The sequence below is a fragment of the Columba livia genome, chromosome 9 (assembly GCF_036013475.1).
Source record: "Columba livia isolate bColLiv1 breed racing homer chromosome 9, bColLiv1.pat.W.v2, whole genome shotgun sequence".
NCBI classification, from domain to species: domain Eukaryota; kingdom Metazoa; phylum Chordata; class Aves; order Columbiformes; family Columbidae; genus Columba; species Columba livia.
The window spans coordinates 25439443-25491242 of NC_088610.1; the positions used below are offsets into that span (position 1 = coordinate 25439443).

The 51800-nt window shown below is 46.2% G+C and overlaps 2 protein-coding genes across 4 annotated transcripts; one reads left to right on the top strand and one right to left on the bottom strand.

Annotated features, from left to right (window-relative positions):
- Positions 1-8339: 8339 nt before the first annotated feature.
- On the top strand, positions 8340-12491 carry LOC102085391 (lysophosphatidic acid receptor 6). 2 transcript variants are annotated; one of them, XM_065074340.1, is made up of 3 exons: positions 8340-8564; positions 10040-10341; positions 11028-12491. In XM_065074340.1, exon 3 carries the CDS (start codon positions 11041-11043, stop codon positions 11956-11958), a length of 918 nt encoding a protein of 305 aa, XP_064930412.1. In that variant the 5' UTR covers positions 8340-8564; positions 10040-10341; positions 11028-11040; the 3' UTR covers positions 11959-12491. The 2 variants fall into 2 exon arrangements, with proteins under 2 accessions (XP_064930412.1, XP_064930413.1); XM_065074341.1 differs by having other exon boundaries at positions 10053-10341.
- Positions 12492-26536: 14045 nt separating this feature from the next.
- ITM2C (integral membrane protein 2C) lies at positions 26537-49969 on the bottom strand. 2 transcript variants are annotated; one of them, XM_065074346.1, is made up of 6 exons: positions 49791-49967; positions 35834-35971; positions 34139-34327; positions 33770-33880; positions 29961-30111; positions 26537-28978 (listed from the first exon to the last, which is right to left on the bottom strand). In XM_065074346.1, the coding sequence occupies exons 1-6, from the start codon at positions 49905-49907 to the stop codon at positions 28887-28889; spliced, it is 798 nt and encodes a 265-aa protein (XP_064930418.1). In that variant the 5' UTR covers positions 49908-49967; the 3' UTR covers positions 26537-28886. The 2 variants fall into 2 exon arrangements, with proteins under 2 accessions (XP_064930418.1, XP_064930417.1); XM_065074345.1 differs by lacking the exon at positions 35834-35971 and having other exon boundaries at positions 49791-49969.
- Between the last annotated feature and the right edge of the window lie 1831 nt (positions 49970-51800).

A 51800-nucleotide genomic window follows, 5' to 3' on the forward strand; every position in this document is an offset into this window, starting at 1 on the left:
GCCAGTATTTCTTAGTTTGATAAACCAGGTCAGGTTAAAAGAAGAAGAAAGAAATCACAGCAAATAGCTACTTTAGGAACGTTACCCTTTTTTCCTACTCGAGAAGAACAATTATTAAACCACTAGTTACAGTTCAAGAGAGAGATTTGGCTGAAATGTGGCACACTATGTATATGCTATTAAACTGTATTTTTAGAAGCTTGGACTCCTCTTGATCTCAAATTTGATCTAACTTTTCTCAAAAGAAAGGAATGGAAGGAACAATACTCTGGATCCTGGAACAATTAACTCAGAAGAACCAGGTGCCAACACTGCAAAACATGAATCAAGAGTCAACTCTGAAAAAAAAAAAATGGAACTATTATATGAATATTAAAAGCTAAAAATACTGTATTTAAAGAAAAATACATTCTATCGCTTTCTCTCCCTCCCCCCTTAATCAGATCACAAGCCTGACTGCTAAATTCTCAAAGCTATAGCCTTAGTTAGTTTTGCTTCAGTACTTGTGGTTATTTACAAAGAAACGCTCAAGACCAGAGAAATTTTACGCTAAAATGTCTAAATACTTGACTTTAGAACTGCTTGCCAGGAAAACAACAGGAAAAGGATGTGGCCTGGTAAATGCTTTTAACAATTTCATCAGTGTTGTATTTATTCATATGAATTTGGTTCACTAAGAATTAATAAGTGTGAGAAGTCTGAAGCGTTCACGGATCACAATACAAAATTAGCCATTCAATAAGCTCCATTTTCAGTCAGGAAGACAGACTTTTTTAAACTCACAGAAAATACTGTCTTTTAAAAGCCCTTTATAGCTTTCACTGAAGGCCTCAGCCCCCACAGACCAGCTTTCTGAAGACAGCAAGAGATGGCCAGTGGAAAGAGGGTGGGGGAATGGCATGAAGGAGAAGGCAGGAGCTGGGTTCTCCCTTCGTTTGGTTGAAACGCAGGTGGTGGTACCAGGTGGACCCCTTTCTATGGGGCCAACATATTTAAATATGCCTACATACTGTAGCATATAGTTACATACGGATACAAAGGCTGCCTTAGAGTACAGATGAACACACCTGCAGCAAGGACAGCTGGAAAGAAGTAAAGAAAGCACACAAGGACAATAAAACCCCTCACAATTTCAGATGAATCCCTGCAAGAACATGAAAAAGCCATCAAAGTCCTTTCCTCCAGCTTTTCTCTCCCTCCCCATCGTGTCCTGTCTCTCCCAACAAGTATGTGCAGACAGACAGACAGACAGACAGTGAGGAGAGGCTCCAACATTTGTGTCTCTGTCAGCTTCCTGCAGCTCTAAGGCTCTGCCTTAGAGAGAATAAATAATAAAAAAATGACCCTAAATTTGGCCTTATTGAACAATTAGGACTGCAAGGCAGCATAATGGAAATACCAGCATAAGCAATAACACAGAAACCCTTTACTTGCAAATGTGATCAAAACCCACCACTTCCACAGTGTAAAAAAAAAATAAAGATATCTAATAAATCACATTTCTTCTTGTCTCAAAGCCAAGAACTTAGTAGGATTCAATGGAACAATACAAAGATGTAAACCAACAGGTATTAGGAAGAACTGCTTCCCTTAAATCAGATTATTTTACAGGTTATTTCTTGAAACAATGTTTGAACATTTCTCTCCCCAGACTCTGGCGTATGAGGGGTTCAGAGGATTAAACATGCCACTTGCTGATGCTTTCCTGAACATACTTTCAAGTCTGTCAGTGATGTCCTGAATGTGGTTAACTAAATGCTTTTCTAAGGACAATGTGAGAGCAAAACTATTCTGTACATATTGCCCCACAATCATTAAACCTCTCACATTCCTCATTTTATGGATAAACCGACACTGAGGCGATTATTCACACTGTCAAATCACAGGGTCCTGGCTGACCAGGTTCTTCAGGGACACTGGTCAGCAGCTTTGGTTTCCCACAAGCGCCCGTGCCAGCCAGGGGTACGGGAACAAGCCAGCGACCGCTAAGGGAATGGACTTTCTTATGCACAAACTTCTCACTGGTAGCAACTAAAGCTATAAAAATCAGCATAAAAAAAACCCAACCAACCAACCAACAAAACGCCCACACTTAAAAATACCATGTCAAAGGTAAGCAAATTACAAACATGTGAAAAGGAAACACAAATGTGCAGACTATTTTCTACGATTCAGTGGCAGGTGAGATGCCGCATACATGGTTCACATAGGAGAAAGCAAATGCTTAACCCCGCTGCTTAACAGTAGTCTAAAAACCATCAGCAGCACTTCAACACGCCTTAGCATAACCAGACTGGTGTTTCAGCACCTGTGCCTGTCATGAGAAAAATGGTGCTGGCAAGGCAAGGCATGAAAAGAAAGCCTTCTGCTAAATGCACAAGAGAGGCTTGCCTGAAGAAACCAAATATTTAGAAGTACAGATTATTTCTCTAAGCTGCATTGTCTTAAAAGGAATAATAAAAAAAAAAAAGAATTTATGAATTATGAGTGCTCAGCAAATTTTCATAATTTAGGCAACTAAATGATAAGTGCTTCGGCACAAACTCTATACCATCAGACTTACAACAGTGCAAGATCTGCTTGAAGACTGCCACCTCCTGAGTTCAGGTACAGAAAAAAGGAGGGAGAGAAAATACTTTCAATCCCTGCTGAAATACAGGCTGTAACTGCAGAGGCACTACATTCTTACCACATATACACAGTCTCAGTCTAACTAAAATGTTATTGAAATGAAACAGAAAGACCTCAAGTTTCAAGTGAATTAAGTGGTCACATATGTATGGAAAATTACATGAAAAACATGTTGATTCTTGATTACTTCTTTTGCATGGTACTACATAGTTTCAACACAGTTTTAACACTTACCAACCAAAAATATTTAATTCTGAATACGAAAAAGCAGACATACAAATTATTTCTGAAGAATGTAGGACTTCTACTACAGAAAGGGTGGGAAGATGCAGACATGACTGATGCAATGCTGTCTCTCCCAGGCTGCAGACAGGGCGCTGGACCCCAAGAAGGCTTCTTGGCGCTGGGAAGGAGGTATCTGGATTTGGGAAGCCACGCTCCAAGTGTCTTGTGTCACCTTTGGAATGTCATTTTGCTCATCTCTGCTTCAGTTCCCCACATGTAAATGGAAAAGACAACAGACCCTACCTACACCACCAGGATGACAGCGGAGAAATTACATTTAGGAGAGGACAGAAAACCTCAAACTTGACAGGTTCAAGCAGTCGGGCCTGCCACAGTGCATTGCCATGTCCTCTGCAGACACCCAAGCTGTCCCAAAAGTGGTGTGGTTTGGCACAGCAGCCACCGCTCCTCATCCGCACCGTGCTCGGCAGAGCTAATGTTCGCTAAACAGACTATAAGGTTAGCGCAGCACCAAACTGATGTGTCCAACTCTGTACAACAAGGAGAGAGCGATTTTTCATTAACAGCCAAATCCTCTCTCTGACAATAGCAAAGCTAGGACATCATGAAATAATATACATATGTACTGCTGCTGGCCTGATAATGTTATAATAGACCATGAGTTGATGTTTGGCATAATAATGGAACACAGTTTACATAACGAAGCAATAGAGCAGAGCATAAAGAAAGCAAAATTAATTTTAATTCAAAAAATAATTCAAAAAGTTTCCTTCCCCTCCCCCAATAATTCATTTGGAAATGTATCATTTCATAAAAATATTTCCTTTGAGGAGCACGTTGTCAAAATAAATTCAGGGGAAAGTAGCGTTGCCAAATTCTTATTGCTGTTACTGTCTTTCATCTCTTAATGCTAATTATCTAAACTCAGAGGTTTTCTGTCTTTCAATTTCTGCTACCTTAGGAAGACCAGAAACCACAATTCAGCTGGCAACCTACCTGCTTTTCCTGTTAAGCAGTTCTAACAAACTACCTCTGCTAAACATTGGAAAATTTAAGTTGTAGTATCATACTATTTGTTTGAGGGATTTTAAGAAATATTCTTGAAGCAGAAGTTGCTAGGTAATATAGTTCATTGATATCCAACTGGTTCTCTAAATACTAAAGATTCATGGATAAAACATTTTGGTATTTTCAGCATGAAGATACTAGGATTGACTGCTAAATAGACGTGTGCATATCATGTTTACTCATGGCATGTACCTGTAAAGCTTCAGGAGAAAACCACTGTGTGATATGGGAAGAAGAAAGTCTGAAACATAACTAAGGGAGCCTTTATGCTCAAACTTTGCTGATTTTCTAAACTGCTTACTGCTGGGAGCACTGTCAGCAAGGGGAACGCATTTTCTTAGGTTTTTCCCCTAAGCATCCACCACTGGCTTAAGTCAAAGACAGGATGCCATATTAGATGCACTTTTTTCTTGCCTAAATGACTCCTATGTTCTTCTTCAGTTAATTTTTTTCTCATAATGACATCCAATGAACTTCTCTCTGTGCCCTGAGGGCTGCCACAAATACGCCTAACAATTTCTCACAACACACGCTGTGTCATTACACAGGGTCCAGAAACAAGGTAAGGAAAACTGACCTTTCCCACTTAGAAGAAACAGAGCCGTGAGCCATGTGGGGTCTGATGGAGACTTTCCCAGCCACCACGGGGTGCACCCCAGAAGGACGCGGTTCCTTGGCCATACGAGCAGCACAGGTGGCTCAAAATATGTACAAGTGCCTTTTAGAAAGGAGATCCAGTTATGCAGTTTCTGTACGCTTCAGCACTGTGAAAAATAAAATGACATCTCTGTGATCATCTTCAGTAGCTGATTTTTTCCCACCTTGCAAAATTACAGCTAAAGTGCTTGTCTCATCATGCCGAGGGATGGGAGGGTGACTTATGGTTTGGACGTTTGTATGATCTGTTGGGAAACAGTTGATTTACGAAAATAGAGCCTCAAGTCTTTCAAAGGTAATTATGAGTTGAAGACCGGTGCAGCTAATGGTTTGAGTTGGGAAAAAAATTATAAAAATACCTTAGAAGTGTCAAAATGACTCAGTCATTAGACTGGAAAGAGGCATATTCTGTGATGTGGTAGGTAGGGCACTCAGCTGGTGTGTGTGAGCCTCCCTTGAATGTCTGCTCTGTGGAGTCAAAGAATAACTAAAAGTGCAAAAGCTGCAACACAAGAGACAGATCCCCACCAAGTTGTTGCCATCAGTGCTGCAGCTTGAGAATTAGCAGAATAAGGGTATAAAGGAATGAATGCCTGAATTGCCTGGGACCTAGATCAGAATGTAGTAGAAGATTTGGGAAAAAGAATTTATTTTCCTTTGGGTTTATTCACATTTCATCAGTTTCAAATTTCACCAGTCTCAGAGCACTGACATAGAAAATCCCCACTCTGCTGACCTGGCTTCACAGAATCCCATGGGAGCACCCCCAGATGATTTCTGTGTGCAAATTGAGACACATCTCTCAATAAATACCAGGTCACTTCAAAACCAAACATGTCAGGGCTCAAAGAGAGAAATCAGCTCACCTGCTCTCTCAGGCAGCAGATTTAGTTCCTCCAACATAAAAAGGGCCCTTTTCTGCTGCAACACTCTTGGCTCTGGTGCACAGCCAAGGTTTGCTGGTGCTTCCCTCAAGCTGTAGGGTCCTTCCAGAGGACACTAAAGACCAGTGAGAAGGCCATGACCTGGGGTCAGACCTCTGTACCAGCACAGCAGCTTCGTGGCCCTGGCCTTTCAGCCCCAGCAGCAACCGACAGGCAGTGCTGACGGTCATGTCCTCTGCCGAAAAGCTCCGTTTCAACTGTTCCTGTGCTTTAGCCCTCTCCACCCATCACCATCAGAGCTTTTGGCTCTTCGTTTTCTCATCACTCCTGGGCTGTCCATGGTGTGGATGGTGGGGCAAACAGAGGCCAGTGAAGACAAGGAGTCTCCTCTAGTGCTTGGCTCATTAAGACAAGTTGTAGAATAAGCTGTTCCTCCTGGTGGTCAACCACAGATAGAGACATCACGGGGCTGAAGCCGTGTTTCTCATTTCCCCTCTAGCCACGAGGTGGAGCAACTCAATAACAAACGGCTCTGCAGAGGCACCGGATTTAGGTGATGGGACGTTTCATCCCAGTTCTGGCTCATGCAGAAGCTGCAGGCAGCCCTGATGGGATGCTGCAGTGGCCCAAGACGAGTATGTGGCTGGTAGCCCAGAGCAAGAAGGAGCAAGCTCCAATAGCCTCCTGGCCCATGTCCCAGGTGGGATGCAGGGAGAGGATGATGTCCCTGGGTGCCACCTTATAGCAGAACAAAGGAGGTCAACCATGCTCTCAGCCCCCAATGGCAACCCCAACCAAGCACACTCTAGGAGCGAAAACTGCTCCAGGACCACCCCCAAGGCTCCACACATTGCTCCGTTGCGGCCTCTGTTGCTCAGCCTCCTCCTGTTTCTTTCTGGTTGGCTTCTGAAGCTTCTTCCCCAGAACAGAGCTAGAGAAGCCCTTCAAAAAAAAGAGAAAATCCAGGGTGCTGGGAACATGGGAGGGCACAGGGGAGGTGAATGAAACTGAAAACTGGGGAAGACTTGAAGGGCATCTGGGGGAAATCAAGGAAGAAAGCAAGGGGATCACAGCAGTGGATGATCTCTCTTCTCAAACACAGCAAATATTTTCCTCACTGGTCAGACTCTGCTGGCAGCATCGATGACAGACACGGAGGCACCAAGGGGAGAGCAGAGTTTGCAGGGTGCAGCCCTTTTCTCCCCGCTCTGCAAGAAAAGGTACAGCACACGTGGTCTGGAGGATTTAGTGAACTGACGTCGTCCCATTAGCACAGAGTAGAGCCTGCAGCAGGAAAAGAGAGGTACCTTGGCTGCTCACAGCTTCCTCACCCCTGCATCACAAGTTAAGTTATTAATCAACAATCTGAGAGTCCTTCATGGACTATCTCAGCCTTCCTGTTATGCTGCTTGCTCCGTTTCAGTTTCCTCTCACCATCAGCATCAGCCTTCTTCAACCTTCTGATTTTGACAGGAGAGGAGCCTTGTCCCATGTGCTTTTGTACCCCCTGCATGCCTTCCCGGCCATTTTTCCTCAGATCCCTCCCAAACAAACTCACAAAGGTGTCTGCTGGGAAAAAACAAAACAAAACAAAACAAAACAAAACAAAACAAATCGGCTGGCGGTGGCTACACCATGACATGCCAGCCCTGGCATTGCTGCTTCCTCATCCTTCCCTTTCCAAAACATCTTTCTCCAGATGTGCAGCCACACAGGGCTCTGCACAGCAGGCACGCTCAGGGTCAGATGCTTCTGGGCAGCCTCTGGCAAGGCTGGCAGTGAATAAGAGTCTCAAGGAGAAAATGAGAGAGAAGAGAAAACTCCAAGTGTGTGGGAGAAGAGAGGGAAGAGTGAGCACCTGCTCGAGCACTGGTGGCAGTACAAGCAGTGACACGGGCAAGCCCCAGGGCAGGAGCACAGAGCGGTCTGGCAGCTGGGCTGATGTCCCATTCTCCCGGCAGCCTTGGTCCCCACTGCCCAGGGCTGGCCAGGCCCTAAATGTCTCCCCATGGCAGAGAGACTGGCCTGTGTTTATGGGGCTTTTTCTTAACATCCAAAACACACTCACAAGAGCCCCACTGGATACACAGAACTGAAACCTCACTGAGGGATGCCATGAGGTATTGTTCACTCAGCCCTATAACTTTTTCCCTTTTTGTGGTGTTTCTTTTTTCTTAAGCAGAGTCATTTCAACTAAAATACCTTGGGGGAACCCCAAGTATTATTTTTTTTCTCTCAGTTCCTACCCCCATCTCTTTCACAGTTGCACAATTTCGATTCAGCTAACTCAACCATCAGTTCTGATATTTAAGTGGTTCACAGAGGATCAAGCAAAACTACCCCTCTGGCCTTTCTTTCCCCCTTTGATAAGAAGATTGCAAACATACATGCAATGGGAAAAAAAAAAAAAAGAAATCTTTTTCCCCCCTTCCTCCATGGACAAAACCAGCACCTGGCAGTGTCTATGGGTACATTCCCTGCTCCCTGGGACTAAAAACAAATTTCAGAGTGACTTTTGTCTTTTTTTTAAAACACCAATTCGGAGTGAACATGTCACATCACCACTGAAAACCAACGATCCCTTTCCATTTTGGTGCCATGAAAAGGAAGGCGAAAAACAACAGTGACAGCTCAGGATTTAGCTTGAAGCACATTTTGACAGCTAATACTCTACCCATGGATGTTAAATACAATGAATAAAATGAATAAAATCATGTCTTATAGAAAACAATCAGAGAAAGGCCAGAATTTCTTTCTCTGTTACTGGAGACTACTTTGAATGGTGACTCAGAGAGTCACCAGCCCCACAAAGTCATGTGTTTACACCCTTAAATGAGCTCTGCATGACATACAATGTACATAGTGTGTGTATGCAGACAGAGCGTGGGGAGACAGATGTTGTCATGGAAATATGTGGTGAAATGAAAAGCAGCAGCACGTCATGCTTTCTGACACCCTGACCAGCAGTTACTTTGCATGCAGCTCACTCCACTGCCTTAGAAGAAAACACAAGACCAGAGAACTCTACAAGCTGAGGAGGAGGAAAAGTCAACAACCAGAGCTAGAGACAGTCCAAAGGTAAGATGACAAAGGGGAATATTTCATTGTGGTGAAACCTTGCCTCAAAAGCTTTCTTCTTGCTACAAGATCTGAAAAATAAGTAAATTTTACATAACTTGTTTTGCTTATAGCATATCTACCTTTTCCGTTAAGAATGAACAGAGCTACTCTCGGCATTTATGCTTTAAATATTTTTCTTCTGTTTTGTTTATGAATCTACACAACAGATTCTAGTCTAAAATGCTTTTTATCAAAACTAGATTTTTCTCAGGTAAAAATCTTGGTAAGAAGCTGAAATTTTATTTCTCTAAACCCAACATTTCCTAAACACACTGTCAAACAAAACAAAACTAAAATAAACTAACAAAGAAAGACTAATGAAATCTGCTACAGGGGCAATGAAGAAAATAACTTTTTCAATATTTATTACTTTTCACTAATTCCTTAATTAACTTTTCATCCCTTTGGCTCTCAGAAATGGGCTCCCTCACAGCATGAGACTCGTGCTTTCCTGAGGGACTCAGCAGGAGAGCACCATACGTGGTTGTCCAGCCTGGGCCACCCTCTTGTACTGAGCAGTATCTCTGCCTGGGTCACCAATGTAACCCCTTGTTTGCCACGGGCCACCTGAATCCAGAGGTTCAGGGACCCAACCCAGCTCCCAACAAGCCCCGTGGCTGCGGGAGGGCTGAACTCCCAGGCAGCAAACAACCTGCAGCATAATAAGGGGTGCTTGCCCCTTCCAGCCACTCGGATCCCCATGGTCTTCCCAAACTCAGGCTTTTCTGTCCTTCCTTTTTAATTTGGGCAAGGGAATTTCATTGTTTCACCTCAAACTGCCCTCAGTCCCTCGCAGATGGCAGCAGAGCAGACGCTGCTGATGGGGCTGCTGCCCCACCGAGCCCTGAGCCCCCACGCCTTACAGCAGCCGTGCTCTGCAAGGACAGATCCTGTGAAATGTTTTATGCAGCCAGCAGCACTGCTGACCGTGGGGACCCGAATATAACGTGCACCTGCTACATCAGGACAGAAGCTGCAAATGGATCCCCGCACCTGCCTGCCACAGGTGTGCTCAGCTGCACCCTTGTCGAGCTGGCTTTCTGGAGCTGGTTTTCTCATTTCTGTAAGGCAAGCTAGTAACTTACAGAACCATTTACCTGGCATCAGTGTGTCCTTCAGGAGCAAACAACCAAGCTGCTTTTGCTTTGTAACAATACCTGCTAGTTTTTAAGTAGGAAATACATTTCCCTTCTTTCCTGATCCTAATCTCTTAAACCACAGCACGGGGGAGCTTACCTCTGAAACACTGGGGGAGTCACTTGGTCTGCAGAACGGGAACTTTTACTGCACAGCTGACAATCATTTGACAAATCTGAAATGAAACATCATCAAGATCAGTAATGTGTAGGAAAGGCACTAGGTCAAAGTAGTAACAATTACAAAACAGCAGACAAAAGTAGTTTCTGAGCTCTGACATAAAGATCTTTTAAAAGACTTTATTTACAGGTTACATTTGCTGTGACAGAACTGTCTGGAAAAGAAAGGACCAGATAACCCCGTGCATTTGCATTTGTAAGTGATTCCGGCTGAGACCAGCATCACAGAAACCAATGAGAGCCTTCCCGGTCCTTATCAGGAGAGTCTGAGGGCAAATGAAATCAGCACCCTTCCTCTAAAGAAGAGAATTACTTCATGATCCCTGCTCAGGGGGTGTCTACCTCGACATCGTGAAGGAGAAACCAGGTGCACATTTTCTGCAGCTCCTGTCTCTGAATATAGAAATTTATCCGTTGTGGTAAGTCTGGCTGTTTTAGGCAAAAAGTTGGGTTCTTAAATATAGTTCTTCTTCTAAAGACTTAACCTCTGCTATAAATAACCTGTTTAAAACCTCCTGCCTGTCTCCTTTTAGCAAGCTTGTCAGAAGGGCCAGAGGTAACCACAGCCCCTCTTTGCCCAGTGGTGGTGGGAGAGGGTGCAGGATGGCAACAACTGTTTGGGATCTTCACATTAATAACCATGGGGGACCCTTGTGTGCTTGGCTCCCCAAGGTCTCTTAGAATAGCCTGATTTAGGAAATCTGATCCAACTAATTGCCTCCATTCCCACAACCCAAGTAACCCTGAAATCAGGGGCTGCCACCCTGGGCCTGCTGAGAGATTGTGTTGCTCCAAGGGGATCATACATCTATACACTGCCTAACCTAAATTATAGGGCAGCACTGTCTGGGGTATCAGGCGCCAGTGCAAGTGAGGCTTGGACCCCAGAAAGCCTTGTTCCTCCTTGAGGCACAGCCTCATCCCAGGATCCCTTGGCACTGAGGAGCTCTATGTTACTGGGAACTGCAATTCAGCACATAGCGGCCTGAAAGGAAAATGTGTTTCCAGGTCTGAGGAGACACAGAGACCTCACTGGCCTTTGTACCGGGTCTTAAATATGACCTGCATCCTTCCTTGCGGTGAAAGTGATTTTCTTCCCTTCCAGAATACCTGGAGATATGAATGATGCCCGTGCCACGAGCAACATCAGCACTACCGTGGAACTGTTCCAGCTCATCATGTACGCCCCCACATTCAGCCTGGGATTGTTGTTCAATGTGATGGCTCTGTCATTCCTGTTTTTTAAGGTTAAAAAGCTGTCAGAATCTACAGTCTACATGATAGCCCTTATTTTCCTGGATACTTTGCTGCTGTTTACTCTTCCTTTTAAAATAATTTCCTACCACCTTCAGAATAACTGGAACTTGGGGTCTGTGTTTTGTTCCACCTTGGAGAGTCTTTACTTTGTGAACATGTATGGCAGCATCCTCATCTCCCTCTGCATCTGCGTGGACCGGTACATCACTATCCGGCACCCTTTCACAGCTCCCACCCTGCGATCCACCAAGAAAGCCGCTCTGGTCTGTGCTGTCATCTGCCTGGGCACCTCGGCTGGGACAGTCTCTACTTTCCAGCTGCACGGAGAGGGCCACAACATCTCCTCCTGCTTCCATAACTTCTCCAAGAGCACATGGGAAAACACAGGCCTGTTGGTTGCCTTGGAGATTGCCTTCTTCAGCAGCATGGCAGCTATGACCTTCTGCACTGTTCAGACTGTTCGGTGTTTGAGAAAGCACAGAAAACCATACAACCCCCAAACACACACCAGCAGAGCAGAGAAGATAGTCTTGACAAACCTTGTGGCATTTTTGGTCTGTTTCACGCCTTACCACGTGGCATACTTGCTGTATTTTTTGGTGAAGAATAACATAATTCACACCAGTTTTCAGCAAGTGCTACGAGACACCATTCAGGTCACCCTTTGCTGGGCAAACTTGAACTGCTGTCTTGATGGGGTGTGTTATTATTTTGTTTTAAGAGAGTCCTTGGAAGTTCCATTACAAAACAGTGAAAAAACAGCCACACGAAAGCCTTGATCCATGTGCTGCGTCTTAGTTACCTGGGATGATACGTGGAGAAGTTTTATGGAAAGTACAGAGCCTCGAACTACTTATCTAAGCAATTTACTTTAAATATTCAGATCTGAATGTATTTCATAAAAAACAGAACTAAGTCCATTCCCAGAAGACTGCTCCTTGCTTTTTTAATTTCTTTCCATAATGTTTTGTGTTAGCATTTATGGGTAAAAAGAAATGGAATTATTCTATAAATGGTGATGTGTATCTCTTTGGATGTGATTCCTTTATACTTTGAAAAAAAAAATTGTTCACTTATATGTGGTAGCATCTTTCAGCCTCTGTATCTAAACCACACCTGCAAAACTTTCTCAGGACTTCAGTCACTACAGACTTAGGCTGTAGTGACTTGGAGTTTATAGTAAAAAGCTTCAGACTAAATTCTGTTGCCTCCCCTGTCCTGATCATGTATGTTTCTACCCATATACATGCACACCTTTCAGGTTTAGATTTGTACATCCTATTTAAAAGAATAAAGTTATTGTAACTTTAAATCCAAAGGCATTTTCAGGTTAACATTGGTATAGCTGACTGACTCTGCAAGGTGCAACGCTTGTTTTAGCAATAGTTCCTGTGCCTACCACGTGGCACTTCTAACTGATATTGTCACTAGCTCACGTCCCTGGACAGCTCAGATTGACTATCCCAGTTTCAGGCTTCCCCACCAGCTCCTTTCCTACTTGCAGGCTTTTCATATACCTGTTCCTTCCTGCTTGGTTACAAATCCGGTTTCATGAACAGAGCCAAAATAAACAAGAGTATGAAATACAAAGCCCGAGTCCAATGTAGCAGCAAACATATGAATCCAAAGGAACAAGCCCCACCTTGCTGGGAGATAAGAGAAGAGCAGCCCTGATCCCTAAAGCAGCAGCCAGCAACACAGGATCCCAGCAACCTCTTAGACCTCAGAGCAAGCTGAGCACCACCACTTCCCAAACAAACAAGGTAATAAAAATAATTCACCAGCAGGAGCCCAACATGTCAGTCAGTTACTTCTTATCAGAGCTCACAGGCATTTAGATAAGGTGAGATTTTTTTGAAGTTGCTACATCTATGTATGAGATTGTACCATCTACGTATGAGATTGTACCAAAGAAGTCCAGTTGCTGAGGAGGCAAACACTGACCCAACATAGATGTAAGTGTGTACTGGTGTTTACATAGTCCTTTCGGTCTTCAGGTGATGAACCGTGCTTCCAGATTTCTGGGGGAAATGATAATTTTGCAAAGGTGACATTTTCAACACAAAAGGTCTGTGCTAGATCTTATTGCTTCTAGACGTCTGAACGAACATGTTCCAGGTCGAACCTGGTGTGGTCTGATCCCTTCTCTTTGCTCAGGTGGGTAGGTGTAACAGCTTATTCATTTGTAGGGCTTTATATCCAAATCGTGACACTGAGTATCTAGTGAGACTATAGAGGTTTCTGTTTGCACCAAGAGAATACTAATGACCAAGTGCTAGGAAATAAAAGGAAAAAAAAACCTGAGAATCTTCAATCTAAAGCCATCACAGGCTTTCCAGACTACAGATAATGATTCATCTGAGGGGAAAAAAGGAAGCAAAAGCCAGGGTTTGTTTGGAAATTATTCACCCCCAAGAGCTGAGGACTAACACATACAGTTCTTAGCTAAAAATCAAGTTAGTTTATTCTGAGAGAATGAGACTGAAGTATGGAGAGCTGTTATAGAGCACTTTTCCTACTTGCACTTGTTTTTCAATTTGGATTGTGAAAGGCAAAGGGTTTAAGCCTGCACTGAAAACATAGCGGGTCGTGGGAGATGGTGAAGCTGCCCTGCCTGGGGACTTCACGCAAGTCTTGGGAACTTGCACTGGAAGGGAGCACCTGATATGCGAGGACAAATCCCTGCTGCTGCAACAAACCCCCTCAGGCAGCTGTTCTCACCACCTCCCTGAGCATTCAATAGATTCAGAGTCCACCTGTCCCCATGGAGAGGTGGGAAAGAGCTCTTTCCCCTCACACCTCTTCTAATGGACATGAAGTGTTACCCAGGGAGAGTTCTCACCCCTTTTCTCTTATTTCAATATTTCTCTTAATTGAAATAGTTGCTTCCCTTCCCTAATATCCCTCAGACGTATTTACAGAGGTCAGTACAGTGCCTCCTTAGATGTAATTTTGTGGGCCAACCAACCCACTTAATTTGAGAGGCCTTTATCAAACTCTCCCTGAGCCTGCCAAGAGACCTGTCTTGCAGACATTCATACATGTATTGTATTCACATGGGTAACTTTCCTACCCACTTATTTTCAGGTTTCATTAAGACTGGGCATGTGTTCCTGCACCTTTGATATTTCACACTTAAACAAACCAAATGTTCTATTTCCTGCAGCCTCACTCACCTGAGAAAGGAGCAAAATTCAAACTTAGGTATCCAGTAACTCTGCACATCTGTCCTTTGCTTTCCAAATTTCCTTTTTCTAGTACAGCTATTACCTTGTGCTTCAGGATCCGGAGTATCTGTTTGGACTAAGAAGGAAAAACATCCATCAGAAAACATCACTGATGATATTCGTGTGTAGCTATGAAAACCACAGCCAAAGCATTCATCTCCCAAAAAGACAGATTCAGCACAGGTCCCAGGCATGCAGTATCTCCTACAGATTTCAGTATTGTCTTTAATGTTTTATGAAAGATGTCCACACACAATGAATGGAATGCAGTATTTATGATGAGCAATGCCACACCTGTGGTCTGATAACGAGAAACACCTCAGAAAAGCAAGTCTCTGGAGAAATGCATAGTCTTTTACAGAATTCTTCATATGCATATGCTCTTCTCAAAGTGGTTTATTTTTCTATTGCCACTAAAGAGGGTTAAAATTGTTCTTTGTCTTCTCTGCAGAAAAACAGCACCATGAGCTAAACATGAATTTGTAGCATTGTAGCTACTAGGGAGAAGCCCTCAGAGGAAATTCACACAGACAAGAAGTGTGAAATAGTTAATTTCGCTGTGAAAGTGCAGTACTACAGATAGGCCCACGCAGAAATCACACCCCAGCTCACTTCACCATTATTTCCCCACACAGGAAAGCTGTTTGTGTGCTCTTGTCATCTGCTACATTTACTGGTGGTATGAGATTGAAGTCTCATAAAAAAGCAAAAATAACCTAAGTGACACCATATAGTGATGGAGCATTCCTACTGCTGACCTTGGCATGACAGAGACAAGCAGAGTCCTGAATGTGCCCAGTTTCGGTGGAAAAGTGCTCTGACCCTCAAACTCGACCTGTGCTGTTTGCTCTGAGATCTGCAACCAGGCAGTGCAAAGCTACAATTCAGCCAAGTGCCGCAGCCCACCTTACTCAGCCCTGTCGTCATCCTTCCTGCCCTTTCACATGCCTCTGTCTGCAGCTTTCTGGAGATGCTGACTTCTCTAGAAAAGCTGAGACTTTTCCCTCTGTCAGGTTTCTTGCTCACTGAGAGACTTATGCCATGGCAACAAACTCTAATGAATCAGTGTCTTTAGCTAGTCCGAAAGGCGAAGGACAACTACAACTTCTCTATTTTTCCTTCATTTTATCTCTTTTATTCTTCTTATTCTGATTTTTATATCCAGTCACTCCATGAGAATGACATTTACCACGTCATCTAATGTGATTAAAAAGTTGCTGAAGGATACTGATGCAAGTAAAAACCTATGAGGAACCAAAAACATTTCCCAGGAAGAAAAGCTGAATCAGTGCCATTTGCAGACACCAAAGGATGTAAAACCTCACGTCTGCTATATGCTACAGATTCCTGTTAATCCTGCTCTCTATTCCAAGACAAAAAAAGGTATTAAACTGGGATCATACTTGAGAGCAAGTATCAGCAGTTTAGAGTTGTAAACACTGCCATGCAATTGTTAATCCAAAACTAAGCATCAAAAACCTCAGGAAATCCATTTTAGATTACACTTCAGAGTAGACCAACACAATCCCAAACATTCCCTGCTAAGTATTAACTTTGTGACCACAAGTAAAGCCTCCTCCCAACGACCAGCATCTAACCAGGTCTTACTCGGCCAGCCAAACTACGAGACAACAAAAGACACTGTTTGAAATAGCTTCACTCAGTTTAAAGCAGAGCTTAGGAAAGCACGAGGAGTTGCAGACAGAGACCAGTCTGACTCCATTCATGCTCATAGGAAGTGCAGTGGCTCGAAAATGCTGCAGTTGGAAGGGTGCAGAAATACACGAATGGGACTTTAGACCAAGGGCGGTGTGGCTGTGAAAACCCTGCAGATAGATTTTTCCCCACCCTCATGAAGAGTAAAATAACTTGGTATTAATAATAAATATGTTTATGTAAACCATTTTATATGACTAGTGAGATGATAAAAGAAAGTCTGAGCTATAAAAAGCTCTTTACCTCTTCCTGAGCTCAGGTTTTTGCCGCTGCTCCTGCCTGAGGCTGCGCAGGAACCTGTTGGGACCTTGGGACAGGACCCTGCTGTGCAAGGAGGGGTGTTTGCCCCCATTTGAGATGCCCTGGGGTACCCCACCCAGCCTCCAATGCCAAATCGAATGGGGATGGGCTGTTCTGGGCCCTTCTCACCTCTACCTGTCTCTCATTGCAAGAGTCACGTGAAAGGAGGCAGAACACACATAATTCAAACACAGAGCCTGACATACCTCACCTTATGATTCCTCAGAAAACACACATTTAGGCTATAAGGAGTTGGAGGAGGTAAAGCAATGGGCTGGACACATTTGCATTTGTAACCAACTCCATGCCACAACGGCAAGACAAAACTTAACCCTGCACCCAGTAGCAATAGTGAGACTTTAATGCCCCCTGCCTTTGCTACACAGAATATAGAGGCAAGAATAATGTGTTCCCTTGTTTTGGAACAATGGGGCAGAAATCAAGCAGTATCACTGAGTCTCATCCTAGATTTCATTCCTGGAGATAATCACACCACCCACATTGTTATTATACTTTATGTTATTATGAGTTATTACTCTCTCAAAGAAGCCTGTGTCACTTGCCTCGGGATGCCCACATACACCTCTCACAAAACAGCTTTAGAAGACATTCCAAACCTCTGTCCCACTTTTTGGCAATCAAAAACCTGATCCTGTGGGTAAATAGACCCATTCTAAGTTTTAGTCTATCAGGTTGTCTAACTTGCACAACAAGGCAGCCAGAATCCCATACTGAAAACAATCCTGTTTGCAGATGAAGTATTTGTTTCTCCAGAACTCAGCTGCATATGTCCAGGAACCTTATTTTCAACCTTCTTCCTAGTCACATTAGGTTTCCAACACAGCTCCCACCTCATGTTTACAAGTCTTTTCAACACAGATATAAACAGAACCACATAGGTCACAATCTCTCTTACCAAAGTTTTGATTAAACTGTTCAGGGTACAAATTATTATTTCCTTGGATAAATATAAAATGTCAAATTAGAAAAGCTTGAAGGTCATCCTGACAGGGAGCCAAGAGGAAGGAAGCACTTTGTTGGCCAGATTGATGACACCTAGAAAAGTCTTGCAACATTTTGAGTATTAATGAAGACAAAACAAAGTACCATTATGCAAGTTTCCCAAATCCAACAAGACAAAGAAGTGGCACCAGAAGCCTATGGAAGGTCACAAAGTGGCCGCGGAGCAGCGCTGTGTTGCAGGTGGCCCACTGAAGCCAAGGGACAGCAGACCAGGCACCCGTGGCTGTAGAATTCACAGCCTCTGGTGAAGAAGTGGGATTTCAAACATTGCCAGAAGCAGAACATGCAAATCCCTGTTCTTCAATAGCTGTATTTGTCCCTTGGAGGACTTTGGGGAAGCATCCCTGTCAGAAAGGTAGTTCACCAACGTAACTTACGTTTTTGCTATTACTGTACTCCACTCTCAGTTACAACCACATTCACTCAGCTTCTGCTGTATGTTTAATCCTGCTGGAGTTAGAAACCCTTTTCTATGTCACATTCAGTTGCTGTAGAAATGAGCCCAGTGTCCCTGAGGATTAGAGTCTGGAGGGTCTGACTTAATTGCACACCCTAGACAGACTCAGACCCCAATGGTTAATGTCCAAACGAGGAACAAGTAATTGGGATGGATCAGCTCTTGTGAAACAAAAAGTCCTGTTCTCATGCAAATAGCGTTTGCTAGGAAGAATAACAAATGAGAAATACAAGTCAGAGACAAAGCAACAGAATCCTTCCAGGCTGAAGGTTTTTCAAGAGGTAACAGCTGCTCTTTAAACTGTAACCAAAATTTCAGAGTGTTTTTAGATTTGGTTTTGCATGCCTAGGTGGGAGTTGGTAGATGCAACAAAAAGTAAGTGACCGATTTGCTTTAACTTTCTTTTTGTCACTTAATTCCCATTCACACCCTCAGATGGGAACAATTTCCAGCATCTGTTACCAAACTTTTATAAAGGAGAAGGAAAAAAATAATAAAATAAAGAAGGCAAGAAAACTGCAGTAAAAAGAAGAGTGGTGGCAAACAACAGCAGCTCTCATTGGCAGGTGCCGGCTGTGCAAATCTCCTTTGGAAGATGTTGGCAAGAGCCCCCTGGACCCAAGGCGAGCAAGCACTGATGAAGGCTGTTGACAACACCTGCAGCTGAAGGCAGAGAGCGTTTAAGGCCTCGTGCAAAGCATCAATGCTGCATCAATGGGGAAAACTCCAGCCTTAAACTGCCACAGAGGGAAAACGCCAAGAAAAGGTATATACAGTGACAGGTCTTTGAATAAATCATGCGTTTTGCATGTATTTCTCTCAACGGCTTTGCAGTTTTTTCTGTGTTAAGCCCTGGTGACATAAGACAGCTTCCTTCCTTCCTTCTTTTTTTTTTTTTTTGCAACTACACCATTGCCATCGGAGCACAGCACACCCATGACAGAAAAGGCTCGCTGTCGCTCAGCATCTGACTCTGACTATGTCAGCTATTTCTTTAATCACATTTTTTAAAATAAGAAAGCAATGGCAAATGACAAAGAAATGCTGCTCCGCATGGTGCTTCACATCCCCTGAGAGCAGGCTGCAGCACCAGCCCTTTCTCCTCCTAACACCCTCCACCATGGCTGATTTGCTTTGTCTAAAAGCAAAACAAAACCACCCTAAAATACCTTCCTAAGAATGGTACCACATTTGAAATTTCACCTCCATGAGGTGTCCCAGGGATCCTGGTTTTGCGATGACCCCTGAGAAGAGACCAAGGGCGCGGGAGGACAAGCCCAGCTGCGGGCAGACTGTGCCTTGACATGGCGGCCAGAGGGTTTCTTTTAAATATGGGCAGCTAAGGATTTAACTTTTTTTTTCCTCAAAGCTATTTGCCAAATTCAATAACCGTTTCAGTCAGAAACACAGCAACTACAAAAAGTTTCCTGTACTCAGAGAGGATTTTGCACAGAAACTCCCACAGCTCCAATGACCAAATGCTGCCCACGGGGCCATGTTTCTGTGAGGAAACAATGCCGTTTTCAATATTAAACTTTTTGTTTAAGCTTCCTCCACTTACTTCACGTTTGGGTGAGTGCCAGGACATTAATACAAGTGAATATAAAGCCAAACGTGAGGAGGATAAAGTCTGGGGGCAGGCAGGCCTGAGCCAATGGCTCCTGCCTTCCCTCAGTGCTGCCGCCATGAGTCACTCACTGCCCCTGTGCATCCTTCAGCTGGCTGAGGGGGTCACAGCCAGGAAACCTGTTGAACAACGGGTGTCATTTGGTGAGCTAATGAGATGCTAATTTATACAAGCAGCCCATATGCTATGGCACAGGTGCTGAGCAGCCCTCAGCCCCACTCACTGCCTGGGACCGAAGCCATGATGGCAACGGCTGCCCAGCGCTCGTAGGCAGGTGTCAGACACAGAGAGACTCCTTGCTCAACAAAATCCACTTTTTGGCCAAGTCTGTTACAGCTGCACGGGGCTAAGGTTACGCTGCCCACAGGTTTCACAGCAAACAAACTGAACATGCTGGGAGGTGCAAATATTAGAAGGCATAAATCGATTTTACAGCTTCTGCAAACAGCCCCACACGGAGCTGCCCTTCCAGCAGTCATAACTTAAAACAGTCAAGCACTTACTGTTATTGAAAAACTTGGGTAAAAAAAGTGACTGAAAATGCAAAGACCCACCAAGTCCCTATGGACAAGCATAGAGCGCTGCTCCCGCAGAGAGACAGCATTTCAGAAACAGCTATGCTGGATGAACTCAGATTGTCACAGAGATTAATATCAAATATTTACCTTTTGGTGCAATTAAACAACTTGATCAAAAGCACAAAATTAAAGCAAAGTGCATTTCCTTTGCAAACCTCATTACAGAATTGACATGCCTTCTTCTCCTCACTTAACATTTTAACCAGCCAATTCATTATTTGGTACCTGCTGTTATAAAGGCGACTAGGTTGGAGTTTGTTGTTTGCTCACGCATTTCATGGTCTAACACTAAAACACTGGGATGGGGAGAAAGATAAAGCATTTATATCCATGACATCTTAATTGAATCCTTTTTTAAAGCTGTTATAAAGCTCAGAGCAAGATGATCCAAAAGCTCATTGTAAACCTGCCTCACATTTCAGAAGGGCCCAAGTTACATTGCAATTGTCCCTACTTCAGTAGTGCTCATGTTCCTTGGAGAGGTGGATGAGCATCAGTTTTAAACGCCTACTTCCCAAATACTGTAAAATGCTTCCCAAAGCACTTTTTACCAGGCAATTTTTTTATTTTGTTTTTTCACTGCTCAGCAACCCAGCCTGCTGTCACCGAGAGAGAAGCCCCTCCTGGCAGTGCAAGGGACCTGGATGTCTTCAACTGAATGGAGAAGAGTGACCAAAGTAGGGCAGGAGACAGAATATGCTTAACTGGCACTTATTTCCTTCTCAGGTCCTGGGGTCAAGCAGAGACTGAGAGCTGTGACCCTCTCGAACACGCAGCGGTCCTCAAAATACAACTAATAACCTGATAAAGACCTATGTCAGGACTGTCTCTGTGGCTGGCAGGCCAGCCAAGGTGCGTGGGCTTTGGATGAGCTCAGCGCTTGTTCCCAACAGGCCATCAGCTGTCATAACACAGGCAAACATGACAGTCTGGCCCAAAACATCTGTCATTTCACTGCGGCCATCCAAGTTGGTCCCAGGGGCTAACTGCATTTGCCCTGACCCAGACCCCTGACTTAGGGGACAGTTTCACAATGACCTTGTCCACAAAGGGAAACACAACACGGTTAAACAGGGTTTCTGCCAGTGGTGGAGTGGGAAATCACCTGTTTGCTGTTCCCAGCCACATTCATTGCCTGAGGGAGGAGCAGGTGAAACCTCCTGCTCCGTGTCTGCCTCATTTACACCATGGGGACCAGTGCACAAACAAGTGCTGCAGGTGGTGCCATGCGATTTTCCCAGCATTGCTCAATAACTGGGTGTGCTGTTAGTTTTTAAGAAGGAGGTTTTGTCAGCACCCCAGACCCCACTGGGCAGCCTCAAAGGCAGCATGCTGCAAGCCCTTTGTGGTATGCGTCCTACAAAGGGACGTGAGCCCCCTGGCAAGCTGCATGCATACTGTGCTGCATCCAAACGTATGTTTGAAATATGTGTTGAAAGGTCCTTATAATGCAGGGAGTCTTCAGCAGTGCTGGGGGAGGCCAAGGATGGGGAGCACTTGGAGCCATCATCCAGCCCCACACACCAATCCCCCTGCGCCCTGCCTCCACAATGAGTCTGGCAGCCCTGAGATCTTGCTAAAATCATTGCAAAACCAAAAGCAATCAGCTGCACAACCTGCGACACGAGCAAGCCAGCAGCGTGAGGCTGCCAAACCACACAGCCTGCCCTGCTTACCACACCGGGACCTGGGGCTGCAGCAGCTGTGCAAAGCCAGTCACAACTAATTTTAAAGGCAGCCTATAGATATAGGTGTCTGCACGTGATTTATTCCTCCATGAGCATTTTCTTCCCTTTTTTTTTGACAGTTTTGTAATGACCTCCAGTTTTTATTCTTAGCGTGTATAACACCGCCACATCCCCTGCTACACTTTTCCCAAATATTCGACCTACAAAATGATCAGTCCATTTGGAGACCAAACTGAACTCAGCCAAGTCATAAAATGCTGCCTAAAGTTGCTATTTTCAGCACTCAAAACCGAAAACATGGCTGTGTCAGGTCCAAACACTTCTCTAAAGGGTAACTGCATTGGTCTGTATTTTCCAGTACTCCCCCACAGAGATCATTAACACGGTGCTGCTGGTTTAATTACCACAAAGGCCACTATACATGCTAAAACACTGAGCTGTAATTTTCTTTCATTTCTCACATCCAGCTTGCCAAATTTCTTAATGATGTGCATTGCTAAGTGCCTGCCTGCTTGCCCACAGGCGCTTTCCAGGCCTCCTTGGTACCGTCAGACCCAGCCACACGGCAGGAGAAGGTACCTGGGGGCCAGGAGCAGGCTGCACCCCCCCAAAACCTCTGCAGACTTTGCAGATGGCGATGCTCTGACAACGCTGCTGACACAGGGGGGTTTACAGAAGGCAGCTTCGTGCATCCACAGTACCAAAACAAGTCAGATTATAGCTGCTTCTTTGCGTTTTCACATGCGACAATTTCTGGAGAAGGGAGAATGGCTCATGAGTATTGACTGTTGTTCTAGCAGTGGTAACCACAAAATCACCATTTAAAAAGATTGAGAAGTGAGTTGGGACCTGAACCAAAGCCTTTACTGTTGCTCCACGAGTAAAAAATGGGGGAACAGAGTAACATCCTAGATAAATCTCTTTAAGAGATGACAAATTTAAATTTGAGAGGTTTTCTTCAACATTAAGAAGTTGTTTTCTTTTTTGAAACTTCTTTCCCTGGTCAAACCATGAGAATATTTCAATCATTGCATAACATGATTTCAGTTCAATTCAAATACAGATCTAAAAGTTCAAGTATGAAATTACATACTTAGTCTTTTCACATCAATTAATCCAAATGAATACAATAACATACTGGCTTCCACTGCAGAACATCTTTGTGTTAGCTGGCACAAAACACAGTCCACATTCACTATGAATAATAATATTTCCAAAGCAAACTTAAGAAAACATCCGATTCTTGATTTTTCAACCCATCCATTTCTTTTACTATTTTACCAAGAATGAAGAAGTTAAAAGTGTCGGGAATTGCCAAGCAGTCCCTGCACCATGCTCTATTCCTGCCTGACTAATGCACCCTGCTCCAGCCCATCCTACAGAAGAGGTGTAGAAGCACATACAACCAGTCAGTAAAAATATCTGACCCACACGAGTGTCAGGTTGTCGAATTTAGAAGACTAAGGTATGCAGAAACTTCTAAGCTGAGCACTCAAAATCACCCTCTAGAGATGTTCTTACTCTCTGGGAAGCAAAGGCTCCTAATTTCACTATGACAAGTTGGATGGTCCAAATGTTGTTTCAGGCTCCAGTTCCCTTTCCAGTCTCATTGAGCCCTGCTGGCAATAAGGCCGGACACTGGATAGAAAATAAGGGACTTTTCCAGTTGGGGTATGAAGCAAATTGAAAAACAAAACAAAAAAGTTTCAGATCAAACCAAAATTAGGTTATGTCAGCTTTTTCCAGTATGAAGGAAAAATAAAGTAATGCTTTGTTGACATTTTGGTCAACATAAATGTTTCTTTTAACACAAAATAAACAGTGTTTGTTTAATTCCCATGTTACTTGACCACTTTAATTTGCCATTTTTAGGTAAAAACTGTTTCAAAACAAGAAACAACAACTTAATTACTAAAATATTAAACCAAATGCTTCAGCTTAACATTAGGAAGTTCGGATGCTTCCCCCCACCTTTTTCTGCTATTTCTTTTCAGCTGAAAATATTCATTACAGCTCAATTCATACTTGTTAGTGACTCTCTCCTCTCAAACTCTGCTTTCTGTTCACTTAATCCAGAAAACACTCCCTCTAATGGAGCTGAAGCATCTCATCGATTTCATGAAGACATGAATGCCACCATCAGGAACTGTACTTACCAAAAGGGCAAGAAACTGGCATTTTCCTTAGACTTAGAAGACTAACTTGGGAGGCTAATTTTATTGGAATATATAGTTTTATTTCTCTGGGAAGCTGTGACAGCATCCACAATACTTACTTTTATAATGTCCTTGGTGGAAAAATCAGCGTGATGGCAGCAAAATGCTTGGGAACAACTTGTACATCTTCAAGCACAGATGTATGTGTAAGAGGGAGAACATGCTTTCATTAGCTTGGCATCAACATAACGTACCAGACTGCTGTTCATGTTCAGCTAAACGTGTTCTAGTCAGCTCCTAGTAAAGACAACCAAAAGCCTTATAAACCATAACAAATTGGGGACTGCTCAGTTTTCAGGTACATGAATCAGGGAGCCATTTCACAGGGTAACACTGACAGATATTTTCATTTTTAACAGCATAAAAATGGACCAACCATCCCTTTTCATTCCTTCATCCCCAAAGCCAAAAGGTGATTTGCGGAGAGCAGCTTCCCACTGCAGAAACATTCCTTGTCCCAAATTTGCAGAAATTCCAGTCAGCTGCATTTTGCAGGATGAGACTGGACTGTGAACATAACTGTAAAGGACTTGTGACAAATCAAGAGCTCGTTTACGTGTTAGAAGAGACAATGAGGTCCCTCCTCTCAACTGCTAATTTAATAGGCTTCCAGTACACTTAAAAAACCAAAAAATCCACCAGAGTCTGAAAGCAGATGCTCCCACAGTTAAACCAAAACTTTGAGCACTGCCTCGCAAAGCTTAGTAACAACCCCTGAGCTACACTGCAATATGCAATACTAAAAATAAAAGGTAAATTATATTCGGTGTTAGCTGCTGTCATAGTGACCCACATCTTAGGGTTTCAAGTGCACCTCTGCCACACAGTCCTCCTAAAGCAGGCCTTATTGCCAAGGTTTTGTATGTGCCACCACAGAGTTAAATAAGTCAGTCTTCTGCCAGAGAGTGTGAGTTCAATCAGGAAGCAGAGCTGACTTATTTCAAGTATCCTAAGAACAAGGGGCAACAAACACAACATCAAGAAATGAGAAACTGAGCCATGAGAGAATGTTCAAAAGAAAATGCAAGATTTCATAGTACAAGCTGGTTTTGCTTGCACTGGCCAAGACTTGAGATGACTGACTGTGTTTAAAGGTAATGAGATTTATTGAAACGCATGAGTCACGTTCTTAGTATCAGCAGATACTGGTAGAAGAGGCTTTGGCAATCACAGTTACTGTCAGGTGCAGATCTCTTCTGCAGATTCCCAATAACGGAAAAAGCATCCAGATACTGAAGAGGTACATGCAAAATGCAGCAAAAACGACCATAACAAGTGAAACATGAACTTCCTCACTCATTGACCAGAGACTAATTTTGGAAAGAGGAACAGTCAAGTTCAGGAACAATGTTCTGACACTTCCCTACCAGAAGGATGAAAGAGGGGAAGAGAAAGCTCGAGAGAGCACCAAGTGCCCCGCATTGCTGTGTGCAGGTGTGGCAGTTGCACTGCCCTCTCTGAGAACTGGAGCCTTCAATGGGGCAGCTAATGCCTCTTTTGTGGCACCCAGAGTCAGTTGACAGGGTCCTTAGCAGAGGAGGGCTCCAGAGATGCTGAGAAGCTTCTGGAATGCCCACAGCCAGATCTGATCACACTATAAACAGGGGTCCCGCCAAAGATCCCTTTTGTGTCATCTTCTCGGAGCAGCGGGTCTGCTGAGCCGGAGCCCTCCCCTTAGACTGGAACACCAGGATTGGGAGCGCCTCACCTCCTCGTTTGGGTGAGTGATAATTTACTGGATATATCCTTCCATGAGTCCTTGCCTAACCCAGGTGAGTGATAGTTTTGAATGAGTACCCTGGAGTCAGAGGGCTTTGCTGTGTTTCTTTTAAGTGTGTGCAAGCACACTGTGAATCCTCATTATTCTCATTTTGCTGCACCCCAATAATTTCCTCAACTGATATCTGAACCTGTATTTTATGTTGTCAGATTGCTAACTAATTGTACAAACCCTGTTTTGGTTGGTTTATTGGCTGCACTTTTCCAGCCAGAATAAAGTCTGTTTTGGAACTTGTTGTCTGCCTAAAACTGACTTTGGGGTGCCTCTGTGACAGCAGGGAGGAGAGGAGGGCAGCCCTCGAAGGGCAGCCCTGCAGAGCCCGCCAGAAGACAACAGCAGGCTCAGGCCACAGGCAGACAGACACATTTCTGCATAGAAGGCAGCTGGAGAAGCAAAGCTGAGCGTGAATATCCAACACACACAAGCCACCCAAGCAGCAGAAGCATCTTGCTGCTTCACAGACCTGTGTTCGGCAGCAACCTCCCCACCATGGGCTGCCCCTGGGCTCCCAGTGGAGAAGCCCCCCAGAGCCTGCAGGCACAGGCAGGCTCTGACATGGAGGTCTCAGCCACATGCCCACCCAGCTCTGCCACCAGCCACGGGGAGATGCCTCCACCCTGCAGCATCTCCTGCTGCCCAGCTCGGAGATGCCACCAGGATGGTCCCTCTGGCTGCCACCTCACACAAGCAACAGCTTCATGGAGGGGATATGCTTTTCTTTCCGAACAAACACACACCTTACATATCAGAGGTAAAAGATTTTATTATCCCACGGATTTTTCCTAAGAAGTAAGAGTCCTACGAGACAAAATATACAAAGCATTTTATGTTTTCTTTCTAGACAACTGCATTCTTGTTGTATGAAATAGTGACTACGTTAGTTCACCTTAAAGAACCAAGCTTTGTCCTTACAGCTGCAGAATTGCACAGTTAGCATATTCAATGACCATTAATTCATGCAGAATCAGAAGGAAGGGCAAAAAGGTCTGTATGCTCACCTGAGTGCAGGCTTAGATTCCAAGAAATAAGGAGAAACACAGGGCTTAAATTTACCAGTTTGCAGTAAATGAACCAATTCTCTGACCCACTTCTTGTCATCCACTCACAATGAAATGCCAGGGCTAGTAGCAAGTTATCACTGGAAAAATGCAACAGTACCATAGAAAAGCAAATACCCCTCTGGCAGTGAGAAACCTTCCTTACCAACCTGCATGAAGTGCACATAACTTCATTTTACATCAAACTTAAAGCAGAATGAGACCAAACTGTCCTCCTCTACCTGGTAAAATTTAATGTGTATAGTTGACTCTACATTTACACACACAAAAAAAATCTCAGCCTGTAAGACATAAAAATTCCTATTGCATTACATTACCATTTTGATATCCTGTTTTGTTTTCACATAATTAACTCATAATATTATTACTTAAAAGTATTATTCTAAAATATATTCACTTTTTTTGGTTCTGCTGAGCTAATGATTGTACTTGCATTTACTTTATCCTTCCTCTTCTAAAACAACAAGCTCATTTCAACAGATGGTGAACAAGTCCAGATTTGCTGGAAACCAGTTCACAAAAATATGCCAAGTTGAAACTCACTCTATTCTTTCAAGCCAAAAAACTGCCTGCATTTCAAGAACCTAATTAGTTTTAATTATATTTATGGAACAGAGGGAAGAATATTTAATTACTCTGCAAATCTTCTGTCTGATGATCAATAGAAATGCAGTTTTGTTCACACAATTTCTCTGCAGTATATCGATCAGCTGGATCTTGCCTTGTATCAATAACTGTACTACAATGGTGCCTGCAGATAACGTGAGACACAGCTGGACAACATTAATTACTATTAAAACAGCTTTCATCAGGAGTTATGCAAGAATACACGCTCTGCTGAAAAAAAGAGAAAAAAAACCTGCTTCTGCACTTGACAGTAACCACCAGTTCTGCTGCTGACACCACTCTGTACGCCGGCATGGCACCCGTCCACAAACAGATGGGATCTCAACAACCCAGAAAGAAGGACCTGTGCAAACATAACTCAGCTTTCCAGGCAAGCAGAGCTGGCCAGGATGGACACAAGGCTGGAGAAACCCATCAGCTCCACCCGCAGCCATGGCCTACAACAGTGGGACATCAGTGGAGCTCTGCTGCCTTGCAGGGATTCACCTCTTTATTGACTGGGGTAGAGAGACAGCAGAGCTGCCCAGGACGCACAGCAGCTGCAACTGCGTGTTAAAGGCTACACAGCCTTGCACTTCGCTCTGCTTCACGGCCTGGGAGCAGGGACACACTGTGTCACCCGTGTCATTCCCATCCCACCTCACTGCCCCTTGCCCTGGCCTCCTGCCCACCACAAACACCCACCGGGACACCCTGCATTGCCCAGTGGGTCACACTGAGCCACATCACGTTCAGGAGGAGACGTGGTGAGGAGTGAGCCTGGGAACCAGCCATAGAAACAACACATAGTGGCTGCCTTCAGTGTTTGAAAATCTGGTCTTTGGGGGGACAGCACAGAGCAAGCTGGGACCACCACAGCATGGTTTGGGCAGAAAACCTCCCTCTGCCGAGCTTTTGGAATCACCCTGCCTGTATCCTCAAAGCTGCTCTTTTCCTAACTGCATCTGGTTACATATTTCTGGTCATTGTATCAGCATCAAAATGGTAACCCTTCTCTTGTACATATGCCTTCTGTCCCAGTGCCAAGGCAGCCTTCAAGCACTACACCAGCCTGAAATTGCTCAGCCAGGAAAAAAGCACCTATTCCCAGCACTCCTATTTCTCAGCCATCCCGTCTACCCTAAACTTGCTCCCAAAAGAGATTCTGTCCTGTGGTGTGGAACAAACTGCATCTACTCCCAGACTTTGACTACTGTGTAAATTTAAGCCCAGCAAACATCTCAGGTAGGTAGCAGGGAGAGAAGAGAATCCACTCTGGGGCCACAACAGACCCAAAAGGTTAGAGCTGCACAAGCAGGGGAGGGCGTAAAAAAAGTAAGACAGGTTGCCATGTGTGAAGAGAGGGTTGAGAGCACGTGTGCGCGTGTGTGTGCAAGCAAAGCCAGGGAAGGTTACGTCAGGAGAGCAGCTTCATGACTTTTTGCAGATAACAGTTTCAACCACAAAAGTGTTTTCAAAGTGACGAATACGATGACAGTTTCCAGCCTCACGTCGACTGATACCTAGAAGTGATTGAAAGAGAGGAGAAAGGAAAAATCAACAAGTGATAATCCACAAGAGCTGCAGCAAGCAGGGGAAGAAAAGCAGATGAGATGCAACCACTGAATGCTGAAGTGCAGGAACAGCACAGCCCATACGAAAAGCAGCATAATCTGGTCTTTGGAAGAACAGACATATTCTATAGGCCATGGTCCTGCAGTAAGAGCTGCCATGAGCTGGGGAGCAGCATGGAAAAAGCTGGTTTCAGCTGACAGCATCTCAGTGTTATCTCAGAGACCAGAAAGCCCCAGGAAAGCAACCCCAGCCATGGTGACTTCTGCACCCACATGTTCTCAGCACCCTGCAGCTCCCCCAGAGATCCAAGCCTAAACTGACTACAGGTTCATGCTTCAGGTAAGCCTTTAAGTACATCCATATCTAAAACTAAATAAATACAAATACTGAAATTAAGGAGGGTTTTTTTTTCAGCAATATTACCATTTGTATATAATACATATTGCTGATTTACATGAAAACATTTTAAGGTAGGCCAACGTTCCCTCTTCACAACTATTTCCATATTATTAGGAACTTAATTAATTGAAGGCAATTTGCAGATGTAATCTGCTCAGAATAGCTGCCACTGAAGTGTCTCCATTAGGAAAATTTTCCCAACAGTTCCCAACAGTACTGGAATTAGTTCATCCCCAGGAGCCCACATGTAAATGAATTGCTGGCTCCTGCAATCATTTCCTCGAGGTTTCTATTAGGCTGATAGAGGCAGCAATAAAACACAGCAGCAAGCACTCATTTGCAGCAGCAGTATCACAGATTTGGATTTAGATGAATTAGACGGGAAACACCTCAAAAGATCTCCTGTGTGCTTACACCCACAGGGAAACCTCCCCTCTTGCCATGAAGAGGCCAGCGTGGCTGTAACAGCAGAAATAATGACTGCGATGCGGGGGGAAAGCGAGTTAGAGCTGAACACAGCAAGGCTCTTACGTCTCCTTGCGCTCCTCCGCTTCAGCCTGTAGGTCTCCTTGCCGCTGCAGAGGCGATAGATGAAGGAGCCAAGCTGCTCCATGTCACTGACATGTTCAGTTGCAATCATCTCCTCCTGGATTATGTACGTCTGAGGCAGGTACGTCCCCTTCTGGAATGACAGTTTCCACAAAAATAAAGACCAGTTGTGCCATGACCTCCTGCTCAAACAGAACTGTCTCATACAGAGCACCAAGGACAACCAAACTATGGAAAATTCACTGTTTGAAGGTTCGAACTCCACTTGCTGAGGCTGGTCAATGTGCTAACTTGTCCTTGCAGTAAACTGTCCCATACTACTAGCACAGGGCACTAAAACAGATTAGATCCAAAAACTGAATGTTCACATGGGGAATGAAGCCGCTCCTGTTATAAACTAACCTCAGGAAGGAAGGTACACAAAGGACACAAAACACAAAAAACCCATCTGGAAAGGGAAGAAGGTTCAACCAAAATGCCAGGAACTCTACTGAAAATGTGCATTTTACATTTACTTCAAAGGCAAAATCAAAAAATGCCAGCCCTGCTCAGATCCCAAGAGTGCCTGAGTTTTCCACATCTCCCCCCCCTCCTTGGTCCACTCAGCACAGCCACAATGATTTCCAGCCCTTACGGCCCACAGGCACACATTTAGAAACACCACCCTGCACGGTAGCGCTGGGTGCTCAGGAGAACACGAGCTCTTGGCACACTTCACGGCCCACGACGCTGCTCAGTGATGCTGAGGACGGGCAGGAAGGTGGCATGTGTCAGGGAGTGAGCCTGGGCAAGCAGCACACCTGAGCTCCCTGCTGCTGGGGGCAAGGCCACTATGAAGATCAGGGTGACTGGTAGGGGACACGGCAGAAAGGCAGCAGAGGCTAGAGAAAACAAGGAGAGAGAAAAGGGGACACCTGGGTGCACCCCAGGGATGCAGGCAGCCTCTTGCCCTGCAGCAAAAAGATATGCTCAGCAACAAGGACCCTCTGCAAGCTGATCCCTGGATGCTCAGGGCATCTTGCAGCTGTCTGGGCATCATTGCAGCCATAAGCAGCTGTGTTACAAGTACAGCTTGGGCTGGGGCATGCTTCTGAGCAGACTAGATTTGAACCAGGCCATGAAGCAAAGCCTTACTTCTGGTCCCTTTCACTTAAGAAGAATCAAAGAAATAGAAAAAACAGCAGATCGTGGGGCCAACACAAATACAATCAGAGGGGAAAGCAAGCAACAACAGCACAATTTCCAATATCGCCTCTTCAGTTTCCACCACAGGACTGGTTATCTCCATAGAGATGTACCTGGAAACATGCTGTCTTAACTTAGCACTGTGCTGTTGGGCTGGCATAGCTGACTGGATCGATAAAGCTCTCCTCTAATGCTAGAGGACTAGACTATTAGTGGTACTTTGTACTACACTAACACAACAGTTCTGCAAGAAATTAAATTATTGATTCTCTGGGAGAGCACAGGGAAGGGCACGCGATATGCGCAGTTACTGGCAGGAGCTGTTAACACCAGGGCTGGAGCTCAGGATTTGCCATATCCCTGACATGGCAACAGGGCTTGGAGAGACACACACATGCACACTACCCAATTTCTTAATTGTTTTATATTTAAACAGCTGTGGCAGCTGAAGTAGCCAGGAATCATCGCCCCACCATGGCAGGACTGTGCAACAAGCATGACACCTTCAATTCTCCACCAGGAGTTTTAAGGAAACTTGGAGCACCGAGCATCTTGGGTTCTGCAGATGAGGATTGCCCACCATTTAACCAGGTCATCTCCAAGGTTCTGGTGCTACACGAGGGGAGCATCCCTGCATCCTTTTCTCTCAGATACTTAAGCAGCCCTGTCCACTAAATCATCACTCCTATGCACAATAAACACTGCAAGAAGCAGCAGAGCTGCCATTCACAAGCAAAAAAAATAAAATCAGATGCAAGAGGCCTGGTAACATATCTGTGTTGGTCCTAGAAACAGGACTGAAGCCACTGAACATCTTTAAAACTAAACATTCAGTCTTACTCATTAGGGACTTGACGGGATGCAGAGGAGCAGAGGAGGCAAAAGGGGGAGCAAGAGGAGCAAGGCAAAAGCCTCCAAGTCCAAGCACCAACACAGCCCATCCAGCATCCAAACAGGAGCACTTCAGAGCAGGGACCAAGTCATCAGATGATGAAGGTTCTCCACAGCAGAAAGAAATCTGTCCTCTCTGCCTGACACAGTCCACCAGCAAGGCTGCGCCTGTGGACACAAGGCTCACGAGACAACTGAGCTGGGATGGGACCTCAGGAGGTCTCTAGTCACACCTCCTGCCCAAGGCAGTGGCAGCTACCAGATCAGACCAGGATCCTTGAGGCTTATCCAGTCTGGTCGTGGAAACCTTCAAGGATTTCAAGGAGGTAGCACAACCTTCCTGGGCAACTTGTTCCACCACTTATGTCCTCATGGCAAAAATCCTTTTCTGACCTCACGACCAAGCTAAACACTTCAGAACAATGTCTCTAAGGTGCATGTTAAAACCTCCATAGAGAGACTGGACATTTACTTATACCAGCAATCAGAACGTTATTTAAACCCCCGTCTGCTTTGCACTCTCTTTAAAGAATCAAACACCATTTAAACTGTATTTTATCCCCTTTTGAATTCAGTTCCTGATAAAGCATAATCTTCATTAACTGTGATTTTATCTCTCTTATTTTAGGATGTGACCAGTATTCTCAATCTGTCAGTGTTTTCCTGGGGCTCTGCTGTCAGCTTGTGCAATCCCACCTTTTCCATTTCCCTCTGCACCAGGGACTGGTCAGCTGCCATGGTCAGAGGCTGGTTGGAGCGAGCTGTAGGCACATGTGTGTCGTACCCCAGCAGGGTTCCCAGCACATTTGCCAGATGGTCACTGCATGAAATTGCAAGGACTGCCAGGAAATAAATGGGGAGTCAGACAAGGATGGGTGACCAGGCATTGCTCAAAGCACAGCCTTTTGCCTCTGAACTTAACCCCTACAAAGTTCATCACACTGCATGTAGCAGTGGCTGAGTGAAGGGAATTTACAAAAGAGTTAAGATTGGTGGGTTTTTCCTCTTTTCTTTCAAACAGACTATCACAGAAGGGAGTACAAGACCCAGGCTCAGTGCTTTGCTTTACCTCCAAGAGACCAAGACAGATATGCACCTTCTGCAGTCTTAAAAACCCTGGGTTTTTTTCCTGCTGTTAAGATTAAATAGGATTCTATTTTAAGACTGCTTTCAGTCACTGCAATAGTGGCACAGGCTTTTGGACCGAACAAAACCGCTGGTACTAAACCAAATTAATGCCTGCTGTGAACAAAACTGCATGAGCCCAAGCCTGGTGTTGCAGCCCACAGCGCAGCGGGGCGGGCAGCACAGATTGCTCCCCAAAAAGGTGAAGGCTGAAGGCCTGGCACTCCCCAGCGGACACTGAGGGCTCTGCAAATGGCAAAATGCAGCGGTAACCACGGCAAGAGTGCAAGCGGGGAAATTTTTATTTTTTTCCCTTTATTCCTACAATCAGTAAACACCAAAGGGAAGGAATCTGCTGCTTCTCTGTGTCACCCTGGTCAGGTTGATCTGCCACGCCAGTGTTACTTTGATGTTTGCAAAATTAATATTTCAGCTAAACCCTCTGAAGCCTTTCCTCTGTGTGAAGCCCAACTCTGCCAGGGCCAAGACCTACACGAACACAGCAAGTCTGGTTTCCCCACAAGCTTCTAGCTGGCACCTAGGAGCCAACTCGAGAAAAGCATGCAGAATAAGCAGGATTGCAGCTGTACCTTCACGTTAACCAGCAGCTCCCACAGGTTGCGAGGAGGCATCACGATGGTGGTGTTCAGCTCGATGACGTAGCACTTATCCAGCGTTATGTCATGGTAAGCTGTCAGACCCTGCATTCCAAGCAGAGAAATTAAGGAATTGAGCCCTTCGCAATGAAATGTGGCTGTGAAGATGGGTGAAAAGAGGGAATCCAGAGAATTTACCTGAATTTACCGGCTGTAAGCAATGAACCTGTCCAAGGACAGTTTAGTAACAAGACCATCATAGACATATGTGAAAACAGGGATAGTGTTAGGCTGCGAGCATCGTGCTGGTGAAGCCCAGCTCAGCCCCATGCTACAACCCCAAGGGCCCCAAGAGCTCCTTACTCTCTGAAAATCATGGATGATGTCCGCAGGGTCACTCCCTCCAAACTGGGGCACTGGGACATTGATTTGCTCGTAGTTCTCCTCAATGTAAATCTTGACGTCTTCGTGCAACTCCAGCTGCCCTTTGAACGGCGAGTACAGCGAGTCTTCGTAGAGGACTCCGCAGTGAAACACGCTCTCACGGGGCAGCTGTGGGGACAAGATGACCCGGGTGGAGGTACAACACTCATACACCCCACTAACAACTAGAGCAAACACAGGAAGAAATGTATCCAGACTGGGTAAAAACACCCTTTTCAAACAGATGCTTGAGAATATTTCAAGATCAGTCTTTTTACCAGAAACTGTTCTTGATGGAGGTAGTTCAAAGCACGGTCATGAAATGCCCATGTCTCCCTTCCTGCTAGCCAGGTCCAAAGGGAATACAGGATTCTCTATGCGATTTCACAAGAGGTAATTCAGAAAGGCAAACTGATTGCCTGTAGACTCTTATGTTTCATAACCAGCCTGTTCAAATCCCTCCATAGACAAGGCTTCCTGTAACTGCATTTTTCTACATAAGGCATACAACCTCAGGGTGAGCAGAGCATCATTTCTAAAGGCACTTGTAGCTTGGATATGGCAAACGCACCAGAACAAAGCAGCTTCGCCTCATTGCAAAACAGCAGCTGCTGCTCTCCCAGGCTCCAGAAGCACAACCTATGGGCAAGAGAGCTAACGCACGGTGAGTGATCGAGTCACAGAGTTTCCAGATCAGGTATAAATCAGCACAGGTAAGAACAAACTGATGTATCTGAAAACAAAGATTGCAAATTAATCTGGCAGCAAGAAGATTTATGGAGGAAGGAAGTGTATAAACAGTCTATATTGCTGAGTGGATAAGTACTGGCTGCAGAGACGAAGGCGGCTGGTGGTCCTGGGAGAACTCATTCACTAAGAACTGCTTTGCAGCAGAACAAGGGCTTCAGCACAAATCAATGCTCTGGGGTTTCTTGGCTAAACACTCTGCAAGACACAGAGCTTAGTAGTTTCCTCTGTAAAATGCAGCTCTGTCTGTCTCATTCCCTATGCTCTGACCCATCACAACACTGCTAGCCCAGCACCTCAGCTAGGCCAGGCTTTGCCAAGACTACATGGAAGAAAACATGCTGAATTTAATGGAGGTTGAAGGCTTACCTTCATACCATCTCCCTCTGACTTTTCATGTCTCCGCTTGCTTTATTAATAGCAGCACCTATTTTTGTTACACCTACAGAGTTTTGCTGTGCTACAGCCTAAAAAACCTACTGCAAAAAGCCGCTCCCTTCCCTGTAACTCCCTGCTCTCTCCAGGGCTTGCTCGACCCTCACAACAAGCCACTCTTTGAGACTGCCTTACCCTGACAGCAATAATGTTGGGTTTAAAAGGTAGAACCAACAGGATATTTTTAATGGAGATTAAAAAAAAAGGCCAAATAAAGCCACAAGGAAGGGGAAGAGGAAGGTTTCTGGAAGGCCCATCCTGGCAGTTGGAATGGAGGTGAGCCTGAGCCTACCACTTAGGACATGCCTTGTCTGTCTGCAGTGCCCAGAGGACCGGCTCCCGAGTTACAGCAGCGCAAAGGAATAAATAACAGCACCACCTCTTTCAAAGAGCGAAGCCGTTTGTCTGGCTGCCCTGACCGAAGAGCCAGCAGACCTTCCCAATGGCCCCTACCTGGGTGATGAAGAAGTATCTGTACACATACATCGATGCAAAGACCAAGCCCAGGAGCAGCACAAGGAGACCCATGGTCAGGTAGCACACCCCGCTGAGCGATGACCTCCGGCCCTGCACCATGGGCGCCGGCTCCTCCTGTGAGACAAAACCAAGAGCATCAGCCAGCTGCTGCTGCGAGGGATCAGAAAAACAACTACATCGTATGCAAAGGCCATGAACAGGCTTGTGGTGACTGAAGAAGGCAGGCACCGTCCTGCAAGGTGACTTCACATCTGGCAGCGTTCGGGCAAGAGTAAAACACTTCATGTGCATTTTTCTCTCCAACATAAAGTATAAATAAATATTACATATATAAAAATAAATAAATACGTGTGTGCGTGAACATACACATATAGACGTATACTCTGCTTCCCACTCACTGCTCAGAACAAAGTCAAGCTTTGTTTCAGTGGGCAATAAGCATTGACCAAAAAAAAGGAAATCAGAAACTTGCAGTTCCTGGCTACTGAATGTAACCACATTTCTCTCATATTTATTTATACTCAAAAAGCTTTGTTGACATGCTACCACTCCTGCAGCATTTTTCAGGGGAAATTTTTGCAGTGGAAATTACTGTTCTCAGAGAGGAACCTACTGGCCATGCTGGAATGAGCCTACCTAAACATCTGCGTTAATCACTTCAACTCTGTTTTCAAGCAGGTTCCTGCACACCTTCCAGGAACATGGTCAGAGCTTCCAAAGAGAACAGATCTGCCTTTCTTAGAGCGCTGCCCAATCCATACAGACAGGAGCCAGCTCACCTCGTTACAGCCCTCAAAAAGGAGGGCAGTGCAAAGGCAGGATTACCTCCTGGGACTGCTCATCCCAGTGCACGATGCTCTTGTTTTTACGACCAAAATAACCTTCTGAAACATTAAGCAGGAGGATGTGAGGCCTTTCAGAAGCAGATGAAAGAAGCCGGTTGAGAGATGCCCCAGTTTCCACAGAGAAGAGCTGAAAGCTGCCCTCAGGTGAGCAGGCGGGGAGAGACACGCCAGGAAGGGCTCCCGCGGATTAACTCCTCTGCACAGCACCTGATCCGGTATGCTCTCTCCAGAGCCAGACAGAGATCTGCACAAGCTGGAGAAACAGATTTAACAGGTCCTTCCTGCCCCTGCAAGGGCACCCCAGTATCCCCGGGCACTTCTGGGGAGCCCATGAGGCAGGGATGCCCAGCTGAGCTCCATGGAGGTGCAGAACAAGGGCAGAGCCGGGATCCTGCAGCCCCTCTGCTACCTGCCCCACTCCCAGCTGACGCCGACTGTTCCTGCTATCGACTGCTTCTTTTCTAGCCACATTCAGACTGATAACTGCAACAACCAAATTGCTTCGCGAGAGCTCCAATTCCAGCACACCTCCAGAAGAAATTAATCTACATTTTCTTCTCCTTCATCCCAGCTGTTGAAAGAGCCACAGCACCTCACACTGAAGGATCAGCATTTAATCAGTTTGTTGCCATTCCCTCCAGCAAATAAAGGGATGAGCAAACTGAAAAATATCACATTTTAAGTTAATTTCCAACCTTTCCTTCCCTTCCAATCTTTCCTTCTACAGATGAGGGATAGCAACTGTGACAAGCCACAAAGAAGAAAAAAAATCATATTACCAGAGGAAGTTTAAAGGCCCTCTGATATGAACTGCTCAGACAGAAAAGTCATGCTATATGTCAAGTGTTTCACAAAAACAGATTTCCCCAGATACTTATCATCAGAGAAACAGTGTAGACAGTGGGGGTGAGGAGGAATGAAAAGCTCTCCTGCTACTGACACTGAAGCACGGCTGATAAAATGTTTAATGCTCTGCAAGTGAATTGCATCCGAAAGATGCCAGGCTCCTGTGATGGATAACACACTGTTCACTTCCTCGGTGAGCTGCTCATGCAAACTCCACGGAGAGCGTGGGGAGAGGGTTCAGAAGGACACAGCAACACAAAGACGAAAAAAAGCTATTCCCATTTAAAACTGTGTTTGAAGAATGGTAGGGAGGGGCAAATAAGCCGTCACTGGTCTGCTATTTGCTAGCGCAGCTCTGTGCTCTTTGCACAGCCAAAGGCACAGGGAGACATCCCACCCCTCACCAACAAAGGAGGTGAGTTCACCTCCCTACAAAGCATTCCTGGCTTCAGGAAAAATGCCTGAGTTTTGCATTTTGGGAGGGGGTGGAGAAGCGAAGGAGGGCTTTGTCCGGGGAGATGTTACAAAACACTAGGGAAAATGAAAAAAAAACCCCTCAAATTCTAAGGGAGGAAAGAAAAAGCTCAATAGCAACCATTCTGATGGAGCAGAGGTTAAGACAGTGAGGTTGATGATGCTTCCAGCCAGGTCAAGGGGAACAACTAACCACAGCCCTGCAAAATATTGGATAAAAATCACCTGTGCAAACCTCCACTGAAACACACATCTCCCTCGTCCAGCCCAGTAGATTAAAAGGCCACCAGCCTTTGTCACTATGAATTAACTACAATTTAAAAGCAACTACACAGCCGCCAGCACGTCGGCTTTGGGCTGGAGGCATTCTCAGGGCTGACAGCCTGTGGACGGAGCGGCGCACGACCTGCTTTCACAGCATTTCACTCGTGATATCAAACCTTCCCACGCTGGAAAAATCCAGCAAGCTTCTTCCACAGGCTGCTGCCCCGCTCACACCACACTGCACCCCGTCTCCACAGGCCCACCTCTCCGTGCAGTGGAAATGTGGGCATTTTAAAAAACAGGAAATCCAATGCAGCTGATTTCCATCTGTTCTTATCGGAGGACGGGCTGGCTCCCCAGTAAGGGAGCAATTTTCCCCTGAGCTAACCTTACAATAAATAGAAGCAGGCTGTCCCAGCAGCAAGCTGCAGGAAAGCCATCCCTGCCAGAAAGAGCCCCAGGACCGACTGCGAAACCAAACCATGCACCATGCTCATCCTGCACAGCAGACTTCGCAGATCTGGCAGCATTGCCGACCTCCACGAGTTTCAGTGGTGGGGAAAAGAATCAGACTTGGCAGAGCACTTCTCCTGAAGAGCAGATCACGCTTACAACACATGCATTTTCACTGAGGACAAAAATCAAAATATTAACATGCAACAATGCTGTATAACAACGTTCACCAGATGCTTAACAATATTCCCTACGAATTCATTAACCAGATGGTATTCTTGCAACAAGCCACCCTACTGTTTTCTGTCTCAAACAACTATGGGATTTTTTGGCCAAGAGAAATGGGAAAGGTTGGAGTCAAAACCATCCCTAGACAAAGGCATGGACAGGTATTTCAGTTCATCAAATGGGCTGGGTTTTTTTTCTTGTTTTAAACATAGTATTCTAACAGATGGGCTTATTTTACACATAAATGAACATAAGGTACTTCCTCCCCACACTGGGCTATGCAGAAAATGAACATTAATTTGCTTCTCCATGAATTAATGGATGGAAAAGTGACAGCAGCAGAAGAGCACGATGTCCATGGTCCAGGTGCTACTGAGGCACAGGCAAGGAAGACGCCCAGACAGACCCGAAGCTCTGCAGTGCATCCCACTGCGATTTCAGGGCAGGAAGACCCTGCCGCTCCATTTAATGATCCTTTCTTTGCTGTGTATTTCTTGGCACCACCACACACCCCAGCACCGGTGCAGGCAGTGGAGGCGGCTGCTTTGCTCACCCTACAGAAGGGGCCAGTCCAGCTCCCTCTCCAGAGGGAAAACTGGGAGAGGCCACGGGTGGAGCTCCTTCCTCCGCACAACCCGAGGGGAAGGCGCAGCTCACTCCTCCTCCTCATGGGCAATGGGGGAAAAGCATCCATCCATCTCTCACGGAGAGCACCTGCGCGTCTTGGTGCTCTGCCAGGTGTTGTCCTGCTAACACATCATCCCTCCGGGCAAGAGACAGAGGTAGCTCCAGCACGCGCCTAAATAACCAGACATGCTGACCCAGCTCCAGTTGGCAGGTGCGATTGCTTCACAGACACTCTACCCAGCACCTGGCACCAGACAGGATACTGGAATATAAAAAGGAATTTCCTCCCATGGATAAAACAGGCTCTTCACTACGCTTCAGCGCCCTGCCTGCTCACAGGGCCAGTACAGGAACAGCACAGGCTGCAGATGCCCAGATGGGAGAGGATGAAGTTATGATACAGACCGTTTGGCAGAGGATGCTTGAAATTAGCCTGCAGCAAGGGGCTGGGGGCGGGGGGGGAAAGTCCTAATTCAGTCCGTGGGGATTTTCTTCAGAATTTCAGGTCTTGCTGAGGACATGATGAAAATGGCTGGTGTCTCATTATCCCTGTTTGTAACAGAATGGCTAAGGAACATCTCTCCTGCAGAGGGTGCGGGACAGAAGCCTGGCTGTGCTTCACAGCCACAATGTCCAGTCCACCGCACGGAAATCAAGTCCAAAGGCCAGAGTAAGACAGAGCAGGGAAGCCATCAACGCCTGCCAAGCAAAACCCCCCAGCTTCACAGCGCTGAGCCTTTGGACACACAACTTGAGTAGGAGCTGCTAGCAAGAACCATACCCAGTGAGGGGCTGCCTTTGGTATTTCTCATTAATACAGTACAGGGTAGTGAAAAACAGATATTTGATTATATCACTCCTTCATCGCTTATGTCTTCCTGAACTTGACAAAGTGAGGAAATTAAAGGTGTCACATCATGCCTTGTTCCCTCCTGAGTCGCACATTGCCTTGGCAGAGTTGGGCTCAGCTCACGCCCTTTTCCTGCTTCTTCAGCTTTGGAAACAGGTCTGAGTTTTCCACAAACCATTTTTTCCCACATTTCTGAAACACGCAGGCTTGAAATCTTTCATTTTCGGTGTAGCAGAGCCTGACAAACAGAGGACACAGCTCGGCAAGTGTCTAAATATACACCTCCAACAGGCAAAGAGGCTTGCAGCAACTAAAAATAGTAGATGTGATTTTGATGACTGACGAGGTGAGAAACGCGATGCAGAGTAAATACTCAAAGGGATGCGGTCTGGAGCAGAGTGCTATCTGAAAGGCAGTACAATATGTCATCCCTCTCTGGGATGCTGCTTGTTTCAAGGGAGCAGCAGCCTGAGCTCCTGATGCAGAAGATGTGCTGATGTAACTACAGCCACTGCCACAAGCAGCCATGGCTTGCTCAAAGGCTGCAGACTTTAAACCTAAGAAACCCACATCAGAAAATTCATCTGATCACACTTTTTACTAACTTCTATTAACCAAAGGCCAATTCAGACTATGGGGAAATCAAAAATCAGTTCAAGGTCTCTACCTTCAGCACATCAAGCCCCATATTCACAGTCAAGATCAGTAACTGCTTCACAAAACGTGAAGACTTGCAATAGCAACACCTCCAGTGACTTCAGATGGCCAAAGCCCGTGGCTGACTGCTGGCAAACTGTAGCACTGCCGCAGGATGTGTAAGGTGGAACAGATGGACCTCTCCTCTGACGTGCCAGGCTTGGCTTTGAGCGTCACCTCTCAGGAAAGTAACCCCCATGTCTGCACTGCTGCCGCCTGCTCCTCCTACATGTGGATCAAAGCCCTCTTGCCCAACCACCACACACACAGCATCCCTCTGTATGATAAAAAGCATTGGAGAGTTTGTGGGATAAATTGTAGAGCAAGGAGATCCAGACCTGCGTCCCAGAGACAACCCCTCCCATATTTAGGCGTTCAGATGCAGGTGAGCTGGGTGATGAAGGCCTCCAGGGACACCAGAGCAAGCATGGCTGGCCTGCCGGCGTTCCAGACTGGAGCACTTGCCAAGCGAGAGCTCTGGAGAAGGAAAGTGAGAGCAGACAAGAAGGGGGAGAGGAATGGAGAGAGATAAACCATCGCAGCAAAGGCAGTTCATCCTTGCGTCCACCAAAGCATCTCCCACGGTCCAACAAAGGCTCCTCTGCCAGATTAACGTGAAATGAGTCCTGTCCTCAAGAGCAGTTATGCTTGGAGGAAGGAGAGGGAGTGAAATTAGGAGAAATAGCAGTGACACCAAAGGGGAGCAGTGCCTGGGCCACTGCCCTGGCAGGGAATCCCAGAGGTCAGTGCTCAGCACCGGCAGTGAGAGGCCTCTGAACAAGCCCGTTACCTGCAAGGAGAGTCTTTCCAGGCTGAAGAGCATTTCTACTGCTTTAGGGTCAGGAAAAAAAAACAAAGTGTGCACGCATGGAGAGATATATATACACATATATATATTTGGCACACAGTTTCCAAGGCAACCGAACTCCCTACGCGCAGCACTTGAGCAGCGCTTGTGCAGGGCACGCAGCAGCATTTCCACGGAGAACACAACTGGTGGCTTTTGGACTCAAAGACGCCTGGAAGCTAAAAAAAAAGAAAAGCAAGCCTGTAATTAAGAGACTATCACAGCTGAAGGCAAAAAGGTTGCAATAAATGAATCTAATCACATCTTTAAACGATACCACAGCACGTGACTAGAAACAAAGCCACCTGCCTCAGGAGTCACTTTGCAGTGCTGGAAATTGGAATATCAAAACCAATCACTGGCTAATGAAAACCCCCAGCTTTGTTGCTATACGACAAGGACAGCAGGATGTTAAAAATGCAGCCTCGCGTGTGGGAGCTCCTAAGCGCTCAGTGATCATATTTTTCTTCTCCCTCATCAGCAAGGGAGATATAAACCCTGCTCTTTTCTCCCTTTTCCATCCCTTTCTGCAACTAAGGGGCTGTTTCTCCTCCCTCTTTGCACAGGGGTGAGGAATTCATTTCCATACATTATTTTATTTTCTCTTTTTGGCAGAGGCACAACACCTTCCAGCTGGAGTTTTTCCAGCCTCCGTCTCCTCTCTCCCAGCAGTAAAACCATTCAGACCATTAGCAGAACCAACAAAGCCCCTTGTGAAAATACGGCTGTTCTTATCAGGCACACAGCTAGAGCCCCAAGTGTCGCACTGAACAGACAGGCAGGCAGAGGAAAAATAAACAGCTGTGATAAAGCGGAAAAAAATGTCCCAACCTGGGTGTTTAATAGCCTGACTGCTAAAACATGGAGTCTGATACACATGGCCTGATTTCCAGAAATCAAAAGGAGCTGTAGTAACTCACTGTGACAACAGGGAGAAACAGTCCCTGCCCTGGGGAGGCTCCATCACCACAGCCAAAAGGCTCTGGAGCACCTGGGCAGACCTCACCTGGAAGCACACATCGCCAAGTGAAAGCTAGAGCCTGATTTTTTTTGTAACCCTGAAGTGGGAAGTGGCATTAAAAGAAAGGGAATTTTCCTCAGGAAAAGAACAAAGGTTAAGCTTTGGCATTGGGTCTCAAAACCTACCCAGAGCAACTAAAGACAAAGGGCAGCTCAAGCAAAAGCGGAGCAGAGAGGCTGCTCCAGGAACTAGGGAAGCTCTTAAATCAAGGGGTTGGCAAAGTTCGAGAGAGAGACTTGATTCAAAGGTAAAGATACATGCAGGTGGGCAGACACCTGACTCTTTAAAAGACCTTTGATCAATGCCAAAAATATTCAAGAAACTGATGCAAGGAAATGCCAACAACTTTCAGCTTGTTCTCAGTGTAGTGTCCTCCTCCTCCTTCCAGGAGCAGCTCCTACCGGCTGCCCACAAAACCAGCCTGCTTGATTCCACCTCCACACACGGCTTGGGAAGAAGCAAGCCACGAGCCTGACTGGCCACCAAAGGGATGAGCTGTCCTATGGCAGGACAGCGGGACCACGCACTTGGGAAGGAGCAGGACAGACGTCCATTCTGACAGCCACACAATCACCTTTTCCCGGACTAAAACTGTACATCTGCTCCAATATAAACCAAACACACCTACCAACTTGGGCAAGAGAGGACCAGGGAGTCCTGGGCACAAGCCAAGACTAATTTTGCAAAAGGTGAGAATGACTGGATGCTGTCTGAACACACATGAAAGTAGAAAATGTGACATGGAAAAGACCTTTGTACATACGAAAAGGTTTCACACAATTTCACCTGAAGAGTTTTTCACCACCAGTGATGGCTTTGGATGCTAATGAAGCACCAGAACAGAACAACAGTGGGACGGAGGACTCACCTGAACACCACGGCTGGGCTCTGACCACCGCTTCCCTCCAGAGAGCTCCACCTCCAGACAGTATGGGGGTCCAAACAAACATACAACTGAAAACTACAGCACCTGCCTCCAAGCTTCTACAGTCAGGCAGGTGGAGATGGTCAAGAGCAAATTAGTCATTTCAGATGTGACCATGATAAGCCAAGCACTGCTGATCTGGTTGTGCTCAATTGCTGTCCCACCTCACCCTTCCAAAAAGAGCAGGCAGAAAGGAGGGCACAGCCATGGCCAAAACGCTTAGGAGCTGGAACTGCCAAGGCACTGCCTTCTGCTGGCTCTGCAGACAGGAGAGGGCATGGGAGCTGTAAACCTCTACTGTTTGTTCTGAGCAGAGGGGTCAGAGTGCAGCGTTTCCTGTAGTTCAGGCTGAAGCATCTTAACAGGGACCTAGATTTCAGGCTGCAACATTTGCCTTTTCCCTGAAAATCAGGACTTAAACAGTGTCACACCATAAAATGAAGTCACTGCTCCCTTCCAGAAACAGTGACAGCCATTATCTCTTCTCCCAGCAGCAGCAGCGTAGGAAAACCCTGACAATCAGTCCTGCAATCAAAAATTCACCAGAAAGAAATGGTGTCTAGTTTAACACAGCAAGAGAGAGGAGGCAAATCTACCCTTTTCAGCTTTATTGTTCAAACTGACTTCAGGTTGTCATACGCAGGGACAGGACCTGGACTCGATGATCCTTGTGGGTCCCTTCCAACACAGGACATTCTAGGTTCCCACACATCACCTGGGAAGAAAGTACCTGTCCAGAACTGAAAATGCCTCTTCCACCTCCTGTAAACCCCTTAATGAGCAAAGATTTGGTATTCGCAAAAGCAGGAATTGCAAAACTGCGCACAAAGACACCTCACCCTCCCTGGACATTCTGTCTCTCCAGACCTGGAGGCGATGCTCTGCTGCTGGGAGGTCTCTCCTCTGAGCAGCCACCCGTCAGGCCACTTCTCCCAAACGGCCCCACGAGCAGCAAGGTGCAATAACAGGGTGAAAATCAGCATTCTGCTTATCCTTGCTCAGCACAGGGCTTCTTACAGCAAAGCGAGGAGGGCTCCTGTCCTATGGATGGGACCTATAGCACTGCAGTAATAATACATGCAGCGTATGCAGCAAAGCGTCCACCTCGTAAGTATATTTGGTTCATTTGCACCCTTTAAAACTTCTTTTAAAAGATATTTCTTGGTTTTCTATGTTTGCCAAGGAAAATGTTGCACTCAAAGCAGGTAAATGCAACAGGTTCTTCCCATGTCAAGAGCACCTACATGCAAAGCTGCATTGGCTTTGGCTCTTCCCCACTTTGGGAGAATGCACATCTCTAGACAGACATTTCCAGTTTCTCCATCCCCAGCTCTTCAGTCTACATCTCTTTGGTAACAGAGAGCTCCATGTTTCCAAATTCAGTTGCATTTATAATATTTCTGCTGGAAATAGTCATTCCCTCCCCCAATCCCTCTGCCACTTTTAGCCAGATCCTTTGTCATGCTCAGCTGGAATATCAAATATTAATATCCGGAGTCTGGTAAGGCACTGAAGTCTAGTATTTCACTAGAGTGGATCCTGTAAGAGTCTGGAGATGTTTTTTTCCAATTCAGCCCTTTTCTTCCACTTCCAAGGCATCCCAAAACCATGGGGAACCAAGAACCAGAGACAACTGATGACTCCATACAGGACAGAAAAACAAGTCATCACTTCAGGCCACATGGATACAGGAGGCTTGGGCAAAGGCCAGGAATAACCTTCTGTTACAGGAGGCAGCTTCTTCAAATTAATATTTACCATGTTTAGATTCCTAAATCAAGACCTCAACATGGTGAAAATACTCACAGCTCAGGAGTACCAAGCCTGCAAAAAAGTCAATGAGCATAATCAATCCACATCGCTGCCAGCTAGTTTTTCCCTCTGCATTTACAGCTTGCTTTGTGAAAAAGCCTGTTTAAAAGACATTTCCTCATATCCCCTTCCCCAGCCATCTGACAAGACAGGGGAGCTGGGGCACAGCAACAGCCCCAGCAGCGAGACACTGTCTGCCTGGTAAGAATCACAGGCTGGCTGGGGTTGGAAGGGACCTCTGGAGATCATCCAGTCCAACCCACCTGCTAAAGCAAGTTCGGCTACAGCAGATTGCACAGGAATGCATCCAGGCGGGTTCTGAATGTCTCCAGAGAAGGAGACTCCACAACCTCTCTGGGCAGCCTGTTCCAGTGCTCTGGCACCCTCACAGTAAAGAAGTTTCTCCTCATGTTTAGAGGGAACCTCTTATGCCCGTTGCCCCTCATCCTGTCGCTGGGCACCACTGAAAGGAATCTGGTCCATCCTCTTGACACCCACTGTTGAGACATTTATAAGCACTGATAAGATTCCCTCTCAGCCTTCTCTTCTCCAGGCTGGACAGCCCCAGCTCTCTCAGTCTCTCCTCATCAGAAAGGTGCTCCAGACCCCTAATCATCTTTTTAGCCTGCTGCTGGACTCCCTCCAGTAGTTCCTTGTCCTTCGTAAAACGGGGAGCCCAGCACAGTTCTGGCAGGCTGAAGATGAACATGATCACACGCACCATCTCAGGACAACCTCTCCCAGACACAAGGCAACAGGTTCTGCTCTCTGCTTCCCCTCCTGAAAGGTCTCTGTGAAAGCATCCCCAGATGCACACAGAGATCTTCCCTTTGTCTGCAAACTGCCCCATCCCCGCAGACGCCGGTCTGCGCTGCAGTGTTTGGTTCATGCTGGGTGGGCAGGGAGGAGCATCTGCAGAGCCCTTGGCCAGGGCAGCTGAGCAGCTGGTCTCTGCTACATACAGAGCAAGAGGAGAGATGCCTCCTCCCTCCAGTTCTTATAATTTACCTCTCCTGAAGCAGATTTTAATGAAACCCCTTCTGCTCATCTTGCACTGTCTCTGCACAATAACTAGCTACTAGTATTACAGAGGTTTACAAAGAATCAACCCACAAAGACCCCAAACCAAATTTTGACTGGAGAGCTGCAGCCACCAGTTTTACTCAGTTCCTGTGGATTTCAACATCCATCACAAACTCAAGGACCATATTTCTCAGAGCAGTTAAGGACACAGCGTATGTATTTATTTCCAGTTCTGACTGTAAATCTGGAGTTCAATTAAAACTCACTGAATACTATTTTGCATCTGGGAAAATATTTTCCAACAAATAAAACAAATTATTTTACTGACTGCATAACTTCAAACTGCCTTCTGCTCGAGGCTGCTACATCCTGCCAGCTCCTACTAACGACAACAAGATTGTTTCTTTTATAAGTCCTTAAAATGTTGCAACTGCCTCAAAATTACATGGATTTTTCTGACAGTTCAAACTGTATATTCTTTCCAATTCAAGCTGAGCTGCACAGCGGAGAAACAAGGCTGAGCACATGTGAGCTTGCTGTCAAGGACTCCTCACCTCCTACTTTTTGGGACACATTAGTATCACAGACATCTTCCTGCCTGCCACATCTTTGCATTCACTGAGCACCTGCCAAAATTCACAGGCTGCGGAAGCCGCCGCTGAATCATTTCCCAGCTCTGGCTCCTATCGTTGGGATTGAAGTTGTGAGATCAAAGAGGAGAGGAATGCAGAGCATCTTGTTTGCATGTCACCAATGCCATTTTGCTGCAAGGCAGCTAGAGCAAGACACACACACAGAGGAATTACTGGCAGTGGGAGAAAGCGTGGCAAGAATGCCTGGCTACGGAAAGACCAGCCCCACAGCCTGGACATTTTACAAAGCAGCACATCCCCTCGGTCCAGCTAAGTCCAAACTACGACCAAAAGACAATTAGCGAGGGATTCAGTGTCATAGATATCCCGAAAAATAGCATCAGGAAAAGGCCACCTGCTTGCTAGTGACGTGCCGCTCCCTGGACATCCTCGTGCTGCACTGACCACAACTTGCTCCTGCCCTCCTGTCATGGGTCTCATGCTGATTTTCTTACATGCCCGTCTGCTGGAATTAAGAGACTGCTGAAGGATCTTTGTTTTACATTCACATTTTTATGTTCCTTTTTAGCTCTTGTGGGCTTAAAAGAACAACACAATGCCCCTCAGGAGCCAAAGAAAGGCTCAAGGCGATGTAAAGAACCTAAAATTTATTATTTGCTACTTAAGCCAATTTCATTCATCTGGCAGGACCTGAATTGGAATAATTTTGATTGCTGGGATCTGGCAGCACTAATAATGGAAACAAGCTTCTCTCTATTTTTTAATTATTATTTTATGGCTTTTTAAACTCCTTTTCTGATGGTGAATGTGAGAAGGAGCAAGATCCCGCCCGAACTCATGCAGCATCGGCAGAACAACCAACTCCCCTGCTGTTGAACGCTGGTTTTATGGCAGCATGAGGTGGAAGTCCGGCACAATAGTCAACTTTCAGGGCTGAATATCAAAGGTGGGAAGAAACCTACTGTCTTCTTTTGTTTGTAAGTAGGAAAGACGAAGTTTGGAAACCACAGCTTGCCACGTTCCCCCATTACAGGTTTCTGTATAGCTCCTAGACATTAGATTAACAGATGCAATTATGACAGACCGAGCACATTCAGACACTGACAGCACAGCTAAGAGCTGCAAGCACATCCGTGCATGATGTGAGATCATTACAATATAAGCGATTCCCTGAACTCTCTGCAGAACTGAGCAATCTCCCAATGCCCCTGCTGCAGAGCAGCTCTTCGGGGCAGGTAATCCCCACTCACCCAGCAAGGCACATGAAGAGAGACACTCTGAACTGCTGCAGGAACAGAGCAAAACCACAGCTCCTGTGCAGTTGTTTGAGCCAGGGAGATGTCAGGGTTCGATACATCATCAATATGCACGCACCGTCTGAGGCATTTATGAGGAATTCAGAAATGCCATTTAAGTCTCCTGCTCTGATATAGAAGCATTGTAACAAGGGGGACTTGATGCCATGGGTCAAGCCCATCTCTCTGGACAACAGCCTCCCACTACACAGGGTGGTCGTCCACCCTCACAGAAGAGCTCACAAGCTGAGGGTTCTCTAGCACAAGAGACTTCAGAAACACTAAACTCCTGGTCAAGCACAACAGGGCCCACTTCATCTGCCCCTCCTCCAGAGGGGCACCAGCCACACCACCCCTGGTACGTGCCCAGCCCTGCCTGCCTGTGACTCACACTGTCCGGATGGGACTCAACATAACCATACCCCAAGGCCCCGGCCATGTTCTGCATCTGCCAGGGATGCCTCAATGCCTTCATTCACCTCATGCCTGGCAGGGTCCCAGCCTCTGCAGGCAAAAGTCCATATTCCCCTCTGACACCCACTACCTGAAGCCAGCAGAGCAATTCAACTTCAGCATGTCAACTCCCATCTTGAAAACTGCAAAGCATCTAGAGATCTGTGTGTGCTCTTATCCCCTTGTTTCTCATCTTGCTCCAGCACCAGCTGTCTTGTTCCTCTCATCTTTTCTCCATGACAACCCTAAGCCTTCCGAGATGTTAGAATCTGAAATCCACCCATGAATGATCAATCCCAAATTACATTCCCCCAGGCAAAACCACCCAGACCTAAGGGGCAAATTAAAACACTTTTCCCCCTGGCCATTTACTTCTGTGCCTGAGGATGGCTGGTCCCCATGATAAAGCAACTACGCTGCTCCATCCTCTCCCTACTTATCCAACTTCAGATGCCTACGCACCTCCTAGGACAGGAGCTAACGTCCACAACACCGGACACTTTCATCTTTCCCGGGACACCTCTCCGAAAAGCAGGTGAGCTCCGAGCGGACACCCGGAGCCACGCACGCACCGTTCAGCTATAACTCAGCAGAAAAGGGTAAGGACCCGGCACAGAGCGGTGCTCCCACCGGCGGCACCCGGCCCGGGCCGCGGCGCCCGCCCGCCCGCCCCGCACTCACGGCGCCCGAGGGCAGCAGCACAGTGCCCGCCGCCCCATCGCCCCCCGCCGCTGCCTTCGCCTTCTCCTTCTCCGGCTTGAGCCCCGCCGGCGGCTGCTGGACGCCGATCTTCACCATGGCCCCGCGTCGCCGCCGCCGTCCGCGCCGCCGGCACCGGCACCGCCCCGGGGAGGAGCCGGCGCCGCCCCCGGCGGAACCCGGGACGCTCCGCTGCGCCCGCCCGCCGCCGCTGGGACCGGGGAGGGGGTGTCCCCCAGGAGGGCTGTGGAGACAAACGGGGGTCTGCGAGCGGCAGGGCTGTGCCCGAAGCGCCAGCGGGTCTCGGGAGTGCCCACTGCACCGCCCCACTCTCGGGCAATTACACCTGTCCCGGGGGATCTGCTGCCAACAGCACCGCGGCTGCTTCCCAATCCCAGCCACAGCTCTGCTCCCCTGCGCGCTCTTGCTTCTGCAGGCTTCTGCTGCAGCTCCTCTGCCCTTAGGGAGGTTTGAGGATGCAGAGCAGCCCCAGGAAGCCCTGGCTCCCTGCGGTGCTAAATCCTCAGTACTGCAAGTGGCACAGCTGAAATCAGGTCACCAAATAGAAACACAAAATAAAACACACCTAGATCAAGCTACCAAGCCTGAAGATGCACACAGAGAGCAGAGGTTACTCTGGGGAAGCTGGGAAAACCTAGCTGCTGTTGGTTTCAAGGCCTGAAACCAGGATTTGTTGAGGAACCAAAAGTATTCGGGTGGCCTCTCCCCCAGAGTCAGCTCTGCACAGCAGAATAGATGGATTATCTTCATAATGGGGACAATGATCTACAAAAAGTCCTTCCTGACAAAAGCAGAGTGTGTGTGGCATGCAGAAGAGAATTTAGAGGGGTTGCTGCTGCGCCACTGATTCTGGTCTGGTGCCACTGGATGGTGTCTGGGGAGCGGCAGGGAGCAGCGCTGCCTGCCAGGGGCTGCGTCCAACAACAAGGCATCACTGGGCTGTGCGCAGGATTCATCGGAGCGCTTGCACAGCAAGGAGTAGAGAACACATGCTGACAGTTTTGTCAAGGTAACAAAATGGAAAAAGGCACTAACAAAACCCTCTCCACCAGACATGGGTCGTAAGGAAAGCAGCAAACTGTCAGTGGAGAAACCTGCAGTACCCTTACGTTAATTTCGTTCACTTAAACATAGCATTTATTTATAATAAAGTTGTTATGAGCATTTTCTTTAGATACAGGAGGATTCATTATTTACTGAGTGCTTTACATCATGTTATGAACTAACCCATTGATAAATTAGTGCTAAATTTTATTTGCAAAAGGCATCTTTGGCAGTGATTCAACATTGACTCACAACAATTCATAGTGCTGACTTGCCATTGTTTAGTATTTAGAGCCTCTCAGTCCTCCTGGATCCTGCTGCATGGGTAAAAGTCATATCAGGACTGCAAGTTTTCTCTCACACAGAGGTAAGGGGCAGCAGTTCCAAAACAGCCCCTAACCTTAGGAGCTCAAACTGAGACAAGATAGTCCCAAGCTCTGACCTGAGAAACGCTTACAGCCAGATCCAAGTATCTCACAGGCAACATACCAACCGAGAGCCACCACACCAGGATCTTCCATGACAAAAACTACAAAGCAATTGCTAACTACTCTAATAACATTCATCCTAAATGACACACAGCCTTAGAGCGTGGAAATGTCCAGAACAGGTGCAGAGGAGAAGAAATCTCTGTGCCCCAGTCTACTCAGCCCACCAGGTTATCCTGCTTTCTACCCTGTTCATCACTCTTGGGCACGGCTTTCATGGATTTGGCCCTGGTTTTTATTTGGTTTTGGTTTTGTTTTACATTGTTTTGCTACACTCTTCACGGCATCCAGCTTTCTGTACAAGAAATGCTACACTACTTCCTTTGTCTCCAGCGCAATGGTCCACTGAGCAGCTCTCATCACAGAGAAGAAATCTAAAGCCAGGCGGCCAGCTGCGGAAAAGTGATATGAAATCTCTCAGTATATCTGATAAACGGCA

Coding starts and splice junctions, on each gene's coding strand:
- ITM2C (XM_065074346.1), bottom strand. CDS start 49,907: ATGGTGAAGATCGGCGTCCAGCAGCCGCCGGCGGGGCTCAAGCCGGAG. Junction 30,112..33,769: donor AGCTGCTGGTTAACGTGAAG/GTACAGCTGCAA, acceptor CTGTCATTCCAG/AAGGGGACGTACCTGCCTCA. Junction 28,979..29,960: donor GCGGAGGAGCGCAAGGAGAC/GTAAGAGCCTTG, acceptor AATCACTTCTAG/GTATCAGTCGACGTGAGGCT.
- LOC102085391 (XM_065074340.1), top strand. CDS start 11,041: ATGAATGATGCCCGTGCCACGAGCAACATCAGCACTACCGTGGAACTG.